Genomic DNA, 72,089 nt, shown 5'->3' with positions numbered 1-72,089 from the left:
TTGAGCGATGCTGGGGACCTTCTTCATGTTTCCAGCAGTAGACTGGTAAAAAACCACCCCGCAAGCCTGGGCTTCTGTGGAGATTTCCTTGCTCGGGATCCCAGAGTGACCACAGGACGCCATTTTCCTCTTTCCCCCCCACCCCGCTCCAGTTTTTGTCAGAATACCTATTTCATTAAGAGGCAGAAATTATTTAAAGAGCCTCAGAATATTCCAATTGGGGAGATCTTTGAGTTGGCTTGGCCCGTTTTATAGGCAAGGAAACTGGGGTCCAGAAAGGCTCAGTCTGTTGACTCCTGTCCGGCCCAGTGCTCTTTCTGTCCTGTCCACCCCGCTGTGCAGCGTGTGATTAGGCACCCACCGAGGGGCACCAGGAGGCTGGGAGAACAGAAGGAATTTACAATTTGAAGGGAGAAAGGCAGACCCGAGAATAATGCCAAACAATCAAGCTGAAGACAGCAGAAGGCGGAGCTACGGGCCTGCGGTGGAGAGAGCGACCCCAGGCAGCAAGCAGGTCGGCTTCGGAAAATACTCCGACTGAAACCTGGACCAGAGAGGAATGAGGCTTTGTAGAACCTGGATGGTCTAAACTGCTGCCTCCAATCTCTGTGGAACAAAGGGTGTGAATGTTGCAACAAATATCGAACCTAAATTTCACAGCGCGGCCCCCTTGCGTGGCCCCAGTCTGTCCGCCTTGTTATCTCATGCTCCTTGCTTCCGCTTGGGATACCCCTTCCTGGAACACCTTCGATGCTCCTCTCCACTCTAGCAGAGTGAACTGAGCCCCCCACCCTCAGCCCCACCCCCACCCAGCCAGGGGCTCTTGGAGGGGAAATAAATAGGTGGTTTGGGTCTGGCCAATCACACAGGCTTTTCCTCCTAAGTGAGACCTGAAAGCTGAAGGGATTCTGAAAGGGAAGATGGCTTGGAAGCCTGGAGAACAGCAAGGAGATTTGGGGGGCTGTTTTTAAGGGCACATGAGGCAGCCGCTGTAGGAACCCGGACTTTGAAGAAAGATCAGAGCTGTAGACTGAAAAGGGATTTGGGGAAAGTTTTTTTGTTTGGGGTGTGTGGAAAACTTCTGTCTCCTTGGGAAAACTTCACCTTATTTATCATCTTATATGTTTTTTTTTTTTTTTTTTTTATGTATAGATTGCTGCTAGGCTTGTATGGAGGAGCCAGTGTGAGGGCACTTAAATGGCTCAAGGCAAGAGCAGGCCTCTAAGTCCTGCCCGGCCTTCAGTGATTAGCTCAGGCCCCCCGCCCCCACACCTGAGTTTGCTTTATTCTGCTGAAACAAACTAAACCACCGAGTCTTGTCTCTGTAATTTCCATCGCCACTTCATTAAAACACGCTGCTGTTGAGTTGATTCTGACTCCTGGCCACCCCATGTGTGTCGGAGTAAAATTGTGCTCCATAGGGTTCTCAATGGCGGATTTTTCAGAAGTGGATCTTCAGGCCTTTATTCCAAGGCACCTCTGGATGGACTGGAACCTCCAACCTTTTGGTTAGCAGCTGAGTGCATTAAGTGTTTGCGCCACCCAGGGGCCCCCACCACTTCGTTAGATAGCACCATTTTGTATTGCTCACTGTTGAGTGTCCCCATGTAGTCTTGCCTCTTCCGTTGTTACTGTGTACCTTTACTAAATGATCAACATCTGGGGCAAACACAAGTCTTGGTTGTGTCTCCCCCCACCGAGCCCCATCGCATGATACCTAATAGTGCCCTGCACACAGCAGATGCTCAAAGTATTCTTGTAAACTGCAGACTGCTGAATGGCCAGGGTATCTCCTTTTTAACAGCCTTTTAGCACAGGGCTGGGCACGGACTTGTTGAGTCTCTAGAATGTAAATTAAGAGTGTGACCCACACACTGGGCTTCCTCGGCTTTGGAGAGGCCCACTCTAAGGTTCTCTTCGGATTTCCCCCTTCTCAGAACTGTTGGACACACCCCTGGGGGGTTCACAGTCCCTAGAAGAGTCCCCTGTGGAACAAGGCTGAGCCGTGCCCTTTGATCTCAGGAAGAGGAGAATGCTGAGGCATTTGGCACGGGAGTCACACCTAAACCAAGCTGCTCTGAGTGGCTTTTCTCCTCAGATGCCAAGGAAATGGAATTTGCCTGATGGTCTCTGAGAATGTCTCCCCAGTTAACAAATTCTGTTTGAAATGGATGATAATGGTTTCAGGGACAACGTGTTCCTGTTCGAGATGAATTGTTATGGCTTAGGGAGCAACGGGTTCACTTCTCCCAGGCCTGACGACAGAGGCTTCCAGTCAGCGCCCTTCTGGGAGTAGTACATCTGGGCTGTCTAGACAGAGGGAGGCCTTGGAAAGGCAACCATCAGGGCTGGAGCATGCCACGTGATCTGAGGGACATGGAGGGGAGGGGGCCAGAAGACATCACAAAGGCAGGGAAGGGCGGGGGAGGGAGGGAGAATGGACCCTCTTTGAGGCTGTCCCCCCACCCTTCCCTGCCTTTGTGACGTCTGGGCTGTCTAGACAGAGGGAATCAGGTCTTGAGAGCTCCTAGTTGCCAGGACAGTGGTGTCCTCAGCAGAGCAATGACAAGAACACGGTGGCTCCTGTCTGTTGCTACATGAGGGATTCTGTGCCGCCGAGAGCTGGAGCCTTAGAAGGCCCTGTGAATCTTGGGCGTCTGTATTCAAACCAGGTGGCAGGGAGCCCTGCTGTGGGCCTGATAGGGGAGAGATATGGCTCTCAGCATACTCACATCATTAAAAAACCCAGTTACTACCAATTTGATTCTGACTCATGGTGACCCCATGTACGTGAGAGTAGAACTGCCCTTCACAGGGTTTTCAATGTAATCTCTCAGAAGCAGATCCTCAGGCCCTTCTTCTGAGGCCCCTCTGGGTGGACTCGAACCTCCAACCTTTCAGTTAAGAGCTGAGCACGTTAACCTTTTGCACATCGTCGGGAATATATAAATACTCATGCAACGTGTATTTCTATGTGTTTCCCACATGCGTATTAGTTTGCAAACTCTTTTGTGTTTTTCTTAGTTGACCCCTAAAACAATTCTGTACTTGGGATACAGTAGGTATCATTACCACCATTATCATTCCCATTTCACAGACAAGAGAATTGAGGCTCCAAGAACTTGGAGCTTCCTGAGGTGCAAGAAATAAGTGACAGAGAGAAAGCGTGTAGCTCTGATACCTCTGCTACCGTTACTCCTAAACGCTGCTCCTGTTGATTGAACATGTGCTATGTGACAGGCCTCACAACAGCTGTGCAAAGACACAACCGAGCTTGCTCCAACAGTAACTATCCAAAGTGAGCTTTGAACCTGGGTCTCGGTTCCAAACCCCAGGTTCTGTTTACTTCCTGGCCCTTCCTCTCCTCAAGGGTAGCTGGCCAGAACCCCATGCACACCCGGCCCCTCCTCTAGCCTCTAGGTTGGGGTAGGACTAGTACATTTCTACAGACTAATCTGGTAAAGTCTGACTTTTTCTTGTTAGGCAGCTGGAATCACAATTTGTCCTGGGACATGCGTGAGCCATTTGTAAATAGGAGCTCTACTGTGTTTGAATTTTTAGTGCACTTTGGGGAATCGAACTTACTGGTCTCCTTACTCCTTTCATGGCATAGTAGTTAAGTGCTATGGCTGCTAACCAAAAGGTCGGCAGTTCAAATCCGCCAGGCACTCCCTGGAAGCTCTATGGGGCAGTTCTACTCTGTCCTATAGGGTCGCTATGAGTAAGAATCGACTGGTCGCTGTGAGTCAGAATCGACTGGAAGGCAAAGGGTTTGGTTTTTGGTTGTTTACTTCTTTCACAGGCCCTTCAAATGCAGATGGAAGATCCCACATCAGTCCAGAAAACCTCCTGTGATCCTCTCCTGAGTCAGTGAACGCATCTGCAAGAGCTTAGGTCTTTGAAGTTCAGGCTTAGGAGTTCGCTCCTCTCCCATCATGCTGTTGGTTGATAGATGGTGCTTTGCTTTCTGCTGCTGCTGCTTTTTTTCTTTTCCTCCCTGGCTTGTTTTTAATGAGAAGAAATGGCAGTTGGCCACTTCCCTGAAGCTTGTTGGTGGGTCTTCTCTAATGAGGTTTGCTGAAATTCTGGAAACGCTTCTCTCTGTCGGCTCCGATGCAGCATTTTAGACTGTGGTGATGTCTGTGGCCTTTTTCTTTGGAGCCAGCTGGGTTTGCCCCTTCAAAGATGTCAGCCCCAGCCTTGCCAAGTTTGGAGTTTACAGCTCCACTGGTAGGGAGCTACGGGAGCGTAAAAATAGGTCAGTGTTTTTTCTGCCTTCTCTTCTAAAGAAGAGAGAAACTCTGTGTGTGTGTGTGTGTGTGCTCCAACAACTCATCAGTCAAAAACAGCTGAAGCAATTTTAGCTCACTTTTTCCCCCAAGAGTCACTCCAGGCTGACTCAGATTGTGGAACACTTCAAGGGAAGTTTTCTTCCAGGAAAGTTAAGCGCAATTAGTGAGGAGGGAGCCGGTGGGAGAAAGAAGTCCTCACTGTTTGCTGTAATGACAGTTATGTCGCTGCCTGACAAACACACATAAAACACGTGACAGAGTCACTGCCTGTTCCCTCGGCCTCCAGATTATTATAAGTGAACATTTCTTTCCATTACCAATCTGTATGGCTTAATTTTTCCAACAGAAATTTTAAACAAGATGATGTGTATATATACATATATGCATATATATAGAAGCCCTGGTGGCGCAGTGGTTAAGTGTTCAGCTGTGAACCAAAAGGTCAGCAGTTCAAACCCACCAATTGGTCCAAGGCAGAAAGTCGTGGCAGTCTATTTCTGTAAAGATTGCAGCCTTGGAAACCCCATGGGGCAGTTCTGCTCCGTCCTGTGGGGTTGCTATGAGTCGGAACTGACTAGATGGCAATGAGTTTGGTTTGATATATAAGTGTATTATAACATTCCTTGAAAATACTGAGGAAAAAATTTCCCCAAAACACATAAAACAAGGAGTCAGTTCAGCATGAATAAATTGCCATGTGCTTAAAGAGGGCGGGTTTTTGAGACCTGAACACAAACTGGAAAAGTGCGGCAGGTCTGTATTCTTTCTGCTTACTTATTCAATCTGTATGCTGAGCAAATAATCCAAGAAGCTGGTCTGTATGAAGACCGTGGCCTCAGAACCGGAGGAAGACTCATTAACAGCCTGTGTTATGCACATGACACAACCTTGCTTGCTGAAAGTGAAGAGGACTTAACGATGAAGGTAAAAGACTACAGCCTTCAGTATGGATTGCACCTCAACATAAAGAAAGTGAAAATTCTTACAACTGGACCAGTAAAAAACATGATAAATGACAAAGAAATTGAAGTTGTCGAGGGTTTTCATTTTTCTAGGATCAACAATCAGTACCCAAGGGAGCAGCAGTCAAATCAAATGACATATTGTAATGGGCAAATCTGCAGCAAAAGATCTCTTTAAAGTGTTAAAAAGCCAAAATATTATCACTTCAAGGATGAGGGTGCACCTGACCCAAGCCATGGTATTTTTTTTTTTTTAATCATCTTATAAAATATGTAAAATCAACTCAAGGACACTGGGTTTGGGTTTGGTTTTTTGGTATATACGTAAAAGCTGGGCAATGAGAAAGGAGGGCTGAAGAAGAATTGATGCATTTGAATTATGGTGTTGGTGAAGAATATTGAATGTACCATGTACTGACAGAAGACTGAACAAATCTGTCTTGGAGGAAGTACAGTTAGAATGCTCCTTAGAAGCGAGAATGACATGACTTCATCTTAATTACTTTGGACATGTTATCAGGAGGGACCAGTTCCTGGAGAAGAACATCAGGCTTGGTAAAGCAGAGGGTCAACGAAAAAGGAGACCCTCAACAAGACGGATTGACAGGGTGGCTGCAACAATGGGCTCAAACCAGGCAACATTTTGTTTTGTCACCACCTAACAACAACAACAACAAATGCAAGACAGCTTAAATGTTTTTACTGCAACCAGGAAGTAGCTTGCTCTGTAAAGACTAGGAGTTTTATCCTATTCAGATTTGGCTGTTTCCTCCAACTTCGGAAGGATCCTTGTGACCTTGTACAGGTATTTGTGATGGGGTTTATGTGTTCGTGTACTCCTTCTCCTCCTCCCCTCCTGGTTCCTGGGGGAGTCTCCTCTCTCACACCCATTTTCTTACCTGCCCCCAGTCAGGGACCTTCTCTTGCTCCTGATCCCCAGCTCTCCCCTCCCTACTGGCTCTTCTTTCCCTGAACACGTCAACATCCTCAAGGCTCTTCCATGTCAAAAAGAGCAAAGCAGAAAACAACAAATGCTGGTGAGGTTGTAGGGAGATTGAAACTCTTACACACTGTGGTGGGACTGTAAAATGGTACAGCACTATGGGAAATGGTGACTTAGGCTGGGTTCTCTAGAGAAGTAAAACTCTCTCTCTCTCTCTCTCTCTATATATACGCATAGAGAGATTTAGATCACATTGTTGTAGAGGCCATAACATCTCAAGTCTGTGGGTCAGGAAAGAGGCTTCTCCTGATTCACGTAGCTGCAGGGGCTGGCGACCCCAAGATCAACAGGCCAGAGAGTGGGGCTGTTGTTCACAGGCTGTGAAGACCGACAAATCCCGAGATCGGCAGGCAAGACCACAGGTAAGCTGCTAGCTCAAGTCCCAAGAACCGGAGGTCAGATGAACAGGAGCCAGCTGCAGGATTTAGAACCAACAAAAGCCCCCAAGCCCTGCCCAAGCAGCAGCCCAGACTTGATGCAGGCCACACGCCCAAGGAAACTCCCCTTCAACTGATTGGATATTCACAGCAGGTTCCATCATGGGGGTGATCACGTATCAAATCTCAACAGGGACGTGATCACAACATTATAAAACTCCAAAAAACCAAACCTATTGCCTTTGAGTCGATTCCGACTCATAGCGACTCTATAGGACAGAGTAGAACTGCCCCTTAAGGTTTCCAAGGAGTGCCTGGTGGATTCAAACTGCTGACCTTATGGTTAGAAGCTGAACTCTTAATCAGTATGCCACCAAATTTTCCAAGGCATATACCCTAGAGATCTAATAACAGTGACACAAATAGACATGCACACTTATGTTCATTGCAGCATTATTCACAACAGCAAAAAGATGGAAACAACCTAAGTTCCTATCAACGATGAATGGATAAACAAATTGTACTACATACATACAATGGAATACTATGCAGCTATAAAGAATAATGATGAGTTCTCAAAACATATTATTATACCATAGATGAACCTGGAGGACATTATGCTGAGTGAAGTAAGTCAATCACAAAAGGACAAATACTGCATGGTCTCACTTTTATAAAAAGATACGAATGGCTATACATGAAGATAGCGGTATTCCTTGATGGTGACCAGGGATTGGAGGGGCAGGGAAAATCACTTCCTAGATAGTAGACACTTGTTATTTTTGGTGATGGGAAAGGCAATGCCCAATATGGGTGAAGTCTGCACAACCTGACCAAGGTAAATGATGACAATAAGAAGTACACAAGAATAAGGGACAAGTTTGGTAAATGCTGTAACAAATACAATTTTGTAATAACAGTAACAACCAAAAAATCTAGGTAGACATGTATGCATATATGTGTATAGGAAGGCACATGTTAGTATGTGGGTTTGCGTGTATTGACGTATCTGTAGGCGTATATATATCCATGTTTGTGCTGCACATACATTCATATACATAATTAAACACATAGGGGACACAGTTGTGGCTACTTCCTAGACATAACTAAACACCTCACGAGTTTGATTTACTGGGTTTGACGGTTTAGGACCATAGTCTCGGGGGACAACTTGGTCAATTGGCGTAACACAGTTCATAAAGACATTGTTCTACATCCTAGTTTGGTAGTAGCACCTGGGATCTTAAAAGCTTGTGAGTGGCCACCTAAAATACAATATTGGTCTATACTCATCTGGAACAAAAGAGAAAGAAGGAAACCAAGGACTCAAAGAAGAAACTAGTCTATAGGACTAATAGCTCACATGAACCATGACCTCGTCTATACTGAGGCTGGAAGAACTGGATGGTGTCCAGCCACCACTGTCAACTAACTGTTCTGACCAGGGACACAATAGATGGTCCCAGATAGAATGAGAGAAATGTAGGGCAATCCTCAAATTCCTGAAAAAAAAAAAAAAAAAGGCCAGACTTACTGGACCAGTAGAGACTGGAGTATCCCCTGAGACTATTGCCCTGAGATACCCTTTAGACTTGGAACTTAACCCATTCCCAGAGATCATCTTTCAGCCAAATAATAGACTGGCTCATAAAATAAACAATATCACCAGTGAGTACTGTGCTTCTTTAAATAATAATCTGTGGGAGATCAAATAGTCAATATTTATCCTAAAGTGTAGATGAGAAGGTAAGGGGGGCAGGGAAGCTAGATTAATGGAAACAGATCAGAATGGAAAAAACGAGAATGCTGACACATTGTGAAAAGTGTAACCAATGTCGCTGAACACTATGTATTTAAAAAAAAAAACAAACCCTGTTGCCGTTGAGTCGATTTTGACTCATAGTGACCCTATAGGGCAGAGGAGAACTGTCCCATAGTTTCCAAGAAGCATCTGGTGGATTGGAACTGCCAACATTTTTGGTTAGCAGCCATAGCTCTTTGCTACACCACCAGGGTTTCCTTACTATGTATAGAAATTGTTAAATGAGAACCTAATTTGCTGAGTAAAGTTTCACCAAAAATGCAATACCCAGTGCCATCGAGTGGATGAGTGAGCATGCAATACAATGATAAAAAAAAAGTAAAGCAAAAACAAAAAACACAGCAAAAACCTCTCAACCTCGTATCTCCTTTTGCTTAACACCGTGTGTCTTTTTGTCCTTCATAGCCAAATTGCTTGCTAGAGCACTCTGCACTTGCTGCCTCCACTTTCTCACCCACTGTCGTTCCCCAAGCATCCACTACAGCCACTATATGCCTTCTTGACACTGTGCTGAGTACATCAGTGACCTCCATGTAGTCCATTATCAATGGGCACTTCTCAGGCCTTGTCTTATGAGATTTTCATGCAGCATTTGACAACAACCATCCATCAGTCCACCCACCCATCCCCCCACCCGCCCACCCATCCACCCACCCCTCCACCCATCCACCCATCCATCCATCCATCCATCCATCCATCCATCCATCCATCCATCCATCCATCCATCCATCCATCCATCCATCCATCTCACAGATATTTGATGTCTCTCTTGTTTTGGGGACCGACTCCCACCTCTCCAGTCACACCTCCTTAATTTCCTCTCTGAGCATCTCTTCCTCCCCTTGCCTCAGTTGGCTCTTTCCCTGACCCTCTGGCTTCTCACCCTACACATTCTTCTACTCTTCACCCCAACTTCTCCCTTTGTGTTGACTCCCGAAGCTGTACCTCCAGTTTGGGCCTCTTGCCTGGGCCCCAGAAATACCCATGGAACCCTCTTGAATTGGAGCCTTTGATTCTAAATTGTCATCTAACCTGCAGCCCATTCTTTACTCTGTGCCCAGTGAATGGCTCCAGAATCCTGGGGGTCTTCTGTGACTCGTCCCTCTCCTTTTGGCCATCTTTAAGTCTCTCCCTCCTGTGCAAAGTAGCCGATTCCTTTACCTTTTCTTGGATGTGCCGTCAGAGAAGGGGGCCAGCTCCACCTCCCCCTCCCTAACTCTAACCCTCCCCACCTGCCCACTTCTTACTGACCCCAGTTGTAACCTCTTCGTTTTGAAATAATAATAGCAGCTCAGATGTAATGAGTGCCTACTGTGTACCAGGTGCTGAGATAGGTGCCTTAAAAAAAAAAAAAAAATTTTTTTTTTTTTAATCCTCATAAAATCCTGTGAGGTAAGTGATAATATCATCCCAATTGTACAGATGGGAAAACTGAGGCTCAAGGTGGTTTTTCCTGAGTCCTTCATGGGGATGTCCTCTTAGCTTTCCAGCCTTCCATGTTCCCTACACAGCTTCCCTCCCCCCAACCTGCCTTGTACTTTGCTTCACAACCACAGAGCAGCTGCCACCCCGCTCCAATGCTCAGCCCTCACTCCAGAGCCCAGCCCAAGTCAGCTCTGGCCCCACTTACGGGAGCCTTATTTCCTCTCCCCTCATCCTCTTCTGTCTAAAAAAAAAAATAAAAAAATCTATTAAGTCTCTCTGCCCTCAGGTAGAGTCTTTCCAACCTATCCCCTTCCCTGCAGCAGGATTATTTCTTCTAAACACTAATCCGTTCATGTCACTTCCAGCTTAAAACCCTTCAGTTGGCATCTCTTTTTTCTTTGCACGCAGTCTCAACTCTTAGTGTGGAATGAGTCATGACAGCTTCTCTGACCTCAACTCTTCCCACTCCCCAGGCGGCCCCAAATCACACATCAGTGGACGTGCTGAGGTGAGCTGAAGTCCGCCCTTCCTTGCTTTCCTCTCTCCTTCCTCTAACAGGCGTTCCTTGTGGGTGCCAGGCAAGGGCTGTGCTAGCCACCGAGAATGCAGGGATGAAACAGACAAACCAACAGACAAAAAACAGGATCCCTGCTCTAAACGCATTTGCAGACGTCTGGGGAGGATAAACCCTTAAGAACAACATTAACGTAGGCTGACAATGTGATGTGATGTACCGTGACATGCTGTGACGCAATGGGATGGGATGGGATATGATTGTAATGACAACTGTAATGCAGGTGGGTCCGGCCCCCAGGGCTCCGTGTTGATTCAGTCCCCACAACTTGGCATCCTGCTGGTATTGTCCCTTTGCCCAGAACAGCCTCCTCCCCTCACCCACCTGACTAGTTCTTAATCTGCCTTGGCAAGCCAGGGCCACTGGGGTGCACCCATGCACAACGGGACAAGGTGGTGTCCAGTTTTGCACCATCCCCGTGATGGATTGCAGATTGGACCACTATGACTTGTAGGGTTTTCATTGGCTGATTTCCAGAAGTAAATCACCAGGCCTTTCTTCCTAGTCTGTCTTAGTCTGGAAGCTCTGCTGGAATCTGTGCAGCAACACAGCAACATGCAAGCCTCCACTGACAGACGCGAGGCAGCTGTGCGTGAGACGCATCGGCTGGGAATTGAACCCGGGTCTCCTGCGTGGAAGGCGAGAGTTCTACCACTGAACCAAAACCGATGAGGGCAGTAGTTTGTGGACTTTACCCGGCTGTCACAGGGCTCATCTGCATTAACTACATGGAGGTAGCGAATGTGGGTCAAAGGACACCATGTAAGTACGCCTTACATTCTGTCTACCAGGCACTTTCTTTAGTGGTGGTTGTCGCTTTTAACCGCTGTGGAGTAGGCTCTACCCCGTGGTGACCTTACGTACAACAGAACGAAATGTTGCCTGGTCCTGTGCCATCTTCACGATCATTGGTATGCTCTAGTCCATTGTTGTGGCCACTGTGTATTTTGAGTACCTTCCAACCTAGAGGACTCATCTTCTAGCACTATACAGGACAATATTCTGTTGTGACCCACAGGGTTTTCACTGACTAATTTTCAGAAGTAGATCTCCATGCCTCTCTTCATAGCCTGTCTTAGTCTGGAAGCTTCGCTGAAATTTGTGCACCATGGGTGATCCTAATGGTATTTGAAATACCAGCGGCATAGCTTCCAGTATCATAATGACATGCAAGCTACTACAGTATGACAAAATGACAGATGGGTGGTGGTCTTTAGGAATACCAAACCAAAAAACCAAACCTGTTGCCGTCGAGTCGATTCGGACTCACAGAGACCCTATAGAACAGAGTAGAACTGCCTCATAGGGTTTCCAAGGCTGTAAATCTTTATGGAAGTGGACTGCCACATCTTGCTCCTGTGGAGCGGCTGGTGGATTCAAACCGCCAACTTCTAGGTTAGCAGCTGAGTGCTTAACCACTGTGCTACCAAGGCTCTCTGTCTTTAGGGATATCAGATAAGCAGATAAGTCTAATCTTAAACATTGACCCACCGGGGGCTTCGCTGGAGCCTGTAATATGAGAGTTAAGTGGCCTGGCTGATAACTACTCTGAAACGCCAACCTTTTGACTGAAAGACACAATAGACACAGGGGTCAATCATCACATACGCAGAAGGTTCTAAAATGGAAAAAAAAAAAAGAAAAGCATCAGCTTCCCTAAAGCAAGGATAAATGCATTTTAAATTACAGACCAGAGGAATGAGCTCGCTGGCCGTTGGTTTTATTGGCTGTCCTGTGGGGCTCAGGGCTGGCCTGTAGACAGCCCCAAGGGGGAGGGCAGCTCAGCTACCAGTCTCATTAGGAGGAGACGGCTCTCTCCAGCACCAGACACCCACCCACCAGAGAATTTTTATGTACATCTCAGAAGCTGGAGATGGAACAAGAGGGCTAGGAGTAACAGTCAGCAGTTCACTCACTTCTACTAGGTACCAAGCAGCAAGCAAGGTGCCGTAGGTAATACTCACAGAATCCCAGTACTAGTCTGATATTACGGACTAGGACACCGAGGCTCCGAAGAGTTACTTTACTTGCCCAAGGTCACATGTGGTAGAACTGGGACTCAAAGTCAGGTCAAGATGACCCCAGGGCTCACGGTTTGACCCTCTTGGTCTATTGCAGAAATCCAACCAGCCTGAGCATTTTCTCATGTGTCACCAGTTCTGATAAAGAGGTGGCTGGAGGATGACAATGACATAGATGGGAAGTGTGACTTCTCCTTCTCTCCCCCCCACAGGGGCGTGAGGCAGGTCTTAGGGACTTGCCTGGACCCTTGGACACCATGGACCCAGGGGTCCTACACAGGGCCTTCGGTCTGCTCACAGCCCAGTTCCATAGTCCCCAGAACCCCATCATCCTCTGGGGCTCCTCCCTGACCACCTGCAGCGCCTGGGCCAAGGGCGTTTTTTTTTTTCTTTTCTTTTTAATATTCCAGCAAGCGCTATGGTGAAGTGACAAGAGATTGGAATGGAATGCTGAGAGATCAAGGGAAGATTCCAGCTCTTTCCCAAGCTCTTTTTTTTTTTTTTAAATAATTTTTATTGTGCTTTAAGTGAAAGTTTACAAATCAAGTCAGTCTCTCACACAAAAACCCATATACACCTTGCTACACACTCCCAATTACTCTCCCCCTAATGAGACAGCCCGCTCTCTCCCTCCACTCTCTCTTTTCGTGTCCTTTTCACCAGCTTCTAACCCCTCCACCCTCTCATCTCCCCTCCAGGCAGGAGACACCAACATAGTCTCAAGTGTCCACCTGATCCAAGAAGCTCACTCCTCACCAGCATCCCTCTCCAACCCATTGTCCAGTCCAATCCATGCCTGAAGAGTTGGCTTCGGCAATGGTTCCTGTCCTGGGGCAACAGAAGGTCTGGGGGCCGTGACCACCAGGGTCCTTCCAGTCTCAGTCAGACCATTAAGTCTGGTCTTATGAGAATTTGGGGTCTGCATCCCACTGCTCTCCTGCTCCCTCAGGGGTTCTCTGTTGTGTTCCCCGTCAGGGCAGTCATCGGTTGTAGCTGGGCACCATCTAGTTCTTCTGGTATCAGGATGATGTAGTCGCTGGTTTATGTGGCCCTTTCTGTCTCTTGGGCTCATAATCACCTTGTGTCCTTGGTGTTCTTCATTCTCCTTTGATCCAGGTGAGTTGAGACCAATTGATGCATCTTAGATGGCTGCTTGCTAGCGTTTAAGACCCCAGATGCCACTCTTCAAAGTGGGATCCCAAGCGCCCTTGTTTTTCCTTCTCAGGCCACCGGGAAATCTCGTCCCTCACCCCACCCCCATAAAGACTGATCCACCATAACTCACAAATTCTTTTATTTTATGCCATGGTTGTGTTTGAGTCGATAAGTCACTGTGAGTATTGAAGTCGCCTCACATCCACCAGCCAGCTTCTGGCCTTCCTGGGCTGTGGAGCAGAGCATAGGAGACTTCTGAGGTGCATGTTAGGTTAGGACATGGATTGCCCTCTCAGACCACAGACGGTCCACTACAGGGCACAGCGACCCTTCACAGACTAGGGTGGATGGAGGTCCAGCCCAGCAGGCGCTCCTTGGGTGGTCATCCTCTCAGAAACACTGGATGTTCTCTCTCTCAGAGTCTCTTTCCTGAGCCATAGACCTTTCCCTGATCTGGTCTCAACTGCACTCAGGGGTGGCTGATCCAATAACCAAGGTAAACACAGGCTTTCTTGTGCTTACTTACTAATCTGTAGTGAACAGTTTCACGTGGGCTTCACCGTGTCACATCAAAGTGAAATCCATGTATAATTGTTCGCTACAGATTAGTAGCTGGACAATGAACCAGAAAGACTGAAGAAGAATTGATGCCTTTTAAATACAGTGTTGGCAAAGAATATTGAATACACCATGGATTGCCAGAAGAATGAACAAGTCTGTCTTAGAAGAGTACAGCCAGAATGCTCCTTGGAAACAAGGATGGTGAGACTTCGTATTATATACTTTGGACATGTTATCAGGAGGAACCAACCCTGGAGAAGGACATCATGCTTGGTAGAGCGTCAGCGAAAAAGATTCTTGACAAGATGGATTGACACAGTGGCTGCAATGATGGGCTCAAACATAGCAATGATTGTGAGGATGGCGTGGGACCAGGCAGCATTTCATTCTATTGTACATGGGGTCACTGTGAGCCGGAAAAGACGTGACAGTACCTAACGACAACAACACAGATTAGTAAGTAAGCCCAAGTAAGCCAGTGCTTACCTTACTTACTGGGTCACCTGCCCCTGTCAGTGATTATAAATTTGAAAAGAGGCTTTGATTCTGTAGGAAGGTGCTGTGGTGGGAGAGAGACAGATGCCAGGCATACCTAGAGGCAGAATCTTTGATGTAGTGAAAAAATGTGGAATTGTTCACTACAGATGATCTGGTAAGCAAGGTAAGCACTGTGCCTACCTTGCCTATTGGATAATCTGCTCCCTGAGTCTCCATTGGATACAAATGTTCATTTTTCCCTCATTTCTGTCTGTGCTTCGCCCTTCAGGTTAGCTACCCTCTGTTGTCTTTTTGGCTAAGACCTGGTTGTCCTGGCCTCCGTGAGTGATGCCTCTGAGGTAATATCTACCCCTGTGGGGACACTCGCACATTGTGCCCCAGCGTCATGGGAGAGACCAAAAAAAAAAAAAAAAAATGCTACTCAGAGGATGCAGACTTCCCTCACAGGGCTGGAGCAATTCTCAGAGAGAGTGCTGGATTGTCTGAGGTCAGCTGGCATCACCACTGCCCCCTCCTCAGGTCTCCTCTGCATGAGAAGAAAGACCAGGAACATTTCCCAGAACCCCCTTTCCTGTCTGGTTAACCAGTAACCAGTCATCATGGAGTCAAGCATAACAATGATGGTGAGCATGGTGCAGGACCGGGCAGTGTTTTGTTCTGTAGTACATAGGGTCGCTGTGAGTTGGAACCGATTCGATGGCACCCAACAACAACATACAGTTGTCAAAACACATTGAAGTGTGCCCTTAAAATCTTTGCATTTATTGTATACCAAAACAAAACCACGGTTCAGGGATTTCCTTCTCAGGTTTCCAGAGGCCTTGCCTTGACCTCCAGAGAGGACAGATGCACCTGAGAGACAAGGAATGGAATATCCAGAGCAGAGGACCTGAAGGCACACCCAAGTAATCCAGGAACATCTAGCCAGTCAAATTACACAAAATAACTTCACTTCTATGCAATCTCCCGGTGTTAATGTGCATTTATTTTATTCTAGGAACTACGCTGGAGTCCCTGGGTGGTGCGAATGGTTAATGTGCTTGGCTGTTACCTGAAAGTTTGGAGGTTCAGGTTCACCCAGAGGCACGTCGAAGAAAGGCTTGGCGACCTACTTCTGAAAACTCAGCCATTGAAAACTCTATAGAGCACAGTTCTACTCTGACACACAGGGGGTTGCCACGAGTTGGAATAGATTCACTGGCAACTGGTTACTCAAAACCCACTGCTGTGGAGTTGATTTCAATTCATAGTGACCCTATAGGACAGAGTAGAACTTCCCCATAGAGTTTCCAAGGCTGTAAATCTTTATGGAAGCAGACTGCCACATCTTCTTCCCACAGAGCGGCTGGTGGGTTTGAACCACCGACCTTTTAGGTTAGCAGTCAAGTGCTTTAACCACTGTGCCACCAGGGATCCTTGGCAACTGGTTAAGAACCTTTTAATCTTAGTGGCGGTGGTGGGAAACCAAAAGCCTAAACCTGGAGCTCCAAGGGGTTAAACAACACACAGCTAGGACTACAGTAGGGATCTTCCCATTCTAAGCCCATGGCAGGGAGAGGATGGCTGGGGAACTGCTGCCTTCTTTAAGGCTGCATCTTGAGCAAGGATAGAGGCCATTCCTTCATTGGCCAGTGACCTAAAACCAGCTTTTCCTCCTTTGACTGGCACCTACGTCTGAATCTTAGGAGCACCAGTTGCTCATTCCTGGTTCCCTCTCCAAAAGCGCTCTCTTGTGAAAACAGGGACCACTGCCCAGAAACCACAGGTGATTTATTTTTGGAAACCTCTCCAGGCTTGGCAAGACATGGAAGTCACAGGCCCCATAACACAGCTGCAGGTGGAGAAAGAGCTGGGAGCTCATTAATGGCCAAGGTCACTGGAAAAACCATGAATGTGGCCTCAAGTGTTAACCCTGAGGGCTACCTGAGCACAAACCCAGTTCAACCCAGCAGAAAAATGACCCAGCCTCCACTCAGCCAAGGTGCCTGCTTTCTGCAGGGCTGGTGGGGTGGGCGGATGGGAGGGAGGGGTCTGAAGAGACATGATGTCATTGATTTTATGACTTCTTGGTGAGGTGACCTTCGGGCAAAGAGACAGGAACACGGGGGCCTGCGGAGGTGAAGGGCCTGAGCTGGGAAAAGAAACACGATTCCCAGCCTGTTGGATCAGGTCTCTGAGTTTCAGGAATAAAGCCGCCTTGTCAGACTCCCGCGCTGCTCCTATAGTCGTAAGGGGCTTTAGCTAGTTCTTTCCATGGGATTTTCTGTAAAATAAAAACATTCAATTTCATCTGTCTAAATGGAAGTTAGTGTTGAAATGGAGAAATAAAATATTTAATTCCTCAATAAAACATTAAAAATTTTTTAATCTTAAGAAAAATAAAATTGAGCAAAACTTTGTGTATATATATATATATGAATATATATATTTTAATCTATTGAAGTAACATTTTTTTCTTTGTTGATTGTTTAATTTAAAAATCCTGTTGAATTTTTCTGTCTTTTGCTAAGGGCAGAAGTTTTAGGAATATACATGTTTATTGTTTATTTTTCTCTTTATTAAAGTATTATTAATGAAATGCATAATCAAAAATTAAGTAGCATCAAAGACTTACACCAAAAGGCTACAGCTCTGTTTCCTTGCTTTGCATTGCCCTAGGCCCCCCAGCACAATCTCTTGGTTTCTTCTTTTGGTTGGGCAGAGCAAGGAAACCATTCAGACCAGGTGCCATTCCTAACAAAGACAAGGTATTTGTTTGACGGGGACAGCGTCATATTAGCTCTACATGGCTTGGTCTACTATTACTTGTCTTCTATTCCTTTAACAAAAAAATCTTCATGCTTCCTTAATTTTTTTTTTAATTGAAGACGAGTATCTTACAGAGAAGTAAAGGAGTCATAACCGATACAGATAAAATGGACTGTCACTCGGTGCTCCCGCCCACATTGCCCAGCCCTGCACCATGTTCTCCCACTCACGTTGCCCAGCCCTGCACCATGTTTTTGATCTTTGAGATGTCTGAGCTCATTGTTGCCTCTGTTGTGTTCATCCATCTCATTGAGGGTGTCCCTTGTTTTTGCTGACCCTCTACTTTACCAAGGAAACCCTGGTGGTGTAGTGGTTAAGTGCTATGGCTGTTAATCAAAAGGTTGGCAGTTTGAATCCACCAGAAGCTCCTTGGAAACTCTATGTGGCGGTTCTACTCCGTCCTACACGGTCACTACGAGTTGGAATCGGCTCAACAGCAACAGGTTTGGTTTGGCGTTCTACTTTAGCAAACAGAAGTTCTTAATTTCAATGTAGTCATTGCTCTTGAATTCGTATTTTCTTAAATCTTGGCTCCAAACTTATTTACTGCCTTGTAGTTCTCCAGTGTCTTTAAATAGATGAAAAGAAAAGAAAAAAAAAGTTTGTCCAGCTTCTCAAGATGCTCCCAGTGAGAAGATTGAGCAGAACTCCCTGGGGCAATCATTATTAATTTGTCTAGCTCTTTCTTCTGCAACTTCCCTATTTCTAAATATACATCCAGAGTGCTATTTCTCGATTTTACATCTTAGACAGTGTATATGGATTTTATATTGTGATAGATGAGCATGTAACGACCCTCCATTTGTATTCCACTTGTACCCCACATTCTCCTACCCTCCCACCTATTTCAGAATTTTAAATTTAAAACATTTACTTTACCTTATATCAAGACTATATAAAATGTTATTCACTGCAGACCCAGGTGGTTGACAAGGAATACTTAAAGTCGGTTGTAACTGGGGTTCTGAGTGGGATTCTCTTTGAAGTTTTCAGCAGCCTCAATCAACATTCCAGGCTTTTCAGAAGAGTTTCGATTTCAAATACAGCAAGCTCTAGCCATTCTCAGATTTAATAGTAGTATTTCCTGCTATTTTTGAGTGATGCGTGGAGTTTATGCATACGCCGAGACCCGACTTTGAGTTGCAGTGATGTGGAGCGCAGAAGCCAGCAGCTTAGCGAGTGGGAATCTCAGCTGACCACCCAGACCGCCGCCTCACCTGGGCTCTGGTGGTCTTTCCTCTAGTCAGATATGCAGCAACTCTGGTGAAGTGCTTTGGGAAACGGAAGCGCTTGTGAAGTGCTTTGGAAATTGTGACTTTGGAAAATGGCCTCCAAAAGAATCTTAGCTGCTGGGCCTGGTGATGAAAGAGAAGATAAATGACGAGAATTTGAGGAAGTTTGGGCTCTCTGCAATAAAAGTTCTGGAAGACACTAGAGTGGCAAGTTGAATTCAGCAGGCGCTGGCATGTGTGCTGTGAACGACTCCCCCACAGACTCCATAAAAACGATGAAAGGTGGTTTTTGAATGTTTCATTAGCAATATTTCCTGTTTGTGTTTTTGAAGTAAGAGGATTAGAAAAAGCTGTGGAATCAATTCAAGTATTGAGGGTCATCTGTGTCCCAATTTGTTGTTCCTATAAATACACTTGGCATTTTACACAGCCCAGGTCTGGTTTAAAAATTAGTCATGGGGATGGTCACCCAAAGCAAGGGGGCAGGGACCTGGTGTAGCATAACCCCCTCCCACTGGAGTCAGAACCAGGAAATGCCTCTTGTCAGGAGTCATGTTCTTAAAAGAGGGTCTGATGAGGAGGTTTCATTAGGTCAAGGCCGACCGCTCCCATGGGCCCCCGTGCCCAGGGCTGAAGATGCAGTTTGGGGGAACGATGGTGGATCAGCAGGAGTGGCGAACAGGCTGAACTGAGACAGAGCCGCCTTTCTATAGGCCTTTCCATCTGTGGCTGTAACTGTTACTAGCAGCATTGCATTTTTTTTTTTTTTTTAAGAGTACTTCTTACTACAAGGGTCAAGAGAACCTTCTTCACCTTATTTTTCTTCCCCATCTTTCCATTCCAGCCCAATTTTTGTGGTTAAGCGCTCGGCTGCTAGCCGAAAGGTCGGTGGTTCAAACCCACCAGCCACTCCAGAAAGATGTGGCAGTCTGCTCCCATAAAGATTTACAGCCTTGGAAACCCTAGGGGGCAGTTCTGCTCTGTCCTATAGGGTCGCTATGAGTCGGAATCGACTGGATGACAACGGGTTTGGAGTCTAAGCTGCAAGTGTCCCGTCACCCAGGAGCTCCATGCTGTGCCGGTTGTTGGAAATGAAGTCCAGTGGGTTTCTTAGGGCCTGTGGCCTCCCGCCCTCCTCAGCTCACCACTCAGCGCCTGTATCAGTCCGCTGCCCTGCCCGTCCTCTCCCATGAGAGTTAACAGAAACAGGCAGTGACGCTAGGGAGGCTGGCTTTGACAGTGCACTTCATTCAGCCACCAGGCATTTATTAAGCATGTATTATGGGCCAGGCACTGTACTGGTCCCTGGGATACAAAGATGAAAAAGATACAGTCCCTGCCATTAGGGGGCTCATAGACTAGGTCATCCTGTACACATACATAACACATTTTCCCATTGCTGTTGAGTCGATGGAGTCGTGGTGACTCCACGTGCTTCAGGGTAGAACAGAGCTCCATAGGGTGTTCTTGGCTCTAATTGGAGCCCTGGTGGCTCAGTGGTTAAAAGCTATGGCTGTTAACCAAAAGGTCAGCAGTTCGAATCCACCAGCTGCTCATTGGAAACCCTATGGGGCAGTTCTACTTTGTCCTGTACGGTCGCTATGAGCTGGAACTGATTTGACAGCACCTAACAACAACACAACAACAAGGAAACCCTGGAGGTGTAGTGGTTAAGTGCTACGGCTGCTAACCCAAGGGTCGGCAGTTCAAATCCACCAGGTGCTCCTTGGAAACTCTATGGGGCAGTTCTACTCTGTCCTATAGGGTCGCTATGAGTCGGAATCAACTCAACGGCACTGGGTTTGGTTTGGTTTTGGTAAAGACAATAACAATCATATGGGAGCAAGCTAAAAAAATCTTTTGTATTTCTGTTGTTGTTGTTAGCTGCCACCAAGTCACCCCCAACTCATGGCAACCCCATGCAAAAGGGAATTGGAACGTTGTCATCCTTAGGGTTTTCATTGGCTGATTTAAAAAAGGGGAGAATTCTACCACTGAGCCACCACTGTCCCCTTTGCATTTATGTTGTTGTTGTTAGGTGCCATCAAGTCAGTTCTGACTCATAGCGACCCCATGTACAACAGAATTAAACAGTGCCCGGTCCTGCGCCATGCTCACAGTCATTGTTCTGCTTGAGCCTATTGTTGCAGCCACTGTGTCAATCCATCTCATTGAGGGTCTTCCTCTTTTTCACTGACTCCCTACTCTATCAAGCATGATGTCCTTCTCCAGTGGCTGGTCCCTCCTGATAACACGTTCAAAGAACATGTACCACAAAGCCTTGTCATCCTCGTTTCCAAGAAGCACTCTGGTTGTACTTCTTACAAGCCAGATTTGTTTGCTCTTTTGGCAATCCATGGTATATTCAATATTCTTTGCCAATGCCATAATTCAAAGGCATCAATTCTTCTTCTGTCTTCCATATTCATTGCCCAGCTTTCACATGCATATAGGGCAAGTGAAAAACACCATGGCCTGAGTCAGGCACAGGTCAGTCCCCAAAGTGGCATCTTTGCTTTTCAACACTTTGAAGAGGTCTTTTGCAGCAGGTTTGCCCAATGCAATGCGTCTTTTGATTTCTTGGTTGTTGCTTCCATGGGCGTTGATTGTGGATCCAAATAAAATGAAGTCCTTGAAAACTTCAATCTTTTCTCCACTTATCATGATTTTGCTTATTGGTCTAGTTGTGAGGATTTTTGCTTTATGTTGAGGTGCAATCCACACTGAAGGCTGTACTCTTTGATCTTCATCAGTAAGGGCTTCAGTAAGTGCATTTATGGAAACATTTTATTTCTCAAAAGTACTTTTTCATTAGTTTTCTCAAACTAATTTCACATGTACACACAATCACACACCCACACATATTTTATAGGTGAGAACCCTAAGATTCCAAGTGACTTTTCTACTATTTCCCAGCAGAGCTGGTCAAGACTGGTTCCATAGTTCCCAGACTGGCCTTTCTCTGCCTGAGGGTTGGGAACGGCTCTCATTTCAGAGCCAGAGCTGTCCTGTACTCCTATTCCACCAGGCTGAGAGGCCGCAAGGGAGGGAGCCAGGACTCCCCCACTGTGGGGCGGGAGGCACATTGTGACCACAAATTTCCAAGTCCCTGCTGGAAATGTAGATCTGGGGAGGTTTCCATTATTCTTAATTATTTTCAGGAAGTACTATTGACTACAAAGACAGTTTAAAATTAAAAATACATACATATAACATTAATCAGTCAATACATATTTATTGGGAGCTTATGATGTACAAGGCAATGTAGTAGACTACAAGGAATTCATCTAGCCATTCATTCAATAAACATTTAAAAATATATATTTTCCAGCTGAAATTCCTGTGGCTCTTCCAAGAAAGAGGGGAAATAATGTTTACTAAGTTCACTCTGTGCCTCAGACACAGTACTGACGTGTAATATGTAGTGTTATGTTAGTTTTGTGTATACATGTATATGTATATGTGTATATATCTATCTCCACTACCCGTCTGTCAGTGTGTTGTACTGTGGTGGCTTGCATGGTGCTATGATTCTGGAAACTATGCCACTAGTATTTCAGATACCAGTAAGGTCCCCTCTGGCGGACAGGTTTCAGCGGAGCTGCCAAAGACAGATTAGGAAGAATGGCTTGGTGAGCTACTTAAAAAAAAAAAAAAGCCAATGAAAACGCCATGAATCAGAACAGAATTGGTCAGGCTGGACTTGAACATGCCAATGATCATGAAGATGGTACAGGACGAGGCAACATTTTGTTCTACTGTACACACAGGAGCACCATGTTCAGAGCAAGTTCAATGGTATCTAACAACCACAACATATCTATTTCATTTATCCTCTCCACAAACCTGAAATAAGGTTAAAAATGGAATCCTCCCATTTGATAGATGCAGAAAAGGGCTCGGGAAGGTTAAGTAACTTGCCTAAGGTCACACGGCTGGGACATGATGGAACCAGGATTTGAATCCAGTCTGCATGTTGACAAAGCCATGAGTTATTGACCAGTCCACCAAAGGAGTCATTCCACATGCTTAACTTCAAAAGAGTTGTAACCACTTCCAAAAGGTTCCTAAATATGTGTGCATGTTCATGGCCTTTAGGGAGACTTCAAGGGAAAGATCGTTGACCCATTTAATTTTCACAGTAATTCTATGAGCTAGACATCAGCATCCCCGCAGATGAGAAACCTGAAGTACAGCGAGGGCATTACGTAGCTTGCTTGACGTCACCCAGCTAACAAGCAACAAAATCAGAACTCAAACTAGAATCTGTATCCAAAGTCCATGCTCTTTCCGTAAAAGTCTCAGTGGTTGATAAAATGAAGCGTGGTAGGAAATAAAGCTGGACTGGTGGTAGGTTGGTATAAATTCTCAAAAGGTCTGGAATGCCAGGCTGAAACAAAGGTGGCACACAAAACAATGTTCATGGCCCATGGAGGTGGGGAGCAAGCTCTGCTCTGATCTCAGGAGCGGACAGTAGAAACAGGGAATATGGTACCACCACAACACGTCTAGCTATTCTCATCCCATTGAAGGCATTGGTGGTAGAATTCTCGCCTTCCATGTGGAAGACTCAGGTTCGATTTCTGGCCAATGCACCTTTATGCACAGTTACCACCCGTCTGTCAGTGGAGATGTGTGTGTTGCCGTGATGCTGGACAGGTATCAGTGCAGCTTTTAGACTTAGATGAACCAGGAAGAAAGGCCTGGAGATGTCCTGAAAATCAGCCAGTGAAAACCCTATGGATTACAAAGGAACACTGTCTGATCCACAGCCGATCGTGGGGATGGCGCAAGACCTGGGAGCATTTCATTTTGTTGCGCGTGGGGTCGTCACTACATCCAGCTTCTTGATGGCAGTTAATGACAATAATTCTCATCTCAGCTTCTTTGGGACTACCTCTTATCCCTGAGATTGATCTTCTCCTGCACCCAGTGATGGCACTGTTCTTACGCAGAGGATCCCAAGGCCAAGGCAGGAAACATGCCTCTCCTTCTGTCTGGTTTCTTTGTTGTATTGTTCTGCAGAACACAGAAGGCTCAGACTCACTGGTCAGCCCGTTCTTGACTCGAATGCTGGAGAAGTATGTCAGCCATCTGTAACGTCTCCCAGGGTGCCTTTCCACAATGAGGAGACATCCCGTAGTTGATACGACAGAAGAGAACAGCATTGTTAGGTCTGAAAGGGGATCAGTGAAGAGCGGGACTTCTGAATCCTTAGTAGACTTCCTCAGGGCAGTTGCATGTTAGATCTATTATTTTCCATTTGGAGGTCAGTGAGACGAAGCATTGTGTTGATACGAAAATCAAGAGATTTATGTTGTTTTCCTGGTAGGAAAAACAGCCCCAAAATGGTGACTTAGTGCAAATACAAAATGAACTATTCGTGGCTTGAGATACGTTGAAAGCTGCCCGTTTGACTAGGAGATGGTTGTTACAGTTTGCAATACGATGCTATTGGCTCTCTTCTTTTCCTTTTCTTTCTTGAGTATTTGTTGAGAGAGTTTATCAAGAAACCAGTCAACATCCTGAAGATCCTCAGGCCACCTCAAGTACTGCTGCTTCTGTATGAATCCTCTGATGGGCTGGTGTTTCATCAGCTGGTATTGGGACAGAGACCCGACCACCACCATGATGAGGACGCTGTTGAGGTCAGATAAGCACCTGCCTTGGGCATAAGTGAAGGCTTCAAGGCACCACCCATCTTGGAGGAAATGTCTGCTCACGAGGCAAACAACCTTTCGGCTGCTCCAGATGGCATCTTGGATGTTGACAAGGTGGTTTTCCCCCGGCACAAAGTCCCTTTCTTCAAAGCACAGGCTGAATCTGTTTTGGTCACTGTACTGAACGTCCAGGCTCTTGAGCAAAGCGCTCTGCACCCATTCAAAGTCTTTGCTACTGAAGCACAAGTAAGCATCATACCTGTACGTTGTGTCAGCTTCCAGGCCCTTGTGGTGGTCTTTGAACACCAGTCTCTGGGCTCTCTTATAACAGAGAAAACAAAACCCCCGGAACTTCGTGACTATGAGGACAGTCATGAGAAAGAGTATCAACATCACAGTGAAAAAGATGAAAAGAGAAAACTTTAGGGACTGTAAGGCTGCCTCTTCATCACACTCCTCCATGGAAACAGAGTAGAGGGGGACCCCAGAGACCACCTCAGGGAACTTGCAGGACATGTCTTCAGGGGACCCAAATAGGGTGACATTCGTTTGATTGAGCCAACTGATAAAAGTGCTAAGTTCACACTCACAGACAAAACTGTTGTGGGTTATGTCCACAGCACTAAGTGATGCAAATAAATTAGGATCAGGAGACAGGAGCTGGTTCCGGGACACATCCAGGATCTTTAAATTAACAGGTAAATCACCAGGAGAAAGAACCGTCAGCCTGTTGAAACTGAGATCAAGTCCCCTTAATGCAGTCAGATCACTAAATACTCCTGGTGGAAGGAGATTAAGGTAGTTACCATTCAAATGCAGTATTTGGAGGTGAGACAGCCCCTTAAAAACGTCCCAACAGAACCCGTTTTCCCAGGCAAGTTGCAGCATATTTTCTCCAAGGAAAAGTCTTTCTAAGCTGAGATTCTGTGCAGGGGTATATCTTTGGCTACAAGAGGAAAGGCGATTTTGGTTTAAAATGAGAAACTGAAGATGAGGCACTTGGAGAAGAAAGTAGAGATCAGCCAGGTTTTCCAGTCTGTTCTCAGATAATTGGATGAGGTTGGCTGTTAGTTTTATGTTTGGCAGAGTTACGAGTTTATTGCCACCCAAGAAGATATTAGGTATGCTTGGAATAAAATTAATTGTTTTAAGAGCGTTATCCTGGAGATCTAAGGTATTTAAATCTTCCAGGAATCTGAAGGTTTGGTCCTGAATGATCCCAATGTGGTTCTGTTTCAGGTCAACATAGCTTACCTTTGGTAGTCCATTGAAATTATAATTATAAAGTTCCCCCAGAAGGTTATATGACAGATTGAGAACTTGGAGGCTGTCGAGTCCATAAAAGGCTCCCTCTACAATCTTGTTAATCTTGTTGTGGGCAAGGTTCAGAACCTTCAACTCCTTGAGGGTCTCAAAAAGCCGGAAGTTCAAGGAGAAGATATATCCATGTGAAAGGTCTAGGTGTATCACTGAGCTCCTGGCCAGGCCGGCAAATGTGTTCTGGTCAGGGTCTTTGATGTTATGGAAGCCAAACCCAGAACCCATAATGTGGTGGGCAAGAACCAAGGAAAAAATCTGGCTGCCACTGATGGCTTTGCTAAAGTTTCCTATGATGGCCGCTGTCCAGCCATTATCAGAAACATCTAGGGTTTCTAGGGTCATGTTTCTGAATGGGTTCCTGCACTTTCCCCAGTCCACTGAGACTCTACTGTACAGGTTATTAGTTGCAAGGCTAAAGAAGGAGAGCATTTTCCCTTGGAGGGGCTTGAGCTCATTCTCACATACAATGGATACTTGGTTGAAGGAAAAGTCTATGGACTTCAAGGAATTCAACTCCTGGAAAGAAGGATGAAGGTGAAGGCTACCAATCTGATTTTTGGACAGGTCCAGGCGAGTTAAAGACTCTAAATTTCTGAAATAACCATCTTTGACTACAGCATCTGAAAGACCACAGTAAAACAATCTAAGTTCAAATAGATGGGGCAGTCCCTGAAATGCGTCTGGATGCAAGAAGTCTATCTGATTATAGCCCAGATCCAAGATGCGAAGATAGGGCAGGTTTCTGAAGGCCTCTTTGTCAACAGTCAAGGGTGTAAACTGGCTCCCAAGTTCTAGCAGTAGCAGCTGCTCCAGGAAGGGGAACGACATGGAAGTGACTGTCCTGATATAGTTGAAGCTCAGCAGGAGTCTCTCAGTGCTATTGGGGACCTGCGGAACCGTGGTGAGGTTGCAGAAACGGTATAAGGCTATCCCACGATCAAAGGAGCAGGAAGAAATTCCAAATGCAGGAATGGCCATGAGCACCACTCCAAAGAGAAGTTCAAGCTGGTCTCCCATGATCCTGTGGAAAAGAAGGAGAACGAAAACAGAGGCATCGGAGGTCAAGGCATTGCATATGGGCCCTTAGAACTTGGGGGCTTCCTCTATGATGTGTCTGTTCCCGCAGGCCCCTTTGTCCCCCTGACCCCATGAATGTGGCTGTTGGTAGGTATTGCCTGGTGTAGACGAAGCTGTTCTCGCTTTCTTTCTGTCAAACACTTACATTGCATTTTCTACAGACTACGCATTGTTCTAAGGTCCCTAGGTGACACAAATGGTTTGCGCCCCTTGGCTAAGCAAAGGGTTGGCAGTTTGAATGCATCCAGTAGTGCTGCAGAAGAAAGGCCTGGTGATCTAATTCCATAAGGATTACGGCCAAGAAACCCAACGGAGCAGCTCCGTCCCTACGTGGGGTCGCCAGGAGTCAGGACTGACCTGACGGCAAAGGGTTCAGTTTTGGTTTAGGGACTATTCTAGGTACTTCAAAAAGATGATCTCATTTAATCTTTATAATAAACTATGTTTGTTTATTCATTAGTTCTTTCATTTATTCATTCAAGATTTGCAAGGGAACTTGGAGAAATCAGCAGGAAGAGACACTTTTTTGCTTCGCCATAGCCAGGGGACCCAGCCCAGCCCACAGAAGGCTCGGTATGCTTCCTGATGACTCCACTGATTTTTTCCTTCTAACTTGCCTGAAGTACTAGTCCAGCTCAGTTCACCCACCCTTACTCCATACACAGTCCATCTCATCAGGCACAAATTGGATATTTTATGTCATCTCCACAAAGAATTGATTTATCAGCTTAATACAAATGTCCATCTGTCTGTCAGTTCTTTGTACTCTGGTAGCTTGCGTGTTGCTGTGATGCTGAAAGCCATGCCACCGGTATTTCAAATACCAGCAGGGTCACCATCGTGGGCGGGTTTCAGTGGAGCTTCCAGACTAAGACAGGCCAGCAAGGAGAGCTTGGGGATCTACTTCCAAAAATCAGCCAACGAAACTCCTCTGGACCGAAATGTAACATTGCCTGATACAGTGCAGGGAGGTGAGACGCCTAGGTTGGAAGGCACGACACAACGGCCACACCAAGAGCCTGACTGGGCATGCAACGTTTTGCTCTGTTGTACGTGGGGCTGTCACGAGCCGGAGGTGACTCGACAGCAGCTAACAACAATAAAAATGTGTTGAGCACCTACTGCGTGGCTGGCAACTGTGTCAGACGACAGGGTGTAAACGTGAGAATGGACAACAAGAAGCAAAAACCAGTCTACTCATTTAAGTCCAGTGGGGAAGTTCACTGGCTGCCCGGGTGAGTGTTTGCTCGACATATGCAGCAGCAAAATGTGCTCAATTAATGTGTCTGACTTCGGGTCTAAGTATTGTTCTAGGTGCTTTGAGGAGCCCAGGGGCCCCATCCTCAGAGAGCTCAGGATCTAACATTTGCGTTGCATCACCATCTTTGGTGCCTACGATGTCTTCATCTTGCTCCATATCTACTCTTTTAGAAGGCTTCTATTGGAGGGTAAGGGAAGAGCTGCATGGCTCAGAGCACAAGAGAAGGAGTAGGAAAAAAGAAGCAAGACATAGACAGAAGAATTGGTTTCTAAAGAGCATTAATCCCATGAAGAAGCGCCCTAACTGGCAACAGTTTCAACATCAGAATAGAATAAGTTCTGAGCATACGTGGCACTAGAGTTGAGTCTTGGCCCTGGTCAAACCACCAGCTCTGAAGAGGTTTCGCTTTGTGTTGGGGCTGATGTGTGGTGGGGTTTCCACAGAACGTTTGAGGCTGTGGCACACAGAATACTGCAAATAATAAATAGGCATTGTGAAAACACAAGCTACCAACTGGGAGAATATCTTTGGAAACCATATATGCAATAAAAATCTAAGAACCAAAATACATATAAAACTTTGACAATGTAACAACAAAAAGACAAATAACCCAATCATAAAAAGGGCAAAGGGCTTAAATGGACATTTTGTCAAAGAGAACATTCAAATGGCCACCAAACACATAAAAAGATGCTCAATGACATTAGCCACCAGAGAGATGAAATCAAAACCAAAATGAGATACCATTTCACTCCCACTAGAATGGCTAAGATAAAATCTACCAAACAAAAACCAAAACACAGAAGATAACAAATGCTGGTAGGATATACAGAAATTGGAACCCTTATCCATTGCTGGTGGGAATACAAAATAATACAACCATTGTGGAAAACAGTGTGGAGGTTCTCCAAAAACAACTAAAAATAGAATTACCATATGACCCAGAAATTCCACTCCTAGGTATATACCCAAAAGACTTGAAAACAGAAACTCAGATACTTGTACACCAATGTTCGTTGCAGCACTATTCACAATAGCCAAAAGGTGGAAACAACCTAAATGCCCATCAACAGATGAATGGACAAACAAAACATGGTACAAACGTACAATGGAATACTACTCAGCCAGCAAGAGAAGTGAAGTCTTGATACATGTTACAATATGGATGGAGCTTGAAGACATCATGCTGAGTGAAATAAGTCAATCACAAAAGGACAAATATTGTATGACCTCACTTATGTAAAAAGACAATGTATATAGTAAGTTTCTTAGTGGCTATGGGGGGAGAGGGTATTGCTTATGGAGTACTGGGTTTCAGTTTACAGTGATGGAAAAATCCCATTGATTAAGGGTACGGTTGCACAGCCTGTTAATGTAATTGTCAGTAAGTTTACGCCTGTAAAAAGTTGAATTGGCAAAAGCTGTGTGATAGATATATTTACAACAATAACCAGAAAACAAAACAAAACAACAAAAAAACAGCTCCTGAGGCTGCTTAGGTACAACCTAACACTTCATGGGGTTTGGTTCCTTGGTTAGGAGGTTTAGGGTCATGGTTTCATGGGACATCCCAGTTAAATGGTCTAATAATGTGTTTATTTTTCTTGAGCTGCTCTCAGAATTCTTTCTTTGTCTTTGGTTTTAGCAAGTATGATTATGATATGTCTTGGTGTTTTTCTTTTGGGGTCTATCCTATATGGGGTTCATTGAGCTTCTTGGATAGTCAGCTTTTCATCTTTCATGATATCAGGGAAGTTGTCTGTCAGCAAATCTTAAATGACCCTTTTTGTGTTTTCCATTTTCTCCCCGTGTTCTGGAACTCTGATCACATGTAAAGTTTTGCTTTTGATATATCCCACATTGTTCTCAGGGTTTCTTCATTTTCCTCATTCTTTTCTCTGATTTTTCTTCAAACAAAGTGATATCCAATGATTTGTCTTCAGTTTTGCTGATCCTGTCTTCCATTGTTTCAAATTGGCTCCCAAAATCTTCTATTGCATTGTTCATTTCTGAAATCTTGCTTATTTTTTGGATTTCTAACTGCTGTTTTTGTATGATTTCTAGTTGCTTATTTATTTTGACATTTTGTCCCTGAATTATTTTCCTGGTTTATTCCATTGTTTTGTCTGTCTTTTCCATGACTTTGTATTTTCCATGACTTTGTCTATTTTTTCTTTCTTTTTGTCTGCATTTTCCTTCATCTGTTGGAGAACCCAGACTGTTAGAGTTCTGAATTCTCTAGCGCCTTACCATCTGGTGTTTCATTTTGGTTGCTGGAGCCATCCGCTCCTGTTTTTAATATGTTTTGATATTGTCTGCTGTTTCTGGGACATTCAGGAATGATTTTCTACGTTTACTGATTGTAGATTTGATTGTTTTGTCCTGCTTTTTTGTTTTATTTGGTTATGTTTTGGCAGACAGGCTGGGTTTGTTTTGTTGCTTGCTCATCTGTGGGCACAATACTTCTCACCACCTTGTCCAGGTGGGCAGGGCCAGTCACTCACCTATGGTGCAGCAAGGAAAGCCCAGAGGGTGTGGAGGGGCAGGGATGGCTAGTTTGTGGCACAAACTGGGCAGGGCTGGGGACAGTGCAAGGCGGGGCCTTAGGGACTGCATCAGTGCCGCCACTTGGGGGCATGGCACTCGGCCCATGGTGCAGATAGGCAGGAAGTAAAGGAGAGGACGTGATGTGCAGAGCTAAGTGGATGGGTGAAAGACGAGAAATGAGAGAGAAAAAAAGGCAAAAAAAAAAAGAGCAAAAAATGAGGTAAAAGAAAAAAGTATATAAAATGGCTGCTTGGTAGGATTAGGTGGGTAGGAGCAGGGCAGGCCCGCTGAGGTCTTTGCTAGTGGCTCTCTAGCCAAGCGGTGTGGCTCAGCCTGTTGAGAAGCAGTGTGGGTGGTGCATGGGGCTAAGTGGGTGGGAGAAAGGAAAGGAAAGAGGGGAAAGAAAGACAAGAAACCAACAATCAAACAAATTTAAAAAAGTAATTAAAAATAAAAACAACACACAAAAAAATGTGGTGGGGATGCTGGCCATTGGGGGCAGGGCAGAATTAGAGCAGCGGCAAGGTGATGTCTCTCTGGCTGGGTGTCACGGCATGGCCTACCAGGAAGGGGTGGAGGCAGCACAGGGCCTAGGTGAGAGGGAGAAGGAAAAGAAGAAGGGGAAAGATAAACATAAAAAATATGGCACTGAGGGAACTAGCCTGTAAGGGTGGGCAGGCCCGGGGAGGCTGTGTGCCAAAGGCTTTCCAGTAAGCAGTACAGCACATCCCACCAAGAAGTTCAAGATGGTGCACGGCACTGGGTGGATGGGAGAAAGGAAAGGAAGGATGGGGGAGAGAGAGAAGAAACAATAACAAAAAGAAAGAAAAACAAACAATAAATAAAATGGTGCTGAGGGAGCCAGTTGTTGATGGCAGAGCAGACCTGGGGAGGCCACGTGCAGTGACTCTTCAACTGAGCTGTGTAGCATGACCCCTCCAGAAGGGGCAAGGACGGTACACAGGGCTGGGTGGGCAGGAGAAGAGAAAGGAAAGGAGAGAGATAGTAGAAACAGAAAAAAAGAAGAAAGGTGGCGGGGGAGGGGAGAAGAAAGCAAACAAACCAAAAATCACAGCCTGTCAAGAACGGGAGGGGATGGCACATTGGGCTAGGTGGGCAGGAGAAAGGAAGAAAGAAAGGAGAGAGAAAGAAGCAATAAAAAAAGGCCAAAAAAAAAAAAGTAATATCAAAAAACAAACCAAGAAAGAAAGAACAAAGCAAACAGACCAAAAATTCATAGCCTGTCAAGAAGGGAAGGGGATGGCATGCAGGGCTAGCTGGATAGGAGAAAGGAAGGGAAGGAAGGGAGAGAGAGAGAAGCAAGAAAAAAAGCCAAAAAATTAAAAAACAAACAAAAAAAACAAAGCCACACACACACAGAAGAATGAGGCAAATAAACCAAAAAATCACAGCCCGTCAAGAAGGGGAGGTGATGGCATATGGGGCTAGCTGATAGCGACAAAGGAAAGGAAGCAAGGGAGAGAAGGAGAAGCAACCAAAAAACAGCCGAAAAAGCAATATCAAAAACCAAACAAACAAAAATACAAGCCAAAACAAACAAACAAAAAAATGGTGCTGAAGGGGCCAACTAGTGTACCCCAGCAGCAGTGAGCCAGTGTCTCTCTGGCTGAGCAACCACGATCCGTTGGCAAGCAGCAGAGGCTGCGTAGAGGGGAGAAGGACGGGGTGGGAAAACATGTATCCCTGGTGGAGGGATGCCCTGTCTCCTGCTGGGAGCTCTGTGGAGTTGCCTTCCTGTACCACCTGTCTGAGTTCTTTGGTGGCTGTAGCACAAGATGGCGAATATAGCCACATTAGCTGGTATGGGACCTCTGCTCCATAGCTGTCCTCATTCTCTGTTCTCTGTCAGTTTCTTATTCCATTCTGTGCTTGATTGAGTTCTTTATTCCTTCATTTGGTACTTAGGGTTCCAGGATTGAAGTTTGTACCTGTTTTACTTAGCTTTTCGAGTTTTTGCTTCGGAGGGACAGTGTGGTACTTTTGTCTATAGTGCCATGTTGGCTCTGCCTCCTCTCCTAATAACATGTTTGGTGCTTCTGTTCTACCTCCTAGTTTGTTGTGCACTGCCTGAGGTCTTAAAGCTTGCAAGCAGCCACCAGGCACAACAGTTGGTCTTTATTCACCTACAGCAAGAGAGGAAGAAGGAGAGTCAGGAATAGGAAGAGATCATGGAATGTGTGATTAGTTGCCTCCATGAGCAACTACCTCCTTTACCATGAAACCAGAACTGGATGATGTCCAGCTACTATTACTGAACATTTTGAGGAGAGAAAAATCCTTATTCAAAGGCGGGAAAATGCCAAACAGAATTTCCAAGTCTCATGGAATCCAGTCTTTCTGGAGCCGCAGAGGCTGGATGAACTCCTGAAACTATTGCCCTAAAATAATCTTTAAATCTTAAACCAAAAATATTCCCTGAAGTCTTCTTAAAACCAAGCAATAGTTGAGCTTACTAGTAAAAGATGTCTGCCTTGGGCATTACGCTGTCTCAAGATCTATCTATACGGGATCAAATTGACGACAGCAACTTGAACGATTAGATAGGAAACTTAGTAAGTTTACGTTAATGAGGGAGGAACAACTAGAAAAGGAGGATGAGAACGGTTGCGTAACTCAAAGAACATAATCAGTGTCACTGAATCATATATGTAGAAACATGAATTTGTCTGTTTTGCTGCGTATACTCTCAACAACAAAAATAAATAAAATACATTTTCTTTTTAAAAAAAGTAGGCATCAGCTGCTGGATTGACCAAAAGTACCAAACCCAGAGATTTAATAATCATTGGGAAGAACTGGGAGCTCTGGTAGCCCAGTGGTTAAGGTCCTTAGCTGCTAACTGAAAGATCGGCAGTTTGAAACTATCAGCGGCACCACGGAAGAAAGATGTGGCAATCTGTTTCCATAAAGATTTGCAGCCTTGGAAACCCCATGGGGCAGTTCTACTCTGTCCTGCATGGGTTTACGTGACCTGGCTCTTCCCTGTCTCTTCTATGTCATCTTCAGCCATTGTCTGCGTGTCTGTGTAAGCAAATTTATTTGGCCCTCATTTCAACGTGCCAAGTTTAATGAAGACGTTTAAAAATTGTCGGTTGGATATTGTTTTGCTTCTCTTCAATTCAAACTCATTCCTATAAGTAGTGTCTGGCTAACTCGTTTCGTCTTCTAGTGTATTTGTACCCTAGCATTCACCTATTGAAACACTTATTAATTCACCGTAAATCACTTTCCTTTTTATTTTTCTTTTTATACTACGGTTAGGGCGTTGTATTGATTTCTTTAAAGTTACACATGTAGATAAACCCAAAAACCCGTTGCCATCGAGTCGATTCCGACTTACAGCAACCCTATAGGACAGGGTAGAACTGCCCCATAGAGTTTCCAAGGAGCTCCTGGTGGATTCGAACTGCTGACCTTTTGGTTAGCAGCCAAGCCCCTAACCACTGTACCACCAGGGCTCCAAAACTGCGCTAGGTACTCCCCAAAACCCATTGCCTTCTAGCTGATTCCAACTCATGGTGACCCTGTAGAACAGAGTAGAAGTGCCCTACGGGGTTCCTGAGGCTGTCAACCTTTACAGACGCAGACTGGCACATCTGTTTCCCGAGGAACAGCTGGTGGCGTTTAACCGCCAACCTTCTGGTTAGCCGCCGAGCTCTTAGCCACTGTCACCAGGGCTGCATATATGAGGTTATATCATATCTATGAATTTCATTTCAAAACAGGAAAGGGTCATTTCAAACATTTATTTTAAAAAGGGGGGCAGGGCCAGATGGCGCTGTGACTTACACCTGTAGAGCTTCTGGTTTGTTCCCCTGATGACTCAGCCTGGGAAATCTTAGAATCATATTTATTCTTTCCGTCTGCAAAGTTCGTGATTGTTTCTTTTGTGGAAGATGGGATTGAATAATGAAAACAAAGTAGCCACTTTCTCTGTGAATTTCTTTTGAACTTGGAAGTACCTCGGAACTTAACACCTTGTATTTCTAGATGACACAAACTGGTGGAGAGGCTAGCATTTTGAAAAAGGCCATAGAAGCTCAAACTGACCTCGACCGACAGATAGGAAAATTATCAGAAAGAAAATGGAAACCAGTCAGGGGAGATGCAGCCATTACACTCCAGGAGAAGCCTCCGAAGACAAACATTGTCCCTCTTACCTTGCACAGGCCCTCTCAGGTGCCACAGGTTCTGCTCTGAAACACCATTGTCTTCAATTAAGTATTTATACTTTACATGTTGCATGCTGTCCACCTGTCAGTCTGTCCTACTGTAGTACCTTGCGTGTTGCTGTGATGCTGGAAGCTACGCCACCAGTATTTCAAATACTAGCAGAGTCACCCCTACTGGACAGGTTTCAGTGGAGCTTCCAGACTAATACAGACTAGGAAAAAAGGCCTGAGGATCTGCTTCAAAAAATTAGCCACTGAAAACCCTGTGGAGTACAACAGAGCACTGCCTGACTCACTTGGTTTGGAGATGTCATAAAGAGGACCAATCGCTGGAGAAGGACATCATGTTTGGTGAAGCAGAGGGCCAGCAAGGGTGAGGGAGGCCCTTGGAGAGAAGGATTGGAACAATAGCTGCAAAGATGGGTTCAAACATGCTGCAGATTGGGAGGGTGACACAGGACCAGGTAGTGCTTCATTTGTTGTATGTAAGGTTGCCAGGGTCATAATCAGCTTGAAGGCGGTTAACAACATGTTTTCAAATGTGTCTGATAATTTCAAGTGTAAATCACTATTGATAAAACGGGAGGGACAGACTGGCTCCTGTGGAGATAGAGACAGATGTAGATGAGAGATAATTACTGCAATGGGCCCTAGCTCAAGCTCTGAGTTTCCTGGCGTTCAAGCCACAGGGTGATGATTCTAGAAGCTGGCACAGTTCTGGCAAGCACAGACAGGGATGGGGTAGAAAGCGTGAGCCCTTACTGGGTGATACTCAGGGTGAGATTCTACTGAGAATGGGGAAAACCCAGGTCGTGACCCAAGGGAGAAAAATAAATGAGCTGAAGTGAAAATAAATGGTCAAAGAAAAATCACATTATTGTTGTTTGATGTAACCTTTTCTGCATATTATCGTGGGAAGTGGACTCTAAACCTACAAGGCACATAAGAGCATCGGCCTCATTCCTCATTCTTGAGATGCCTCGTCTGCCTCAGTTTACAATACTTGGAGGTAGAGAACATTGTTGTAGTTGTTGTTATGTGCTGTTAAGTCCATTCTGACTTATAGTGGCCACATGCGACAGAGGAGAACTGCCCCACAGGGTTTCCTCGGCTGTAATCTTTACAGGAGCAGATGGCCAGGTCTTTCTCTTACTGAACTGCTGGGTGGGTTTGAACCACTGATCTTTCAGTTTGCAGCAGAGCAATTTACTGTTGCACCACCAAGGCTCCTTAGACACATGGTAGTAGTTCTTAAACATTTTTATGTCATGGAGCTCTGTGAGGACCTGATGATGGCTTCGAATCCTTGTCCTCCAAAAATGTACACGTGCATCACAAACCTAATTTTCCATCCAATTTCAGGCTGAGAAGCCCTAGATTACATTCAACAACCACCATGTTTTATGTTCTAAAAAAGGGGTTGGCAAACTGTCTCTGTAGAGGTCTAGGTAGTAAATATTTTAGACTTTGCCAGCCAAGTACCTTAGCTTGCCAACCTCTGTTCTAAAAGAGAGCAGAAACTTTGCTTTCCTCCCTGAGGATTTTAAGTGACTGTGAGATAAACACGTTCTGTTATTGAATCACCAATATTTGCAGGAAAGAACTAACTTGGTCCCAGGTGGCTCCTGACGGTTTTGCAGCTGGAGTTTTATCCAAACACCAGAATGGACTGGATTCTCATCTTATGAAACCAGACAGAAAAGTCCCTGCAGAAACACGGAGTGAGAAAAGTTCAGAATAACAGAGTTAAATTTTCACGTTTTAATTCTGTCTTTTAACGGAATTTTCAGTAATCCAAACCCACTGCCGTGGAGTGATTCCAACTCATCACAACCCTATAGGACAGAGTAGAACTGCCCCATAGGGTTTCTAAGGCAGTAATCTTTTTTTTTTTTTAAATAAAACATTAATTTTTCCCATTTATTTTTTAAATTTTTTATTGTACTTTAGATGAAGGTTTATAGAAAAAACTGTTTCTCATTAAACAGTCAATATACACATTGTTCTATAACATTGGTTAATAGCATCACGACAGGCCAACACTATCCCTTCTCAAACTTGAGTTCCCTATTACCGGCTTTCCTGTCCTTTCCTGCCTTCTGGTCCTTGCCCCCGGGCTGGTGAGCCCCTTTAGTCTTGTTTTGTTTTATGGGCACGTTCAATTTTGGCTGGAGGGTGAGCCTCAGGAGTGACTTCATTACTAAGTATGGTCCAGGGGCCATACTCTCGGGGTTTCTTCAGTCTGTGTCAGGCCAGCAAGTCTGGTCTTTCTTTTTGAGTTAGAATTTTTTTCTACATTTTTCTCCAGCTCTGTCCTGGACCCTCTATTGTGATCCGTGTCAGAGCAGTCAGTGGTGGTAGCCAGGCACCATCTCGTTGTACTGGACTCAGTCTGGTGGAGGCTGTGGTAGATGTGGTCCATTAGTCCTTTGGACTAACCTTTCCCTTGCAACTTTGGTTTTCTTCATTCTTGCTCCCATATGGGTGAGACCAGTGGAGTATTCTAGATGGCCGCTCACAGGCTTTTAAGACCCCAGATGCTAGTCACCAAAGTAGAATGTAGAACATTTTCTTTATAAACTATGTTACGCCAGTTGAGCTAGATGTTCCCTGAGACCATGGTCCCCACAGCCCTCAGCCCAGTAATTCAGTCCCTCAGGGAGTTTGGATGAGTCTATGGAGCTTCTATGACCTTGACAAGGCTGTAATCTTTACGGAAGCAGACTGCCACATCTTTCTCCCATGGAGCAGCTTGTGGATTTGAACTGCTGACCTTTTGGTTAGCAGCTGAGTGTTTAACCACTGAGCCACCAGGGCTCCTTGACTTCTCAGTGTTGGCCGCCAAATGTATACACTAAGCTAGGTAGTCTTGACCTTGAATTTGTGGTGATAATAAGCGAAAAAGAGCCCTGAAACAACATACATTCCAAGATACTGTATCATCAAGCCCATGACTTGTTATATTGTCAAGTTAGCCCCCAACCTATGGTGAGTCCAAGCGCAGTGAAATCGGACCTCTGTGATCCCATAGGGTTTTCACTGGCCAGGCCTTTCTTCCTAGTCCATCTTAGTCTTGAAGCTCCACTGAACCCTGTTCAGCATCACAGCAACACACAAGCCTCTGCAGACGGACAGGTGGTGGCTGTGCACAAGGTACACTGGCCGGGAATCAAACCTGGGTCTCCCACATGGAAGGCGAGAATTCTACCACTGAAGTACCACTGCCCCCACAAGCTCATAATAGGGAAGCCAAAATTAAACAAGAAGGCAGATAAAGCCAGCTGAACAGGGAGATTTTAAAGAAAATTATTTGATTTTATGTTGTACTTGCTGTGCTACAAAGACACTATGCAGACCTATCTTCTTATGAAATATAGGAAGACTGATATCACTAAATTTTTTTTTTATCTCTGAAGCAGACATCTGTGGGTCAAATGCCAGGACAGGTGAGTTGGGAGGAGCCAGGTGAGCTGACAGGAGCCTGGAGGGGCAGCTTATGAGGACAGAAGCTGGGAGGATGGGCCACAGGAGCCCGAAGCCTAAATGTGTTGGAGTAAATATAGGTGAGTCCTGGTGTCGGCAAATCTAATATAGAGGCAAGACCAGCAGTGAAGCTGTTCTAGACCCAGTCAACCCCAGAAAGACAAGAGTCCGAGTATGGGATCCAGGCAGCGAGACAGCAGAGGGGGATCAGGCGGACATGGACAAAACGGGGATCCAAGAGAGAAAACCAAGCAACCGAAACCCTGAGCCCTACATGGGTGGAAGGTGGGAGGGAGCAAAAGTGGTGAATGTGTTGAGCAGTGCCCAGAAGAAGCCTGTGGAGCTGAGGGCCACCAGTTTCTCCGGAGGTTCTGGTCTCTGCACATAAAGGTGCAGAAAGCAGCTTCAGACTCTATCACGAGCAGTACACCAACCCAGCTGGTGTCAGGAGCGGAGTTCTTTGCAGCAGCAGTGGGCAGAGGGAGACAAGGGAGTGACTATAGCTAAGAGTGGGCGGTGTGCTCCTAAATCATTATTAAAAGGATAATAGAGAACAACATGTACAATTATTTGTATGGTTAGACCTGCTATAAGGTGACAATTATGGATTGAATTCTGTCTCCCTGCAATATGTGTGGAAACCCTGGTGGCATAGTGCTTAAGAGCTATGGCTTCAAACCAAAATGTCGGCTGTTCAAATCCACCAGGCAGTCTTTGGAAACTCTAGGGGGCAGTTCTACCCTGCCTATAGGGTCTCTATGAGTCAGAACTGACTTGACGGCAATGGGTTTTTTAGAAAATATGTATGGGCTCACACATAACAACAATTGTAAGGATGGTGCAGGACCAGGCAATGTTTTGTTCTGTTGTACATAGGGTCGTTATGAGTCGGAACTGACTTGACGGCACCTAACAACAACAACAACAACAACAACAAAATATACTGGCCCTTCCACCTGTAAATCCTGGCCCTTCTACCTGTAAATGGAGTCCCTGGGTGAAGTATCTGGCTAAGTGCTTGGCTACTAACCAAAGGGTTGGCAGTTTGAACCCACCCAGAGGAGCCTTGGGAGAAAGGCCTGGCAATGTGTTTCCAAAAGGTCACAGCCATGAAAACCCTATCAAAAAAAAGCCCCATTGCTGTCAAGTCAATTCTGACTCATAGTGACCCTACAGGACAGAGTAGAACTGCCCCATAGAGCTTCCAAGGAGCGCCTGGCGGATTTGTACTGCTGACCCTTTGGTTAGCAGCCGTAGCACTTAGCCACTACACCACCAGGGTTTCATGAAAACCCTACGGAGCAGTTTCATTCTGAAACACATGGGGCCGCCAAGAGTCAGAATTGACTTGGTGGCAACAGGTTTGATTTTGGTTTTGGTATATCTGTAAATATGATCCTATTTGGAAACAGGGTTTTCTTTATGTTAATTGGGTATTACCCGAGTTGGGTGGGTTCTAAACCTAATCCCTTCAGAGTTATAAAGAGCAGAATGGACTCAAAGGCCCATATAAGGAGAAAAGGAAGACGGACGATGGAGACACATACATCTACAAGGGTTGCTGGCAGCCACTAGAAGCTGACTTGAAGCACTTACTGATCCAAGACCAAAGACCACACCCTTCAGTATGGATTACACTTCAACATAAAGAAAACGAAAATTCTCAGAACTGAACCAATAAGCAACATCATGATAAACAGAGAGATTGACATTTTTAAGGATTTCATTTTACTTGGATCCACAATCAAAGCCCATGAAAGCAGCAGTCAAGAAATCAAACAATGTATTGCATTGAGTAAATCTGCTGCTAAAGATCTCTGTAAAATGTTGAAAAGCAAAGATGTCACTCCAAGGACTAAGATGCTCCTGACCCAAGCCAGGATATTTTCAATTGCCTCATCTGCATGTGAATGCTACACAACAAATAAGGAAGACAGAAGAAGAACTGATGCCTTCGAATTATGCTGCTGGTAAAGAATATTGAATATACCCTGGACTGCCAACAGAATGAACAAGTTTATCTTGGAAGAAGTACAGCCAGTCTGTTTCTTGGAAGCCAGGATGGTGAGACTACATCCCACATACTTTGGACATGTTATTAGGAGGGATCAGTCCCTGGAGACAGAGGTGGCTGCTTGGTGAAGTAGTAGGTCAGGGAAAAAGAGCAAGACCCGCAAAGAGATGGATTGACACAGTGGCTGCAACAATGGGTTCAAACATAGTAACGATTGTGTGGATGGCACAGGACCAGACAGTGTTTCGTTCTGTTGTACACAGGGCCACTATGAGTGGGAACCGACTCAATGGAACCTACCACCACCACCAGAGCTGAAGTAGATAAGGAAGGACCTCTCCTTAGGGCCACACCCTGAATTTGGACTTCTAGCCTCCTGAACTGTAAGAAAATAAATTTCTGTTCTTGTGGTATTCCTGTTACGGTAGCACTAGGTAACTAAGACAGTGGCGTATGCATGTCTTCCTAAAAATCACGGCGCCACACAAAATCACACGATAAAAATCGCAGGGCTTGTAGGAAAAATGGGATTGGAGGCACAACACTCAAAACCTTCATCAAATGCACATAAAAAATGTTTTCGCCATGGGAAGTGGTTAAGGAATACATAAATATTATAACAAATATGGCACATTTCACCCTGAGAAAGATCTGAAGTTTGCTTGTGGCAGTGGGTGTTGGAAGGTGCAGCCCGTGAGTTATCGTGAAGTGGTGGAAGGAGGGTTATCTGAAATCCCTGGGTGGAAAGTTCTAATCCCAGATGCGGATGGGTATGGCTCAGAACACACATGGAGAAAGGAGGTAGCTGGTAGATGTTTGAGGTGCAATCTGTGTACACTTATGTGGCTTGGTTTAGCTGGGCGCAGTCTTCTGTGTTTCCATATAGGAAATTGCATGTGAGCAAATGCGAAATTCATGTCCCCTTATTATATCAATGGAATTCCTGGGTGGTACAAATGCTTAACCCGTTCAGCTGCTAACTGAAAGGTTGGAGGTGCATGTCCACCCAGAGGTGCCTTGGAAGAAAGGCCTGGCAATGTGCTTCTGAAAAATCAGCCATCAAAAACCCTATGACACACAGTTCTATTCTGACACGCATGGCGTCTGCACGCATCAGAACCGACTCAACGGCAACTGGCGGTTTTTAGTATGTCAGTGTTTTCCCCTGATATGTATCAGTATTGTTCCCTAATGCACCAATCACGTGGGAACAAAACAGACATCAGGGCAGAACTGACTGTATCTAATCCAAGACCTACAGTTGAAATTCAGAGTAGAGAAGAAGCAGGTTCTACACACGATTCTACCCTGTGTCTCTGATCTCCACGTGAGAGGTGCAGATAGACCACGGTAGAGTCTGGATGACCCACAGGACGGGTTTGGTTCAGCCAAGGCAGCCAGTAGGGACTCAGGCCCCAAAGAGCTTGGTGACGTGGGCAAATCATTTCACCTCTGCAGCCCCACATTTCAGTGAGCGACTGAACAAGATCGGTTCTCAGCCTGGCTACGAATTAGAATTACCTAGGCAGCCTGGAGAAGAACGCCCAGGCCTTCCACAGACCATTAAATTCAGATCTCCTCAGGGCGGGGCTTTATTTTTAACAACTATGTCAATTTTATTCACACTCACATTTGAGAATCACTGGTGCAAACCAAGGGTTCTCGAACTTGGCCACAAACTGGAATCATCTGGGGACTTCAAAAAAATATTGACGCCTGGATCCCATCCAGGACAGTCTGATTTGTTGGTCTTGCGTAGAGCTTAGGTATCAGAAGGTTTTTTTTTTTTTGGTAGCTATTTAATAGTTCTTTTCTTCTTTATAATTACTGTTATTATTTATGGAGCCCTGGTGGCACAGTGGTTAAACATTTGGCTGCTAACTGAAAAGTCAGCAGTTCAAACCCACCAGCAGCTCCTTGGAAATCCTATGGGGCCGTTCTACTCTAGCCTTAGGGTTGCTATGAGTTGGAACTGACTCGATGGCAATGAGTTTGGTGGTATGGTTTTTTTTTTTTTAATATAAAATATGCATAACATAAAATATTCCATTCTAGCCATTTTTAAGTGTACAATTCAGTGGCGTTAGTTCTATCTACCACGTTGTTCAACAATCAGCACTACGGTATTTGTTTCCAAAGGGCGTCAGGAGTTTGATCTCACGGTCCTGTGCCACAGCCCCGACTATAACCACCCAGGCTACAGTCCACCACACCGGAACCACCCACGGTATTAACAGCCACTGCTTCCTGAGGCTTCCAGAGGTTCAGATTCCAGAGGCCCGGTGCAGCCCGGACATTGCTTCTGATACCAGTGGTTCTCAGGCCATAAAGGACCCTCCAACTCAAAACCCAGTGACTGTCTCAGAGGAAGGAAGGCAGGCCAGAACATGCAGAGGGCTGTTACATATTGGGTTTTTAGGAGTCCCTGGGTAGTACAAGTGGTTAACAGAAAGGTTGGAGGCTCGAGTCCACTCAGAGGCACCATGGCGATCTGCTTCTGAAAACCAACCACTGAAAACCCTATAGAGCACAGCTCTACGCTGACACACATGGGGTTGCCAGGAGTCAGCATCGACTTGATGGCAACTGGTTTGGTTTAACTTGTATGCAGGGCTTTAAGGGAGGCAGGCAGGAAAAGCACAATCAATGCAGGCCTTGACACTCCTGCCAAGCACTGTTAATTAAGATAATGAGACCAGAGGGAAAAGGGTCAATATCCCTTTCACGTGAGTTGAATTTATTTAGTTTGAATCCCGGCCATTAGCTGAGTAGGTTCCCTTTCTTAATTGCTTGGACAGCAGAGATGTTCACTTAAGCTTGGCTGACTTATGAGCCGTGGTGCCTCCAAGGCAAAGAGACAAGGCAAGGCCCTGCAGGGGCACCTCCACTCCTGGCCACCACGTTTAGCCTGCGAGTCCTCTGGCTGGGGCCAGGGCTGCTCCTGTGCTAAATTCATGCTTGCCTCTTCACGAATATTTCTAGTCATGGGCTCCTTGGCAGGACCCAGGACTCTGAGCTCAACGCCAGCTGGCTGCAAGGCTGGAGAGAGAGCTGTATCCCAGTAGATGGCAGGACCAAAGCTGCTGGAGCGCTGAGCACTGAGGGCTCCCTTTCTGGGGAAAACACCCCATTGACAAATGGGTGCCGGAGAGAGTTTCTCTGAAGTTCACAGAACAATAAAAATCCTGGATTGATTCCAAACGTGGGTGTGGAATGTCGGTTGAGCCTAGGAGCCCTGGTGGTGCAAAAGTTAAGCACTCGAGTGATAACTGAAAGGTTGGTGGTTTGAACCCACTCAGTGGCTCCTCTCCAGAAAGACCCAGCAATCTGCTTCCATAAAGATTACAGCCAAGAAAACCCTATGGGGCAGTTCTACTCTGTCACATGGGGTCGCTATGAGTTGGCATCAGCTCAACAGCACCCAACAACAACGAAGGCTCAAAGGCAGTGGGCAAGGTGAGTTCCTCACAGGGGTCTCTCGGTGTATGTCTGGATGCATAGGATAGAATTCCATGGGAGCAAGTCACCAAATGGGGCCATGTTAAAGCCCCAAGCCTTACTAGAACCACAGTCCCTTCTGCCTGGGGAACCGTTTTACCTTTAACCTCAGAGTTTGCTTCCAGATACAATTCTAGCTTCCCTCGTAAAACACTATGAATTGAAGACTCTTCTGAAATTATTTCTTTTTCATTCAGCACCCTTTGTCCAGTGGTGACCCCTGCTGTTTGTCTGTCTTGGATGTAACTCTTCTGGGGCTGAGCTTCCACTATGCGTGGTGCTAGATGTTGATGAGTCCCTGCCTTCCAGGGGGTAGAGTCTCTAGAGACTCCAGAGCAGAGGTTCCCAAAGTAGTCCCTGGACAAGCAGCACCAGCATGACCTGGGTCTTGTCAGCAAAGCAAACTCTTGGGCCCTACCCCAGGCCTGCTAGATCAGAAGCTCTGGAGTTGGGGCCCAGTAGTCCATTTTAACAAGCCCTCTGGGTGATTCTAATGTACACTCAAGTTCTCACATTTGAAACAAGGTTAGAAATATAACAATTAGAATACCTTAGAGTAGGCCACCTTCACCTATACTCTTATGCCCACACAGCTCTGAGCTTCCTGCCTTCACTTATCCTTCTAATCCTCTGTAGGTATTATTATTATCCCGATTTTACAGATGAGGAAATGAAGGACCCAAGAAGTTAAGTAACTTACTTAAGACCACATAGCTCTCACTACTGGATGTTACAGTCTAACACCTCTGGGCATGATGACACAAGTTCAGTATGGTGGCCCTGCTCCAGCCCAGCTCTCTGCCATTATTCTCTGATCTTGCAGTCACTTCCCCTCTATCACAAAAGGTGTTGACCCTGATGCCCAGCCTTCCTCTTCACCTCTAGCCTGCCGTCATCCCAGATGATGTCATCCCCATCCCTGCAGAGGGTCAGCCTCTCAGCTTGTCATGGATTGAAATATGATGTCATCCTCATCCCTGCAGAGGGTTAGCCTCTCACCTTGTCACAGACTGAAAGATGATGTCATCCCCATCCCTGCAGAGATGATGTCATCCCCATCCCTGCAGAGGGTCAGCCCCTCAGCTTGTCACAGATCGAATTGTGTCCCTCAAAAATCTGTCAATCAATCTGGCTAGGCCATGATTCCCAGTATTGTGTGATTGTCCACCATTTTAAAAAAAAAACTTTTTATTGTGCTTTAAGTGAAAGTTTACAAATCAAGTCAATCTCTCATACAAAAATTTATATACACCTTGCTATATACTCCCAGTTGCTCTCCCCTTAATGAGACAGCACACTCCTTCTTTCGACGCAGTATTTCTGTGTCCATTCAGCCAGCTTCTTTTCCCCTCTGACTTCTCATCTCCCCTCCAGACAGGAGCTGCCCACATTATCTCATGTGTCTACTTGATCCAAGAAGGTCACTCCTCAGCAGTATCATTTTCTATTTATAGTCCAGTCCAATCCCTGTCTGAAGAGTTGGCTTTGGGAATGGTTCCTGTCTTGGGCTAGCAGATTGTCCACCATTTTGTCATCTGACGTGATTTTCCTATGTGTTGTAAATCCTACTTCTATGATGTGAATGAGGTGGGCTAGGGAGCAGTTACATTAATGAGGCAGGACTCAATCTACAAGATTGGATTGTGTCTTGAGCCAATTTCTTTTAAGATATAAAAGAAAGAAGCAAGCAAAGAGACAGAGGGGCCTCATACCACCAAGAAAGCAGTGGCAGGAGCAGAGGGCATCCTTTGGACCCAGGGTTCCTGCACTTAGAAGCTCCTAGTCCAGGGGAAGATTGATGAGAAGGACCTTCCTCCAGAGCCAACAGAGAAAGCCTTCTCCTGGAGCTGACACCCTGAATTTGGACTTCTAGCCTACTAGACTGTGAGAGAATGAAGTGTTTGTTAAAGCCATCCACTTGTGGTATTGCTGTTACAGCAGCACTAGATGACTAAGATACAGCTCCTTGTCCTCTCCAACTTCCGTGTGATGGTCCACCGCACCTCCCCAGAGCTCCCCCTCTGAAATGCCGAGCTCTTCCCTCCTGCTCTCTCAGCACAACCTCCTTCCTTCCAGCTCTCAAGTCCCTGCTTCCACCACACCAACTCTCTGACCCTCGAACTTTATCTGCTCTTTACACCTTCATACAGCTCTCCACCATTCTAGATCCCATGGGCCTTCCCTTTAAACTCTCCTGTCAATACCTTCAGCTCTCCTACCTCCTTGTTCTGCTATCCCCTCTGCCAACACCAACTGCCTGCCTGCCTTCCACGTGCCTCCACCTGTTGCTGAGCTCCATCAGCAAAATCCCCACACTGCACATTAGTATTTGCACAGACGTGCAGGCCCCAGTCGCCGTGACTCAACACGACTTGGCAATCCTTTGACGGGTTCCAAGTCGGCTCCCTCTCAGGTGTGATTCCAAACCTTCCCCAGGCTACCCTCACCCCCATCCCACTCTTGCCCAGGCCCTCTCAGAAGCATTTGACCTTGCTTCCTATTTGGAGGAGAGAAAGAAGGTCCAGCTCCTGACCAGGAGGGTGCTGCTGCCCTCTGCTGGCCAGTCAGGTGGGCTCACTGTGTGGACAGCAATGCCTATCAGGAGTGCTCCAGGCCCCTCCTAGCTGTTCTGTGCCAGCATCCCTCAGTGGCCCCTGGGAGGTGGGCCCTGCAGGTCACACAAGTGTGATGAGGCCCCAGGCAGCTCACTCAGGCTAGAGCACAGGGGGGGCTGAATCGTGCAAACTTGAGTGCCCCGTGCTCAGAAGATGCCCTGTGCTCAGAAGGCACAGGCCGGCACAGGCTACAATCTATTCCTGGAATGGCATTGGCACTTGAACCTTTGCATTTTTAGAGTTGGAAGTGCAAGCCAACCAGGGCTGTATCTGCCACCATCATCTTGCCATCACTGCCTGGGGCTCCAGGGGATAACTTGCCATTCTCAGAACCTGGCCTCCATCCCTCCTTCTCTGCTTAGGCTGGCCCCGGGCTTAGAATTCTTACATAGTTGGCCCTCTGTATCCACGGGTGTGGCATCTGAGGATTCAACTGCAAATTGAAAATATTCAGGGGGAATAAAAGTTGCAAAAAGCAAAACCTGAATTGGCCACGCACTGAGCACTGCCCTGAATCCCTGTGAATGCAGCAATGTGTAGGCACACCCTGCTGTAGCCTCCCGTCATCTCACAGGTCCTCAGGCTCTCTCCAGCACGCAGAGTTTGAGCATTGTTCCTCTCACAGCTTGTCATTACTCCCCAAACAATACAGTGCTGTATAACAACTATTTGCATAGCATTTACATTGTATTAGGTAAGATAAGTAATCTAGAGATGATTTAAAGTACACAGGAGGGTGTGCGCAGGTTATATGCAAATACTACAAGATTTTATGTAACAGACTTGAGCATGCTCAGATTTTGGTATCCAGGGGGGTCCAGGAACCAATCCCCCGCTGATACCGAGGGACAACTGTACTTGACTGCTTATCCTATTCCAACTTACCCTTCAAAGGCTACCTCAGATGCCAGCTCTTCCCTGATAGAGTCCTCACATTTCCACAGGCACGCTTTATCTCTTTCTTAATGTTTTGTTTACACTCCATTACAGCATTGCGACTAGACTGTAAAACTCCTGAAGGTAGGGACGTGGTTTTATTCCTGTGGTACCTTGCACAGTAGTCCCTGGGTGGTCCAAACTGTTAACGAGATGGGCTGCTAACTGAAAGGTTGGAGAAATCCGCAGCAATTGTTTTTAGTCTCCCACTGTACTTGGCACAATTTAAACAGGCAGCTGATAGTTTGAAGAAGATATATTTTCATCGGGGGCACTTACCTCCCAACCCTAACACAAGGGACTTCTAATAAGTCCCTCTGATTCCAGAGGCAGAGGACCTCCTGGCTGCTTAGACTTCAGTTCCTGAGGCTACAGGAACCTCGTGACAGTGGTGATGGGCAGTTATTTTTTCCATGAATCAGGAGAAAGGTCTTTTGTGTTCCTACGAGTGAATAGGAAAGCTAATTAAGGGGGAGAAACAGAAATCATTTTGCCATTAAATTCTTCTTTGTGGAAGAATTTAAAACTTTAATGTGCCCCTTACTAAGTGGAATGTTAATTGGAAAAGATCAAGACCACTTTGTAAATTGAAGGGTATAGAGCAACAGGGCTAAAGAGATCCTGAGAAATTCCTGGCCCAGCCTCTCATTCATAAGGCAGATGTCTAAACCAGCCAGCGAGATGGGCAGCTTTCTCTCCCTTGTCACCCCAGGGAAGAGAACTCCACACTTTGCTCCGTTGCTCGGTCCTTTTTTCCCTATCACTGTGGTGGTAAGGAAATCCCTTTCCTGACATTTCTGTGGTCATATGGTTACCATGGACGCAAACACAAAATTGAAGACAATTCCACTGTCTCTCCTGTCCTGTGAACCAGAGAACCTGCAGACCCAAAGGCCTTCTGGGTTTCTGAAGACAAACAGAGCTAAGATGGCCATCGGAGTCTGATGTTTCTAAGCAGTATGATTAGGGGAATCATGGCTGTGCTGGGAGACGTTGTGTAACTATTGGGTCTTAGTCCCTGGGTAGTGCACTAGGCTACTAACCGAGAGGTCGGCGGCTGGAGTCCACCCAAAGGTTCCTCTGAAGAAAGGCCCAACAATCTGCTTCTGAAGAATCAGCCATTGAAAACCCTGGAGTTTTGCTCTGACACCCACGGGGTCACCATGAGTCAGAATTGACTCCATGGCAAATGGCTTTATTTACCCCACTGCTCACTACCCCCTGCCCACCTAGGCTGCCTCATTCTCCTGGGGCTGGGGTATGACCAAGATGCTGCGTGATCACTTTTGACAGGGGGGACCGTATTATATTCACCTCAATTCTTATTAGTCCTGAAGGGTGAAGCATCAGATAGTATCTCAAAGGAGATTCATTTGAAGCTTCTGAGGAGGGGGAACTGGACAAGCCACGTCGTTTTACTAGGAGCTAAAGAAAAAGGAGCACTTGGGTGCCATTTCTCTGGCTCCAGGACAGGCGTGTCTCCTGGAGACAGGCAGGGGGCACACAAAGGAGATGGAAAGGAGGAGCTGGCAAGGAGGAGCTGGCAGAATCGCCCCTGAGAGGCTGAAATGGGGGGTGTGGAGGCCACGAGTTGCTCTCAGCACTGCTCTGCTGGGAAGTTCCCATAGCTTGCTTATGTTTACAGTGCACACAGGGGCCCTGGGCAGGTCTGCCATTCCCAAAGCAGAGAGAGAGGTGATCACTACTGAATTTGAAAACTGAAGTGTCATGCCTTTAATTCCTGAGCTCTTACCTTCAAAGCAATTGCCCCAACATCCCCCCACACACAGCCTTTGAGGTTCTATATTTATTTTGCACTGTATACAATTTTCAGAGCCCTGGTGGTGACGTGGTTAAGATCTATGGCTGCTAACCAAAAGGTCAGCGGTTTGAATCCACCAGCGACTCCTTGGAAACCCTATGGGGCAGCTCTACCCTGTGCTATAGAATTGCTATGAGTCGGAATTGACTTGATGGCAATGGGTTTTTTGGTTTGGTATACAATTTAAAAAAAAAAAATTATTTTTTTTATACAATTTTGATTTTTTTTTTGAAAGATCAAAGTGACAGCTAACTTTGTAGCTGAGTTCAAATTCTAGCTCTACAACTGAATAGATGTGTGACACTGAGCAAGTACTCTGTCTCTCTGAGCATCCGTTTAACCATCTATAAAACGGCAGTAACGGTTTCTGCCTCCCTCCTCCCCAGCAGCGTTAACAGCTGCTTTCCAAGCAAGGACACTCCAGTGCCCAACCAGAAAACCAAACCAAACCCACTGCCATTGAGTCGATTCCAACTCATAGCGACCCTATAGAACAGAGTAGAACTGCCCCATAGAGTTTCCAAGGAGCGCCTGACAGATTCGAACTGCCAACCTTTTGGTTAGTAGCCGTAGCACTTAACCACTACACCACCAGGGTTTCCCGCCCAACCCGAGGATCCCGTTATTCGTGCATAATCCTCTCATACTGGCTTGTTTACGTGGGCCCAAAACCCAAACCCACTGCCACCGAGTCTATTCCAACTCATTGCAACTCTACAGGAGAACCGCCCCACAGGCTTTCTAAGGATGTGATCTTTTTGGAAGCAGGCTGCCACATCTTTCTCCCACGGAGTGACTGGTGGGTTCAAATCATCTACCTTTCTGTTAGCAGCTAAGCGCTTTAACCACTGCACTACCAGGGCTCCTTGCGTAAGTGGGCAGACATCATTTATCCAGCGGCCCCTTACCAGAAATGTATTCTTTTTAGGAACCTTCATTGGGAAAGAGTGAGAGAAGGAAATGGAATTTCTCAATACATGGTGACGATGGGGTGTTTCTCTCTCTCTTTTTTTTTTCACTTGTGGAAAATTACACAAAAGTTTCTCCTGCTTTCTTTAATGTCTTCAGGTGGTGGTCCCAAACACCACGAAACAATGAAAGCAGCAGCATACCAGAGGCACTGATATCCTCAAGAAAGTACATAGAAAACCCAGATGGCGTAGGTACAGAATGGCTTCCCTTTTGTCTGCTCATTATAAACTCTTAAGCATAGTTTTAAACCTTACATGGAAATAAATCATTTTCTCAGAACTATTATTAAAAGCTAACAACTAGCAGGACATATTTGAAATCCTTGGGAAAAGGTAGCTCACCAAGCAACTGAACGTCCCAACCTGTGTCTGCTGGTCCCTGGGGGTACAAATGGTTAAGTGCCGGACCACTTACTAGCAGAAAGGTTGCCTGCTTCAACCCACCGGGAGGTACCTCAGAAGACAGGCCTGGCAATCTACCTTAGAAAGGTCACAGCCTTAAAAATGCTATAGAGTTGTTTCACTCTGCACACAAGGGGTTGCCACAAGTCTGAATGGACTGGATGGCAACTGTTATGGTTAAGGTTGTGTGTCCAGGATTCTCAGTGGTTTGGCAGTTACATAATGATGTAGTATGGCAGTTATGTAATGTTGTAATTTGGCAGTTATGTAATGATGTAGTTATCCTCCGTGATGAGAGCTGATGTGATCAGCCAATCAGTTGTAATGCAAGTTTCCTCGGGGATGTGGCCTGTATCCAATATGTATATATGGTCGTTCTGGCAAAGCTCATTTGCCTGTTCAGGATGCTTATCATTGTCTGACCTCCGGTTCTTGGAACTGGAGCCAGTGGCTTGCCATAGTATCTTCTAATCTTGGGATTCGTCAGCTTCTGCAGCCTGTGAGCCAGCAGACTGCCATCTTACCTGCTGATCTTGGACTCATCAGTCTCCACAGCTTGTGAGCCACTGGTCTTCTGTCTCACCTGCCGACCTGCCAATCTTGGGTTCATCAGTCCCTGTAGCTACGTGTCAGGAAAGGCCTCCAGCCTGACATCTGACCATGGACTTCGGACTTGCCAGCTGCTACAACCATGTGAGTCATTTCCTTGAGATAAATCTCTCTCTATATATACATAAGTCTCTCTCTCTCTATATATATATATAAATCAAGTATATACATATATCTCTTTATATACATATATAAGTAACTCTATGTATATATATATATATATGAGACATATATGTGTCTGATTTATATATACACTTTTATATACCTACTTAAGTATATATTTATATATACACTTATATAGGTGTACATATAAATACACTGGTTTTGCTTCTCTAGAGAACCTAGCCTAAGACATCTGGTACTGAGAATGGTTCTAGGAAAACAAAATCAAAAGGATGCGTTTTCTAAATTAGTTCTCAAGTCTGACTAGTCTTAAAGGCACTGATGACTCTGCCTCCAGTAGTAAAGATGGTGCTGCTAATCCATAGCACGAGGGGTAATATTAATATGCAAAATACCACAATAGATCAAGTACTGGTGAGAAGCGAGGCTCTGGGTGATCACATGTTTTGATACTTTTCTATAATTCTGTCAAAATGAGAAGTATAGGGAAGGTGGTTGGCTGGTCCTACTTTTGCTAGACAAAGTGGTGAAAGAAAGGAATGAGCTCAGGGCTTCAGAGTCACAGCTCAAGCGCTGCATGAAAGACCTCAATGTTGCCACTTGTGCCCTGAAAGAAGGCTTATTTCTTATAGTAACAGAGCTGATATTGCTGAAAACTAAAACCAGAATCTTATTTTAAGAGTGGCTGAATTACAACACCAACTGATTCCCAACCTCAAATGGTGTCTGAAGTTAAAGTGAGAGCATTGATTAGGAAGAAATAGGATCCTGAAACTTGGGTTGGGGACATATGGGCAGATAATCAGGAAGCTGGGGACACTGAGCCCCTAAATTCTGTTGAATCACTCCTGCCAACAGAACCAGCCCTCTTACTCCCATCTGAAGAGATTACTCCAACTTTGTCTGCTAAGCCACCCTCCCCAGTAAAACTATTAGCCTCTTTACCCCCATTTTATGAGATTAACCCAGCTGTGTCTGAAGAGCCTTTGCCTGAGATATCACCTTGGGCGATGTCTGAGTCATCACCTGGGGCATCGCCTGAGGTAGATGCCTTACAAGACATTGCTGATTGTTCTCAGGCCCTAATCCCACCACCCATTTTTGCTTCTAGACCTATAACTAGGCTTAAGTCCCAGAGAGCCCCAAAAGGGAAAGTATAAAGTGTGACCCAGGAGAAGGTATGCTACACTCCAGAAGAACTGCTTGACTTTTCTAATAAGTACAAACAGAAACCTGGGGAATATGTGTGGGAATGGCTATTAAGGGTGTGGGATAATGGTGCAAGGAACATAAAGTTGGATCAGTCTGAGTTTATTGATATGGGTCCACTAAGCACAAATTCTTCATTCATTGTTTCAGTTCAAGAGTTTAGGAAAGGATCTATAGTTTATTTGGCTAGTTTATTGAAGCATGGATTACATGGTGGCCCACAGTAAATCAAGTTGAAGTACCAGACCTGCCTTGGTATATTATAGAAGAGGGTAACCAAAGGCTTATGGAAATTAGTATGTTAGAGCGGATTTATCAGGTTAGACCTACAGCTTGACACCTGGAGTGCTCAGAGGACACACCTTTTACCACAACAGTGAGGAACAAATTTGTGAAGGGAGCCCAGCATCCTTGAACACTGATGTGATTGCTAGTTTATGTAAGTCAGATTTGACAGTGGGAGCAGCCCTAACTGAATTAAGACACCTAGCTACAATGAGAAATCCTGGTGGCGTAGTGGTTAAGTGCTATGTCTGCTAACCAGAAGGTCGGCAGTTTGAATCCACCAGGCGCTCCTTGGAAACTCTACAGGGTAGCTCTACTCTGACCTATAGGGTCGCTACGAGTCGGAATCAACTTGACAGCAACGGGTTTGGTTTTTTGTTTTGTTTTGTTTTTTTAACTACAAGGAGGCTGATTGAACCCTGTGGTAGCAGGGGCCAAGTAGCAGCACCCAGTCCACAAAGACAAGGTGAGCAGGGTTACTGTAATGGACAGCGGAGTCAAAGCAGTAATCAGAACAGTCTGACTCATATGGGCTTGCAGCATGGGTTACTTAGTCATGGTATCCCTAGAAGTGAAATAGATAGGAAATCTACTAAATATTTACTTGATCTGTACAAGTGGAAGAATTCTAGGTGAAGTGAACCACAGTCTAACTCAAACCATCAGAATATGTAGTCACGGCCCCCAATCAATTCTTAGGCTTGAGCCAGTTTACAGACCCACAAATCCTTGAATGAAGGGGAGGCTGGATCCACTTGAGGAAGGACCCCACCACACCATCAAAAGTTTATACTGTTAACCTTTTTCCCAGCCTTCCCCCAAAGGGATCTATGACCTTTTATGACAGTGACTGTTCATTGGGGAAAAAGAAATAATCAGACTTTTGGGAAATTACTGGATACTGGCTCTGAACTGACACTAATTTCAAGATATCCAAAATGTCACTGTGGCCCACCAGTCAGAGTAGGGGCGTACGGAGGTGAGGTTATTAATGAAGTAGCTCAAGTTCGTCTCACAGTAGGTCTAGTGGGTCCCCGAACTCATCCTGTAGTGATTTCTCCCAGTCCAGAATGCATAATGGGAGGAGATATACTCAGCAACTGGCAGAATCCCCACACTGGATTACTGACAAGTGAAGTAATGGCTATTACGATAGGAAAAGCCAAGTGGAAGCCATGAGAACTGCCCCTACCTAGGAAAATCGTAAACTAAAAGCAATACCGCATTCCTGGAGTGACTGCAGAGATTACTGCCACCATCAAGGACTGCCACATCCTCAGTCAACTAGCCTATTTGGCCTGTGCAAAAAACAGATGGATCTTGGAGAATGACAGTGGATCATCGTAAACTTAACCAGGTGGTGACTACACAGAGCTGCTGTTCCAGATGTGATTTCATTGCTTGAGCAAATTAGTACATTTCCTCATACCCGGTTTGCAGCTATTGAGCTGGCCAATGCCTTTTTCTTGATTCTGGTTTCAAGGGAACATCAGAAGGAGTCTGCCTTCAGTTGGCAAGGCCAGCAATACACCTTCACTGTCTACCTCAGGGTATATGAACTCTCCAGCCCTATGTCATAACTTAGTCCACAGGGACCTTGATTGCCTTTCCCTTCTGTAAGACTTCACAATGGTCCATTACATGGATGACATTATGCTGATTGGGCCTAGTAAGGAAGAAGTATCAGTGACTCTGGACATATTGGTAAAACGTGGTATGTTAGAAGGTGAGAAATTAATCCCATAAAAATTCACATGCCTTCCACCTCAGTGAAATTTCTAGGAATCCAGTGGTGTGGGGCAGGTCAAGATAGTCCTTCTAAAGTGAAGGATAAGTTGTTGCATCTGGCCTCTCCTACAATTAAAAAGGAGGCACAATGCCTGGTGGGCTTTGTTGGGTTTTGGAGATATAGCCCTTATTTTGGTGCATTATTCCGGCCTATTTATCAAGTAATTTGAAAAGCTGCTAGTTTTGAATGGGGCCCAGAAAAAGAAACGGTTTTGCAACAGGTTCATGCTGCTACGCCAGCCGCTCTGCCACTTGGACCATATGATCCAGCTGATTCAAGAGTTCTTGAAGTGTCTGATAGAGATGCTGTTTGGAGTCTTTAGGACACTCCTATGGGTAAATCACAGTGTGACCCTTACGATTTTGGAGTACAGCCCTGCCATCTTCTGCAGATAACTACTCCCCTTTAGAGAAATAGCTTTTGGCTTCTTATAGGACGTTAGCAGAGACTGAACACTTAACCATGGGACAACGTCACTATGCAACCTGGGCTGCCCATCATGAACTGGGTGTTGTCTGAGCCAAAGAGTCATGAAGTTGGACATGCACAGCAGCACTCCGTCATTAAGTGGAAGTGGTATACACAAGATTGGGCTCAAGCAGGACCTGAAGACACAAGTTGTATGCGGAAGTGGCCCAAACGCTCATGGTATGGTCCCATTCCTGTCATATTACCTGCCCTTCCCCAGTCCACACCTGTGGCCTCACGGGGAGTACCTTATGATCATTTGCCTGAGGAAGAGAAAACTCATGCCTGGTTTACAGATGGTTCTGCAAAATATGCAGCCACCACTCAAAAGTATGGATTGCAGCTCAACATAAAGAAAACAAAAACCCTCACAACTGGACCAATAAACAACATCATGATAAATGAAGAAAAGACTGAGGTTGTCAAGGATTTCATATTACTTGGATTCACAATCAATACCCATGGAAGCTGCAGTCAATCTGCTGCAAAAAATCTCTTTAAAGTGTTGAAAAGCAAAGACGTCACCTTGAAGACTAAGGTGCGCCTGATCCAAGCCATGTTATTTTCAATCACATCACATGCACGTGAAAGCTGGATAATGAATAAGGAAGGCCAAAGAAGAATTGACGCCTTTGAACTGTGGTGTTGGCGAAGAATATTGAATATACCATGGAATTCCAAAAGAACGAACAAATCTAACTTGGAAGAAGTACAACCAGAATGCACCTTAGAAGCAAGGATGGGGAGACTGTGTCTTACATACCTTGGACATATTGTCAGGAGGGATCAGTCCCTGGAGAAGGACATCATGCTTGGTAAAGTACAGGGTCAATGAAAAAGAGGAAGACCCTCAATGAGATAGACTGACACAGTGGCTGCAGCAATGGGCTCAAGCATAACAACGATTGTGGGCATGGCACAGGACCAGGCAGTGTTTTGTTCTATTGTACATAGGGTCATTATGAGTTGGAACTAACAACAACACTCAAAAATGGACAGAGGCAGCACTACAGCCACTTTCTGGGATCTCCCTGAAGGACAGGGTAAAGGATATCCTCCCAGTGGGCAGAACTTCGAGCAGTGCACCTGGTTGTTTGGAAGGAGAAATGGCCTGATATGCAATTGTATACTGATTCATGGGCTGTTGCCAATAGTTTGGCTGGATGGTCAGGGACTTAGAAGAAACATGATTGGAAAATCAGAGACAGGGTATGGGGAAGAGGTATGTGGATAGATCTCTTTGAATGGGCCAAAGGGTGACCTCAGTAGAGGAGGATTTTAACAACGAAGTGGATAGGACAATGCATTCTGTGAAAACCGGTCATCTTCTTTCCCCAGTCTCTCCTGTCATTGCCCAATGGGCTCATAAACAAAGTGGGACATGGTGGCAGGAGTGGAGGTTATACAAGTGCTTAGCAACATGGACTTCACTCACCAAGGCCAACTTAGCTATAGCCACTGCTGAGTGCCCAATCTGCCAGCAACAGAGACGAACACTGAGTCCCCGATATTGCACCATTCCTCGAGTGATCAGCCAGCAACCTGGTGGCAGGTTGATTACACTGGACCACTTCCATCACAGGATGGGCAGCATTTTGTTTTTACTGGGATAGACAGTCTGGGACAGATTTGCCTTCCCTGCATGCAATGCTTCTGCCAAAACTACCATCCTTGGACTCACAGAATGCCTTATCCATCATCATGGTATCCCACACAGCATTGCCGCAGATCAAGGGACACACTTCATAGCAAATAAAGTGCAGCAGTGGCTCCTGGAATTCATTGGTCTTACTCTGTTCCCCAGCATACTGAAGCAGCTGGCTTAATAGAACTATGGCATGGCCTTCTAAAGACACAATTATGGTGCCAGCTAGGTGGCAACACTTTGCAGGGTTGGGGAAATGTTCTCTGGGAAGCTGTATATTCTCTAAACCAGCATCCAATATATAGTGCTGTTTTTCCCACAGCCAAAATTTACAGTTCCAGGAATCAAGGGGTGGAAATGGGAGTGACACCACTCACTATTACCACTAGTGACCCACTGGCAAAATTTTTGCTTCCCATCCCTGTGACCCTATGATCTGCAGGTCTAGAGGTCTTAGTTCCAAAGCAAGGAATGCTCCCACCTGGAGACACAAATGGATTCCATTAAACTGGAAATTAAGAACGCCACTTGACCACTTTGGGCTCCTTATGCCTCCGGATCAACAGGCAAAGAACAGAGTTATTGTACTGGCTGGTGTGATTGATCCTCACTACCAAGGGCAAATTGGAATGGTGTTGCAAAACAAAGGTAAAAAAGAGTATGTCTGGAATAAGGAGACCGTTTAGGGTGTCTCTTAGTACTACCATGCACTGTGATTAAAGTCAATGGAAAACTTCAGCAACCCAATTCCAACATGACTGCTAATGATCCAGACCCTTCAGGGATGAAGGCTTGGGTCACCTCACCAGGCAAAGAACCATGACCAGCTGAGAAGCTTGTTGAGGGTAAAGGGAATATGGAATAGGTGGTGGAAGAAAACCAAAAAAACCCAAAACCGTTGCCATCGAGTTGATTCTGACTCATAGCGATGCTACAAGACATCGGGTTTCCAGCGAGTGGCTGGTGGATTCAAACTGCCAACATTTTGGTTAATAGCAGTAGCTCTTAACCACTATGAACCCAACCAATGAAGGTAGTTCTAAATACTACTTACGACCATATGACCAGTTGCAGAAATGAGGACTGTAATTGTTGAGTACTTCTTCCTTGTATGTATGCATCAAATATTTTTGTTTTATTCACTTATAAAATACAAGATGCAAACGGGGCTAGGGCTAGTTTGGTTGTATGCATGTTAGTTGTATCATGCTAGGTGCAAGTATGACTTTGTCATTTTCTTTATTTAGAGATTGTGTATGGTTTAAGGAGAGGTGTACAGGTGCCAAGTTGACAGGTGTGGACTGTGATCGTTAAGGTTGTGTGTCAACTTGGCTGGCCATGATTCTCAGTGGTTTGGTAGTTATGTAATGATGTAGTCACCATTCATGATGTGATCCAATGTGATCAGCCAATCAATTGCAAGGGGAGTTTCCTCAGGGCTGTGGCCTGCATCCAGTATATATATGGACATTCTGGCAAAGTTCATTCGCTTGCCCTGGAGCCTGCATCCAGCTCATCGTCATCTGACCTCTGGTTCTTGGTACTTGAGCCAGTGGCCTGCTGTACTGCCTGTTGATCTTGGGATTCGTCAGCCTCCACAGCCTGTGGGTCAGTAGTCTGCTACCTTACCTGCCAGTCTTGGGTTCGTCAGCCTCCACAGACCGTGAGCCAGCAGCTTTCTGTCTGACCTGCTAATCTTGGGTTCGTCAGCCCCTGCAGCTATGTGAGTCAGGAGAAGTCTCCAGCCTGATGCGTCACCACAGACTTGGGACTTGCCAGCCTCTACAATCATGTGAGCCATTTCCTTGAGATAAATTTCTCTATGTATATATGCTGCTTCTCTCTCTCTCTACATACACAGTTCACTAGTTTTGTTTCTCTAGAGAACCCAGCTTGACAGCAATCCTGGGTAGCACAAACAGTTTCTGCTCCAACCTAAAGATTGGCAGTTCAAATGTACCCAGCAGCTCCGCAGAAGAAAGGCCAGGCGATCTGCTTCCATAAAGATTACAGCCAAGATTATAGTTCTACTCTGTAACACATGGGATCGCCATTAGTTGGAATCAACTCCACAGCAACAGGTTTGTTTTTTATTTTTGTTGCCATTGTTGTTGGACCTGTGTCTAGGTTCAGGCAGTGCCAATATTCTTGATTAGAAAATTAACATCCGAGGCTCTGACATCCTCCCTGAATGCAACTCAGCTAAACCAGGCGTTGAAGGGCAGAGTAAATTACCAAGAAAGAGGAACAAAGGCAAGGTCAGGTAGCCTGAGTCCAGGCGCGCTGGGAAGTCCGCATTGCCAGAAAGCAAGGGCACAGTCAATCTGTTAGGAGCCGTGAACAACACTCAGCATGTGATGTAAACTGGAAACAGTTGGGGAGGAAGTATGGGGAAGAGAAACCCTATTAAACTGTGATTGGTTAAGACACAGAGAACCACAATGCCAAGAGAGATCATAAGACCCTTGAGAACTGTCCTGGGAGGGACCCGTGGTCTGTACAGTGCTAACAAAAGCATCAGGAAATCTCCATAGTCTGGTAAGATCAAATCTGTTCTGTGGCAGAGGGAGATGACCCCAAGGTGAGAGGTGAAACCTGGAAGGGAGAGGGAGGAAGTTGGGAGGAGACTCCCAGCCCCAGGCCAGCTAGGCTCGGAGGTAAAAGGGGAGATGATTTCATTGGCTGTGCCTGAGGGGCTGTGCAGCAGGGTGGGCAGAGGCTGGATAGCAAACCCTTCCCTGCGGGCAGCACATGTCCCTGTCACGTGCATCCCCAGCCCTGCAGGAGGTTCATGGCGCGTGGAGGCTGCGCCGGGTGGGCTGCTCGGGAGGCTGTGCTCCCTTCTGAGGGGGGGAAGGGGCTGAGGCAAGGAGTCTACCAGACACTGGGCTCCATCCTACCGGTGGTGGTTACTTCCAAGATACATGAGGTCATGGCGAAAGCTCTGGGCTGGGAGATGGGAAACCTAGGTTCTAGAAACCCTGGTGGCACAGTGGTTAAGTGCTCCGGCTGCTAACCAAGAGGTTGGCAGTTCATATCCACGAGGCACTCCTTGGAAACTCTCTGGGGCAGTTCTACTCTGTCCTATAGGGTCACTACGAGTTGGAATCAACTCAATGGCAATGGGTTTGGTTTGGTTTTGGAGTCCCTGGGAGGTGCAAAATGTTATACTGCACTCGGCTGTCAACTGAAAGGTTGGAGGTTGGAATCCACCCAGAGGTGCCTCGGAAGAAAGGCCTGGCAAACTATGAAAAAAACAGCCATTGGAAACTCTATGGAGCACAGTTCTTCTCTGACACACATGGGGTTGCCACAGGTCTGGGTCTACTTGATGGCCACTGGTTTTAGTGCCCCTTTTGTCACTATCTGGGGTCCTTGACAAGTGTAACTTTCCTTGTCCTCATTTCTGCATGTGTATCATGGCGAGTTTGAATTGACAGCATTTTCACATACTTGTTAACTCTGAAATTATCCAATGAAACTTGCCGAGTATCGTGACAGAAATCATAGACCAGGGTACATTCAGCCTTCGTCTTCGCAAATTTGCAAGCCTGAGGATCTTGAAAATCTACAGTGGAAAATAATATTACTTCTGTACTGGACAAACACGGATCCATATATACCCTGGTCTTAACCTGTTGTTGATGAGTTGATTCAGACTCACAGCGGCCCTATAGGACAGAGCAGAACTGCCCCATAGGCTTTCCAAGGCTGTAATCCTTACGGAAGCAGGTTGCCACGTCTTTCTCCCACAGAGCAGCTGGTGGGTTTAAACTGCCGACCTTTTGTTGAGGAGCCAAGGGTTATAACCACTGTACCACCAGGGCTCCTTAGCCTTAAATAGCTTTTTCCCTGAGAATCTGCTCTCAGAGGGGATGGCTTCTGTGGTTGGATAACATTTTGAGATTAGAAAACTTACCCCTTCCTTGGATTTCCACCTCTCCCTGGCCACCCCCACCCCCACCTCTAGGAGGGAGCAGGCTCCCCGTTATCGTGCATGGCAGGTACACGGCGATGCTGTACAGAGAAGCAGCTTGCAGGTTCTTCTGGCTTTGATTTCCCAAGTAAGGCCTTAGGACCAGAGGATAGAGAGGCTTTGCCAGGAGAAGGGAGGCTGGTGGGTAGAAGTAGAGAAGCTTGGAGGAAATCTGAAGAGAAAAGTGGAAGCAAAGACTCTAGGGAGACCCTGGGAAGGAATGGCCACATGGTTCAGAAGCAGCAGAGCCCTGCCAGGCCTGAAGGGGTGCCGAAGGGACAGGGCGAGGGCGTGCTCCATGGTAACCTGTGTGGACCAGACTGAGGAGCAGGAGACGCCCTGGCCCCCACCTTTGCCCCTGAGGCCTTGGCTATGCATACCCACCCAGTGCCATCAGTTGATTCCGACTCATAGCAATAAGATCTCAAAATTGTTCTATTATCGCCAGCCCAGTGAGATGGAACCTCCAAAATATTATTGTTGTTGTTAATTGCCTTTACGTGGGCTCTGCCTCCTGCGACCTTATATACAACAGAATCAAACACTGCCCTGTCCTGTGCCATCTTTGTGATCATTGATACCCTGGAGTCTATTGTTGTGGCCACTGTGGATATTAAGTGCCTTCCAACCTGGGGGCTCATCTTCCAGACAAAGTTCTGCTGTCATTCTTAGGATTTTCACTGGCTAATTTTCAGAGGCAGAGCTCCAGGCCTTTCTTCCTAGTCTGTCTTAGTCTGGAAGCTCAGCTGAAATAGTGATGGCATGACTTCCAGCATCATAGCAACACACAAGGCGCCATGGTACAACACACTGACAGATGAATGGTAGAAATAAATATTAAGAGGCAGCATTTCTTGTACACCTAAGCAAGGTAGAGATTTATACATTCCACCCTTTCATTTTACATGCAGGGAAAGAAAAGTTAGCCTTGCAACTACCTAGAGCTAGTTATGTCACTAACCATGGTGAGGAGGAACCTCAGATCATGGCAACTCTGGGCTGAAAGTGGTTTGAGATTATACCTTTATTGTGACTGTCTGAGTTCAAATCCTGGCTCAGTCTCCCTCTCAGTGAAATGGAGTGGTTATGAAGATTAAATGAGAGGAGACATGTAGCTCATATTTTGGGGTCTCTTGTAATGCCTTGTACTTGGTAGATTATATGTTGACTGTGAAATTATTTATTGACTGACCTAGATTGGGTTCTTTAGAGAAGTAAAACCAGCGAAGCATATAAATATATATGTAGAGAGAGATTTATATCAAGGAAATGGCTCACACAGTTGTAGAGGCTGGGAAGTCCCATGTCTGTGGGTCAAGCTGGAGGCTGTTCCTGACTCACATAGCTGCAGGGACTGATGAATCCAAGATCTCCATGTCAAAAAGCAGGCCTCTTGCTCAAGGCTGTGGAGGTCAAGGAATGCCAAGATCGGCAGGTAAGATAGTAGGCCGCTGGCTCACAGGCTTCAGAGGCTGATGAATCCCAAAATTGGCAGGTAAGCTGCTAGCTCAGGTCCCAAGAACAGGCGGTCAGATGAACAGGAGCCTGCTGTGGGATCCAGAGTGAGCAAGAGCCTGTGAGCCTTGCCAGAAAATCCACCTATATTGAATGCAGGCCACACCCCCAAGGAAACTCCCTTCCAACTGGCTGGCTACTCACAGCAGAACACATCACGGAGGTGATCACAATATATCAGATCTCATATGGAGGTGATTATATCATTACATGACTGCCAAGCTACATCGTAACTGCCAAACCACTGAGAATCATGGCCCGGCCAAGTTGACACACAACCTTAACCATCACATTGACTATTAAAGCGGGTTCAACCCAGACAGTTAACTAGTTTCATGATGTTGGACAGAGTTCCTCAGTGGTGCAAACGGTTAAGTGCTTGACTGCTAACAGATCCACACAGGGGCACACTGGAAGAAAGACCTGGCAATCTACTTCTGAAAAAGCAGCCATTAAAAACCCTATGAAGCACCGTTCTGCTCTCACACACGTGGGGTTGTCACGAGTTGGAGTTGACTTGATGGCAGCTTGGTTTTTTTTTGGTTTGACATTGGCAAACCATGTTCTCAGCTAGATCTGTGAGTCCTGTAGCAGTGTCAGAAGCACGAACCTCAACCTACATTCAAGTACAAACTTGCTTATCTTGAATTTGGCAGGTGATTTAAGCACATGGACCCTGAAGCCTGACATCTTGAGTTTGTCCGAGTTTCTAGAGCCCTGAGTTTCAGGCTCACCACTTAGCACTCCGTGTTACCAGGTGAATCCCCTGGACCTCCTTTTCACCATCTGAAAAATGTGACTAATAACAATACCCACCTCATAGGCAGTCAGACAGTGTCTGGCTCAGGATATACCACCTATGTGCTTGCTGTTATTACTGTTGCCAGTAATTTGTGCCCAGGAAAGGAGAAAAACGTCTGGCCGGCATCGTTATGAAGGAAAGTCAGGACTGGGAGCACCTGAGAGACGTTCACCGCAGGCCAGTGAGGTGAGAATCAATCGTTTCAGGATTGCAACATCCTATCGTTGGATTTAACAATATCACAACTTTGGAATTACCACAAAAGGGAGTTCTCTGGGATATGTGTGTTGCGGGAGGAGGAATGCAATGTGAAGAGGGGTGTTTGTCCATATTCCTTTAGTAGAAAAAGGTTCCTTCCCTTCTGCATTAAATGTGGTCAGATTTCTCTTACTACAAACCTGCTGCCATCGAGTTGATCCCGACTCACAGCGACCCTTTAGGACAGGGTAGAACTGCCTCACAGGGTTTCCAAGGAGCAGCTGGTGGCGTCGAACTGCCGACCTTTTGATTAGCAGCCAAGCTCTTAACCACTGTGCCACCAGGGCATTCTCTTGACCCAGCCGCCACGCCCTTCTTGTTTCAGGGCAATCTATCCTTCCTTTCAGAGCCAAATTCCTCAGACAGGAAGTCTAAGAGACCATCCAGTGTTTCCACTGCCTACACACTAGCCCTCTTTTAACCCCTTGAGATTTGCCTTTCCTACGGGAGTGCCCCTCCTGAAGTTCACCTCCTTTTTGTCTTTTCTTGTCTGAACCTCCTCGTTCTCTTTTTAGCAACTGACAGCTTTAAGCACCGATTTCTTCTAGAAACATCTTCTCCCTTGGCTTCCCTGATTTTCTTCCTATCTTTCCGTTTCTTACCACGTCCTTCTCCTTCTCCTATTCCCCTGGCTTGTAGGTTTTCCCCAAGACACTGCTCTCAGCTTTAGGCGTCTTTTCTCAGTGACTGCGTGTGCTTTCACAAGTCAGGCAGTCCTCACGGCACTTCCCAGGGTCTCCCTGTCCTGACTCTGTTGTTGTTGTTGGCTGCTGTGAGATTGGCCCCCAACTCACAGTGAGTCCATGGACTGTTGTGATCCACAGGGTTTTCATTGGCTGATTTTCAGAGGTAGATTGCCAGGCCTTTCTTCCTAGTCCATCTTAGTTTGGAAGCTCTGCTGAAATCTGTTCGCCATCATAGCAACATACAGGCCTCCACTGACAGACGGGCAGTGGCTGCGCTGGGGTGTACTGGCTGGGAATTAAACTCGGGTCTCCTGCATGGAAGGTGAAAATTCTACCACTGAACCATCACGGCCCCTCATCCCCAGCAGCATTAACAGGAGTCAGGGAATTTGAACTGCATCTTGTGGGCAGCAGGTGCCTTTGCTTGGTCTGAGCTTCTTATTATGTATATTTCTGAGTGATTAAAGGATGTCTCTACTTGGTTGTTCTATTATAACTTCAGATTGACTATGTCCCAAAGTGATTTAATGTATTTTAAATTTTGAAAGTCCTCCAGAAAAAAACACACAAAAACATTTTGTACGACACTCAGAGGCATATAAGTGGCCCTCTCCCTGCGCCACAGACCCAACTATTGCATGGCACCACCTCTACCAACCTTGCAGGTTGCAAGCCAACCCTCTGGTTTACTGCCTCTGAATAGCTAATCACCAAGTCCCGTATTTCTTCCTTCCAAACGTCTCTTAGATTTGTCCTTCCTTTTACATTCTCATCACCCTGGTTCAGGCTTCCATCCAATATATGTTTATTGGGCACTATCTCCCAGGAACCATAGCAGCTAATAAGGGGAGTCAAGGACTAAACCCAATCACTGCCTTGGGGAAGTTAGCATTCATGCATGGCCTAGTAACAGGCAGCCACAAGAGGGGGTGGTACCTGCTGGAGGAGGATGCCCAGCATAGCCTGAGGGGACCTCTACACCGGAAGGGTCCAGACATTGAGTCCTAAGGGGCAAGAGGAGTAGGCTAGGGATAGCAGTGGGTATGCCTGGCAGAGGCTGCCAACCAGCGTGGTCAAAGAGCAGAGTCCAGGCCGGGGAGCACAGTTGCTGCTGAAGTACTCAGAGGTGAAAGAGTGGAGTTCCAGATGGGAGCTTGTGGGAGGTGAGGCTGGAGAGGACACTCTGAGGCCAGATCAAGAGGTCCTTGTATTCCATTCTGAGAGCAGCCTGGCTGCTAAGGTATTGAGCACTGCTTCTGCATTAAATTCAAATTCCTCCAGGTCTCTGTGATTTGGCTCTACCTAATTTATTGAACCTTAAATTTGAATATCACTTAACCCAGACCTGCTCCAAGCAGGTGAGGTGATTCACTGTACCCTCTAGATGGCTGAATTTCAATCAAGAGTCATTTCTCAAATGCCTCCCCTATGCCAGATACCAAATTTGGCTCAGGGAATCCTGATATGACTAAGACACAGCCCTGCCTCGGTGAATGGGGCAAAAAGACCTGGGGCAATACAGGTGATAAGAACTGCAATAGGGGTTTATATAGGGAGCAATGGAGGACAGAGGAGGGACTCTCCAACACTGCTTGAGGATGGGGTAGGGGGTTAATAGGAGAGGTCTCCATTGGAGAAGGTACCACTTGAGATGGTTTGTAAGAAACGGAACAGGAATTCCAGAAAGGGAGCATAAAGAGAGACAGGTGTGCAAGAAAAGGCATGGTCAGAACCCCATAGGAAAGGAAGGTTGGTATGGCCTGGGTGCACGAAGAAGGGGCAAGAGATGGAACAGGAAAGAGAGGTGGGGGATTCTGACTACATGTTGTGGGCGGCGAGGGTCTTTGCTTCTTCTAAGCTTCATATTCCCCCATGTGTCTGTCAGTTTGTCGTACTGTGGGGGCTTGCATGTTGCTGTGATGCTGGAAGCTATGCCACTGGTATTCAGATACCAGCAGGGTCACCCATGGAGGACAGGTTTCAGCTGAGCTTCCAGGCTAAGACACTAAGAAGAAGGACTCAGCAGTTTACTTCTGAAAACCATTAGCCAGTGAAAACCTTATGAATAGCAGCAGAACACTGTCTGATATAGTGCTGGAAGATGAGCCCCTCAGATTGGAAGGCACTCAAAAGATGACTGGGGAAGAGCTGCCTCCTCAAAGTAGAGTTGACCTTAATGACGTGGATGGAGTAAAGCTTCCGGGACCTTCATTTGCTGATGTGGCACGACTCAAAATGAAAAGAAACAACTGCAAACATCCATTAATAATTGGAACCTGGAATGTACGAAGTATGAATCAAGGAAAATTGGAAATCATCAAAAACGAAATGGAACGCATAAACATCAATATCCTAGGCATTAGTGAGCTGAAATGGACTGGTATTGGCCATTTTGAATCAGACAATCATATAGTCTACTATGCTGGGAATGACAACTCAAAGAAGAATGGTGTTGCATTCATCGTCAAAAAGAACATTTCAAGATCTATCCTGAAGTACAATGCTGTCAATGGTAGGATAATATCCACATGCCTACAAGGAAGACCAGTTAATACTACTATTATTCAAATTTACTCACCAACCACTAGGGCCAAAGATGAAGAAATAGAAGATTTTTATCAGCTGCTGCAGTCTGAAATTGATCGAACATGCAATCAAGATGAATTGATAATTACTGGCGATTGGAATGCGAAAGTTGGAAACAAAGAAGAAGGATAAGTAGTTGGAAAATATGGCCGTGGTGACAGAAACAGTACTGGAGATCGAATGATAGAATTTTGCAAGACCAACAACTTCTTCATTGCAAATACCTTCTTTCACCAACATGAACGGTGACTATACATATGGACTTAACCAGATGGAACACACAGAAATCAAATTGACTACATCTGTGGGAAGAGACGATGGAAAAGTTCAATATCATCAGTCAGAACAAGGCCAGGGGCCGATGGTGGAACAGACCATCAACTGCTCATATGCAAGTTCAAGCTGAAACTGAAGAAAATCACAGCAAGTCCACGAGAGCCAAAATATGACCTTGAGTATATCCCACCTGAATTTAGAGACCATCTGAAGAATAGATTTGACACATTGAACACTAGTGACCGAAGACCAGATGAGTTGTGGAATGACATCAAGGACATCATACATGAAGAAAGAGGTCACTGAAAAGACAGGAAAGAAAGAAAAGACCAAGATGGATGTCAGAGGAGACTCTGAAACTTGCTCTTGAGCATCGAGCAGCTAAAGCAAAAGGAAGAATTGATGAAGTAAAAGAACTGAACAGAAGATTTCAAAGGGCATCTCGAGAAGACAAACTGAAGTATTATAATGACATGTGCAAAGAGCTAGAGATGGAAAACCAAAAGGGAAGAACATGCTCAGCGTTTCTCAAGCTGAAAGAACTGAAGAAAAAATTCAAGCCTCGAGTTGCAATAGTGAAGGATGCCATGGGGAAAATTTTAAACGACGCAGGAAGCATCAAAAGGAGATGGAAGGAGTACAGAGTCATTATATCAAAAAGAATTAGTTGATATTCAAGCATTTCAAGAGGTGGCATATGATCAGGAACCGATGGTACTGAAGGAAGAAGTCCAAGCTGCTCTGAAGGCACTGGCGAAAAACAAGGCTCCAGGAATTGATGGAATATCAATTGAGATGTTTCAACAAACAGATGCAGCACTGGAGGTGCTCACTCGTCTATGCCAAGAAATATGGAAGACAGCTTCCTGGCCAACTGACTGGAAGAGATCCATATTTATGCCTATTCCCAAGAAAGGTGATTCCACCGGATGTGGAAATTATAGAACAATATCATTAATATCACATGCAAGCAAAATTTTGCTGAAGATCATTCAAAAACAACTGCAGCAGTACATTGACCGGGAACTGCCAGAAATTCGGGCTGGATTCAGAAGGGGATGTGGAACCAGGGATATCATTGCTGATGTCAGATGGATGCTGGCTGAAAGCAGAGAATACCAGAAGGATGTTTACTTGTGTTTTATTGACTATGCAAAGGCATTCAACTGTGTGGATCATAACAAACTATGAATAACATGGCAAAGAATGGGAATTCCAGAACACTTAATTGTGCTCATGAGGAACCTACATAGATCAAGAGGCAGTTGTTCGGACAGAACAAGGGGATACTGATTGGTTTAAAGTCAGGAAGGGTGTGCGTCACGGTTCTATTCTTTCACCATACCTATTTAATCTGTATGCGGAGCAAATAATCTGAGAAGCTGGACTATATGAAGAAGAAGGGGGCATCAGGATTGGAGGAAGACTCATTAACAACCTGCATTATGCAGATGACACAACCTTACTTGCTGAAAGTGAAGAGGACTTGAAGCACTTACTGATGAAGATCAGTGACCACAGCCTTCAGTATGGATTGCACCTCAACATAAAGAAAACAAAAATCCTCACAACTGGACCAATGAGCAACATCATGATAAATGGAGAAAAGATTGAAGCTGTCAAGGATTTCATTTTACTTGGATCCACAATCAACAGCCATGGAAGCAGCAGTCAAGAAATCAAAAGATGCATTGCAAAGGACCTCTTTAAAGTGTTGAAGAGCAAAGATGTCACCCCGAAGACTAAGGTGTGCCTGACCCAAGCCATGGTATTTTCAATCGCATCATATGCATGTGAAAGCTGCACAATGAATAAGGAAGACCGAAGAAGAATTGATGCCTTTGAATTGTGGTGTTGGCGAAGAATGTTGAATATACCATGGACTGCCAAAAGAATGAACAAATCTGTCTTGAAAGAGGCACAACCAGAATGCTCCTTAGAAGCAAGGATGGCAAGACTGAGTCTTCCATTCCTTGGACATGTTGTCAGGAGGGATCAGTCCCTGGAGAAGGACATCATGCTTGGCAGAGCACAGGGTCAGTGGAAAAGAGGAAGACCCTCAACGAGGTGGATTGACACAGTGGCTGCAACAATGAGCTCAAGCATAACAACGATTCTAAGGATGGCGCAGGACCGGGCAGTTTTCGTTCTGTAGTGCATAGGGTCGCTATGAGTCGGAACCGACTCAAGGCCACCTAACAACGACAACAAAGCTTCATATTATCCTGGGGCTTCCCTCTGCCTTGCTTGATCCTCGACTGTCATTTCTAACCCCAGCTTAAGATCAAGTTGGTCCTCTGCCTTTCTCACCCACACTGGTTGTCTTCTTTGAGGTGGCAGAGAATACCGTGTAATTTCATATTTAATTGTTCTCTAATTGTTTTATGTTGTTGTTCTTGCTGTTAGTGGCCACCTAGTTCGGTTGATTCTGACTCATGGTGACCCCATGTGTTACAGAGTAGAGCTGCTCCATAGGGTTTTCTTGGCTGTAATCCTTATGGAAGCAGATCACCAGGACTTTTCTTCCATGTTACTACTGGGTAGGTTGGAACCACCAACCTTTAGGTTAGCAGTTGGGTGCAAACTCATTGCGCCACTTAGGGATCTAGCTGTTTTATAGGTACTGGTTTTGTCTTCCCACTCAGGCTTGGAAACATCTGAAGGGTAGGGAGTATGCCTCCTACTTGTGTTGGTTCCACAGAGCTGAGCACATCACAGGCTGTGGCCCCCATGTTAGGAGGGCTGGGATCACTGAGGCTTCAGAGATTTGACTACAGATCTAGATCTGCCTTCTGCATTCTTCTCTGCAAAATTAAAAGGGAAGCAAGCACTTCTGAAGTCACATTGCGTTCCAAAGTTTCCTTGCTCTCCAAGCCTGTGAGCACACAGAGACAAACATGACTGTTTTGATTGCAACACTCAGCAAAGTCCAACTTCCTTGTACACAGAAACCAATAAAGAAATCACTGTAGTGGACATGGTTTCCTTGAGAGAGGTCTTCTCTGCACAGAAAGGGAACCCAAAACCTGTCTATATTGGCTTTGCATTCAAGCAATGGTCTCTAAAAGCGTCTTGCCTTGCTCAGAGCTGTAAATGTCCAAGGCTGATCCCATGTTACCATTTAGGATGGAAGTACCATCCAGGGCCGGTAATGAAGCCCCTGTACGTGGGTGTAGAGGGAAGTGGTGGTTGAATGGTAAAATTCTTGCCTTCCATGTGGGACACCCGGGTTCAATTCCCAGCCAGTGCACCTCACACGCAGCCACCACACCTCACACGCAGCCACCACCTGTCTGCCAGTGCAGGCTTGGGGGTTGCTATGTGGCCGAACAGGTTTCAGTGGAGCTTCCAGACTAAGAAAATCCTGGGATCTACTTCCCAAAACAAGCCAGTGACAACCCTGTGGATCACAACAGTCTGATCCAGTTGTGCACAGGGTCACCTGAGTCCGGAGAGGACTCAACAGCAGCTAACAAAGATGTATGGGTGTGGCCATGCTGATTGTTAGCAGGTGCATCATACTTGTACTCTTGGTAAATAGCCTTGGCCCTGGCTCGTCCTCTGGGATCCCAGGAGCCTTCCCACAAGCCGGCAAGTAGACGTTTAGCATCTAGCGCCACAGGAGGTCTCCCAGAGCCCTGCTCCAGGGCTTCCCTTTTGATGGCCACAAGAGCAAGGGTGAAGTGAGTCAAGGGTTCAGGAAATCTTGAACAGACTCATCAGAGCTCAGACCAGCCAAGTGAAATGCAAGGAAAAGGGCTCAAACCCCAAACACATGGCAAGGGGCTGGCGGCTCCAGCTATGCCCAGCACCCGTGGGTAATCACCAAAGCCCTCTTCTAGGCGGTGAACAAGAGCAGAGCATTACAGACGGACTGGATGTCCGGACAGGGCATCATATCGATGGGGCCATTGCTCAGCAACATTATCTAAAGGGCACTGGGGTGAAGCCAGCATTTGTGGTTCACAGGGCTGGACAGATGTGTTCCACGCCCAAGGGGAGAGCCAGAGCCATCACTGCTGACCCCAGATGGCCCCGGCTGCCTTCCTGGAGCAGCATCCTTCACCCCCAACACCGCTAACCAAAGCACAGTGTGGCCCGAAGCTCACCTTTAGAAAATGCTGTTGCAGCTGTGGTTTTCTAGGAGTGTTGCTCCTGTGGGATTATCTTCAGAGGCAGAAGATTGAAAAAATAAAAGCCATAAAAAACAGACAAAAATTTTAAAAAGCTGCAGTGAGTGGATTCTGCTCATGGTGATCCCATGTGTGACAGCGTAGAATCACTCCATAGAGTTTTCTTGGCCGTAATCTTTATGGAAGCAGGTCACCAGGCCTTTCTTCCACGGTACCACTGGGTGGGTTCCAACGCCAATCTGTAGGTTAGTAATTTAGCACAATCCCAGGGACCTTTCTAATACATAACGGTCAACAATATTCATCACGGGGCCAAGACATCCTTTTGCAGGCTGCAAGCTGGGTCTCTCTCTCTCCAGCTGGTGGTATGGGGTAGGGGCTCAGAGGCTTGGAGGAGCGGCTCAGAAACTTTCTGTGATCTCCATGCACTGCTAGAGGTGCCCTCTCCCTTTGCCAAGGGAGGCAGTGTAAGAGCTGTCAAGCCACCTGCGCCTTCCACAGGGTTAAGATGAAGGTGAAAACGAGAAAGCCCAGGAAGTGGGGACCTCTCTGCTGGACTTCGTCACTCACTGCCTTCCTCACTTCGCCCTTCTCGTCGCCTGCCAGGCACAGGTAACCACACAGCCCGCGCACACTCGTGGCTGGAGCGCGGGCAGCGTTGGCACGCCCGGCGCGGCCGGGAGAGGGGAAGCAGCCCTGGAGTCCCGGGAGGAGAGGGCTCCGACCGCCGCAGGCAGCCGCGTCCCCGTCCCGCGGCGACCCCGGGCTCCCGCCCCGTCCCCGCCGGGCACCAGCGCTCGCCAGCCCTCGTCCGCGCCAGGGCTCACCTCCAGGAGCGCTCCCCGCGCCGCCGGCTGCTCCTCTGGCTCCTCCCTGCTCCGGTGGCGGCGCCCTCCGCACGGGGATCGAAGGTCTCCCGGGCCGAGCCCACCCGCCGGGCTCCAGCCGCGGGTCCCGCCTCGCCCACCCCACCGAATCCTCGCTCCTGGCCCGGCCACGCCCACCGACTGAAGTCCCGCCCCGACCCGGCCACGCCCACCGAATGGTGGCCCGCTCCCGGCCACGCCCACTGCCTTATGTCCCGTCCTGCCCAGCCACGCCCACCGAGTGAAGCCCCGCCCCGGCCACGCCCAGCTGCCTGAGTCCGCCGATTCCCAAGCCTCTTCGCCTTCCAGGGCACGCGGGGCGACCTCCTGCCCC

The 72,089-nt window shown here is 46.2% G+C and overlaps 1 protein-coding gene across 6 annotated transcripts; it reads right to left on the bottom strand.

The window, feature by feature from the left end:
• Window positions 1-15,030: 15,030 nt before the first annotated feature.
• TLR5 (toll like receptor 5) lies at window positions 15,031-71,840 on the bottom strand. Of its 6 annotated transcripts, none has more exons than XR_010319441.1 (4): window positions 70,866-71,605; window positions 47,614-47,776; window positions 36,397-36,494; window positions 15,031-16,953 (listed from the first exon to the last, which is right to left on the bottom strand). XR_010319441.1 is itself a non-coding variant. In XM_064276854.1 (4 exons), the coding sequence occupies exon 4, from the start codon at window positions 26,725-26,727 to the stop codon at window positions 24,148-24,150; it is 2,580 nt and encodes an 859-aa protein (XP_064132924.1). In that variant the 5' UTR covers window positions 26,728-26,731; window positions 36,397-36,494; window positions 47,614-47,776; window positions 70,866-71,605; the 3' UTR covers window positions 17,164-24,147. The 6 variants fall into 6 exon arrangements, 4 of the variants coding, with proteins under 4 accessions (XP_064132924.1, XP_064132925.1, XP_023405132.2 ...); XM_064276854.1 differs by lacking the exon at window positions 15,031-16,953 and adding an exon at window positions 17,164-26,731; XR_010319442.1 differs by lacking the exon at window positions 15,031-16,953 and adding an exon at window positions 32,437-35,388.
• Window positions 71,841-72,089: the final 249 nt, after the last annotated feature.

The sequence above is a fragment of the Loxodonta africana genome, chromosome 25 (genome assembly GCF_030014295.1).
Source record: "Loxodonta africana isolate mLoxAfr1 chromosome 25, mLoxAfr1.hap2, whole genome shotgun sequence".
In the NCBI taxonomy this organism is placed as follows: Eukaryota; Metazoa; Chordata; class Mammalia; order Proboscidea; family Elephantidae; genus Loxodonta; species Loxodonta africana.
The sequence above is the reverse complement of the archived record's forward strand: the minus strand, read 5'-3'. Positions and strand labels throughout refer to the sequence as shown.

Excerpts from the sequence above, each read along its gene's own strand:
- TLR5 (XM_064276855.1), bottom strand. The coding sequence starts at position 26,727 with ATGGGAGACCAGCTTGAACTTCTCTTTGGAGTGGTGCTCATGGCCATT.